The sequence below is a fragment of the Rattus rattus genome, chromosome 2, assembly GCF_011064425.1.
Source record: "Rattus rattus isolate New Zealand chromosome 2, Rrattus_CSIRO_v1, whole genome shotgun sequence".
Classification (NCBI taxonomy): Eukaryota; Metazoa; Chordata; class Mammalia; order Rodentia; family Muridae; genus Rattus; species Rattus rattus.
In genome coordinates, this window is record NC_046155.1 from 120,328,519 (window position 1) to 120,399,874 (window position 71,356).

Genomic DNA, 71,356 nt, shown 5'->3' on the forward strand with positions numbered 1-71,356 from the left:
AACCCCCTGGGATGAAGATTTTGAACAAATATTTGATAAAGTGAAAATTCTTAAATATACTTTGTCTTTTCTTCTATTTATAATGAAATTAAACGTTTTTCATTTCCTGCATCTACTCCTTAAAAAAAAAAAGCTCTGTTTGTTTGTTTGCTTTTTTTTATTTTTATTTTTTGGTTAGATTTATTAGTGTGTATGCACGGAGGTCAGAGGACAATTAAGTTTGTTCTCTCATGTGGCTTCTGGGAATCCAGGTGAGGTCATCAGGATTGGCAGCAAGTGTCTTTATGTGCTGAGACATCTCAATGGCCTCTGCATCTATTTCTTTTGTTACTCCCTTTGAGGAATACTCTATCTCACAAGTATTACAGGCATGCGCTTGTCATACCAGCTATAGTGCTGGGGTCAGAACCCGGGGTTTTGTGTAAGCACCTGTGTTACATCCTGAGCTTTGTCATTGTCACACACCTTCATTGTTACTAATGCTGTGTGTGAACACAAATGCACAGCAAGTAGAGACAGTATTTGGAAGCCAGTTCTCTTCTCCTTTGGGTTCTGGGTATCAAACTCAGTTTGTCAGGCTTAAAGGGCAAGTGAGTTCGCCTGCGGAGCCATCTCCTGGCCCCTTATTCTGTTTTTTTTTTTTTTTTTTTTTACCTCTTTCATCCATGTGACCCTAACTTCTATGAAGTATCAAGGAACTAAGCTGCTTTTTCCTCAAAATACTAATCAGTTATCTCAGCAGCATTTGTTAAATTCTTTCCTACAGCCAAACGATGATGCCCCCTACATCACATTCTAAAATTATTTCATGCCAAAGGCTGGAAAAGATGACTACTTCTCTTCCAAATGACTGGAGTGGCTCCCAGCATTCGCTTCAGCTGCTTGTAAACTCCAGCTCTAAGGTGGCTTCTTCTAGTCTCTGGGGGCACCTGAACCCATATGTTCATGCCAACATGGGGACACATACACCTAGGACATAATTAAAATTAAATCTTTAAAATTGTTTACCACAGCTTATTGCATTACAGTTCAATACTATGTCTCCCTTTAATTATGATTTGGGGCTTGTGAGGTAAAGGCATTGTCAAAGCTGATGACTTACATTGAATCTCTGGCACTTACATGGCAGGAAAGAACTGACTCCCAAAGTTCTCTGATTTCCACACATGCACCATTGCAGGTGGGTGTGTCCTCTCCAATAAACATATAAATGTAACTTTAAACATACTTCAAATTATCCTACTTGGTTTGATTGGTGGGCAAAGCTGATTCCTTCTTGTTACTCTGTTTTAGAATTGTCTTTGGTATTTCTGCCCAACATTTGAATCATTTTGTCACACTTCAATGCACTAGTCATTTGAATTTTTATTTACTAAAAACCCAGGGATGTATGTGGTGGTGCAGCCTTTAATCCCAGCACTTAGGAGGCAGAGTTCGGCCAATCTCTGAATTCAAAGCCAGCCAGGGCGACTTAGTGAGACTCTGTTTCGAGGAAAGATAACATATAAACAACCAAATGAATAAATAAAAGGGAAAAGGTGTTAACCAATTTGAAACCAACAGTTTCTTTTAAATGGGATTGGACGAGAGATTCCTTATAATATCAACTTTCACCATTTAAAGGCGAGAATGACCATTTGCACTTGCAGACTTTTGCCTAACTCACTCCAACATTGTAATAATGAAAAAATAAAAGCCTAACTTTTGCTGGCCCAAGGTTAGAAGCCACACAAGCACCTCCTAATTCCCTCAAACTGGTGCAGCTGCTGGCACTAATTGCCAGTCCCGATCTTTGTTGCTGATGCGGTTAGCTCCAGGATGGAACCAGAATGAGGGGCTCAATCCTAGCCAGGTTTGGTTGCCAGGCTGACTGCGACCATGCTCCTGGGCTTCTATAGATATGCTCTCTAGGCGAGCACGCTGACTTTTCTAGGGTGCCAGAGCGGCCGGACCCTTCGGCGCTCGGATCCCGGGGTACCGAGACTAGGTTTCCAAGGGCAGCTTTCAGAAGGACACCAACCGGAAGTGTCCGTGTTGTGCCGGAAGAAGGTGCGTTCTTGGAGCAGCCGGTGCCGAGAGAAGCGGGACCGGCAAAGATGATTCAGGCGATTCTGGTTTTCAACAACCATGGGAAACCGCGGCTGGTCCGCTTCTACCAGCGTTTTGTGAGTGCGGCCTGGCCCGTCACGCCCCTGTGGAGCACCCGAGCCTATCCCTTCCCCATGGCCCGCAGCAGCGCTCGGCAGCATCTCGGGCTCCGGCACCGTGCATGACCCACCCCCCTGTTCCTCCCTCATCCTTCCTGGATCTGGCTTTTCTGTGCTTTGTGACACTTTCCCTTGGGTCTTAGGGCCAGACGCAGTACACGGTGTGCCTCATTGAGATCTTGGATGACAGAAGCCTCTGTTTTTAAGTTTTATATATATATATATATTTTTTATTGATGAGTGTAGTTTTGTGATGATCCGGTCGTTGGGTTCTTTTAGTTTATATTTTCTCAAGTGCATAGAGAGAAGTGCTTTCCTGGAATCACTTGCTTCAGCATTGACTGGGACACATCAGGGTTGAACTACTTTTTATCCTGTAGGGTTATAGAAAGTCTCTTTAAAAATCGGAGGGAAATGAAATATTACAAGATGCCCGTTGTAGTAGTGCGCACCTTTAAACTCAGAACTCGGGATATGGAGGCGTGAGGATCAGGACTTCAAAGTTATTACAATACACAGCTAGTTCTAAGCCAGCTTGAGCTACACCAGACCGTCTCCCAAGAAACCAAATAATTAAATAAACAAACAAATGTCATCCTGGGATGCCTCAGCAATGTTCATGTAAATTTGAATTTTCTAGAAACATTTCCTTTGGGAAAACGCAAATGTCATTATTTGCCTCGTGTTCCCCAACCTTTTATTCATGCTTAGGTTTCAAAATATCTGAGAGACTGATTAAGCATGCGAGGAAATGGAATCAGAAAACACTTAAGCTTCAGCCCCACCTTTTCTACAGGTTAAGAAATGTCTCTGGGCCTTTTATTCCTTTTTCATCATAAATTAAAAAAAAGTTGCTTTTTAAAATAGGACTTTTCCAAGAACATTTTAAAGAAAAACACTTAATATAGCTTCAATTTGTGTGTGCATTTGTTTCTCCTATTTTCTACATTTTTTTATTGAGCTAAAAATCACTATATAGCTACTTAATGTATGCAGTTTGGTGACATCTATCACAATTTGAGAACATTTTTATCTACTCCTAAAGAAACTTCTCTCTGGGGGGTTGGGGATTTGGCTCGGTGGTAGAGCGCTTGCCTAGGAAGCACAAGGTCCTGGGTTCGATCCCCAGCCCCGAAAAAAAAACAAGAAAAAAAAAAAAAAAAAAAAAAAAAAAAAAAGAAACTTCTCTCTGTTAGCAATCAACTCCCCTGTCCCTAAGCAAGCACTTATCTACTTTCTCTTTCACTTACAAGATATCCTTACGTTTCATTTGTATTGTAGTGTGTGTGTGTGTGTTTGCGTGCGCGCATGCATGCGCACACTCAGGCTGTCCTGGAACTGGAAATCCTTCTACTCAGGTAGGCCTGGTGGGTACATGTCTATAATCACAGCACTTGGGAAACTGAGGCAGGAGGATTGTGAGTTCAAAGCCAACCTGGCTACATAATGGAGACATTATAAACCACAAAACCAAAACCCAACAAACCAGCCACCGAAAGAGAAAAGATCCCACCACAGCCTTCCACTTCCTGGAACTGCAGGCAAGCGCCACACTGTGCTCCCAGTTCATTCACATTTCCCGTTCATTGCTCTGAACATTTCATTTGTTGAGTCTTAGTATGGGCATTTCTTTTTATTTCTCCTGACTTTATATGTAGTAGAATCATTAGGCCACATGATAACTAAGTGGTAAACATCTAGGAAACTGGCAAGTGTTTTCCTAGTGGTTGTATTCTTTCATATTGCTACGAGCAATGTATTGGTTTCCAATTTCAACATGTCTCCTTCTGAACTAGGAAGTGAATTCAGAGCATCCCTCATTCTAGGCAATCCTCCACCACCGAGCTATATAATCCTAGCCATGTTGTCTTTAATTAAAGGCATTTTAGTGGATGAAAATGGATCTCCTTTTTAAATGGTTTTGATGTCTGTCTCCATAGTGACTAAGGATGCCGAGCACCTGTCTTGTGCTTATTGGCTGTTTGTATATCTCTGAAGATCATAGAATTGTTTAAGAACTGCTTGAGTGAAACTCCCTTGAAAACTGCAGTGTAGTAAAAAGATAGGACAGGTTGTTAAAGTAACTGGGGCGTGTAAGCCGTCCGTAGTTTGCCCTTTCGTTGAGCCAGGAGTTAGTTGGCCTCATTCTTTGATACCACCACCCCATCCTCAGGGGTTTTTTTGACAGTTCCATCTATAGGTAGATAAAGACTTTAGTTGAAAAGATGTTTTGTCAGTTTAAGTAAGTGCTGATGCTTAGTGGACTTTGTGTTTCTGAGCTCACAGAGTTAATCTTTGACAACATCCTAGCAAATGTGAGCTTGCTGTGTTGTTCACATGGAAACCAGGAAGATAGTGACTGATTGGTTCCCATTTGTGGGCCAGTGATTAGCAAGTTTGCATTCATACATTCAGTAGATACTGAGAGGTTTTCAGAACTCACACTGAGGCAGCCGCTTCCTCTCAGTGAATGAGTCCCCCTTTTATTTTTTTGTGGCCCCCAATAGCTTTTAAGGAACTCTCTCACTGATTAGTCCCCTGTTTTTTGGTGTGCCTCCCTTAATAGCTTTTAAAGAACTGGCCACTTCAAAACTAAGCTCAGTGGTGTAGAACAAAAGGGATTAAAATTTTTTTAATGTGTCTTTTTGGTTTAAGGAAGATTCAAGGTGAACATTTTTCTTATCCTGTTCAGTCCATAGTGTAGTCCCCAGACCTGAAGCACTGCTGTTTGTGGGAGCGTGACAAAACAGACTCTGGTCCCAGCCCAGGTGGATTAAAGCAGAACCACATTTAAACACAATCCCCAGCCAACTCATCACACAGCCTCATGTGAGAAGACTGGCCAGAGGGTTTACATTATTCGTAGATTTATTTATTTTAAATGTATGAGTGTTTCCCTGCATGCATGTGTGTTCCACATGTGTACCTGGTGCCCTTGAAGAGTAGAAGTCAGCATGAATCCCTTGGAAATGGATTTATTGATGGTTGTCAGCCATCACCTGACTACTGGGAATTGAACTGTAGGAGCAACAAATCTTAATGGCTGAACCAGTTCTCCAGTTCCTGATTTAGAGGGTTTTGTTGTTGTTTGTTTGTTTTCCAAAACAGGGTTTTTCTTTGTGGCCCTGGCTGATTTGGAACTCACTGTAGAACAAGCCGGCATCAAATTCACAGTAATCCACCTGCCTCTGCCACCCAAGCACTGGGATTAAAGGCATGCACCACTACTTCCCAGGTTCTGATTTAGATATTTTAACTACCTAGTTTCTGTCTGGTTTCTTCCTTATCCTGTCTGTCTGTCTGTTTTGAGACAGACTCACTCTGTATCCCTGACTGACCTGGCACTTACTGTGTAGACCAGGCTGGCATTGAACTCACAGATATCCATCCACCTGCTTCTTCAAGTGCTGGTATTAAAGCACTGCCACTTCTTACTTTCCCACCTCCTTATACACGGTCTCACCTTCTTCCTGCCTTTACCTACCCAGGTGCTGGGATTACACACATGATCTACTCAATGGGTTTCCTTTCTCCTCTCCTTTCTACCCCTCCCCACTCTTCCCTCTTGTTTTGTTGAGATAGCCTGAACTTTACCATATAAACCAGGCTGCCCTTCAACTTAGTGACTGTCCTGGCTTAGGTGGCCTTGCAGGAGTGAACCACCATGCATGGCTTTTAAAAAAAAGTATGCCGTACCTATTATAAAACCCTTACATATAAATGGAAATCAAATGTGATTTAACATGTGATTCATTCACCATTGAGGTTCTCAAGATTACAAGTGACTATTAAATGAAAAGAGTTTATTTGTAGTTTTGTTCAGATGTCCCAAATTCAGATCTATAAATACATTTTCTGTTTTGCAAGTAATCTTTTGTCTGTGAGTAAAGCAACATCTCATATGTAGTACTGGTATTAAGTAAAAGTGACAAATTTATCTTTGAGACATGAGCATGATTACATCTTGACCTTCATACAGTTCTGGAGCTTTGAGACTCGTTACATACCCAGTATTGATTTTATTCAGAGGGTTGGGGTCAGATTAAAAAAAAGATTTGAGGATTTTGTGAGATTATGAATTCTGATTCCTTGTTTGACTCTGAGCTTGTCTGTAAGATATAAAGGCTCGTGACTGAAATACCTAGGTAAATAAGCCCACGTTAATCACTGTAACCTTGTTTTCCCCACAGTCACTCTCTGCCTTCTGTGTGCTTTGTGTGCTTATATATGAGCTTTTCCAGTTGTGCCCCATTTGGAACCCCTTGATTGGTTGATTGATTGATTGTGCATTGGTGTGAGAGTGTCAGATTCCCTGGAACTGGAGTTACAGGCAGTTGTGAGCCTCTATGTGGGTGCTTGGAATTGAACCTGGGTCCTCTGGAAGAGTACCCAGTGCTCTTCATTGCTGATCTCTTTAGCCCAGAATCCCTTCTTTACATATCTGCTCTTATTGATAGGTGCACGTTTTCCTCATCTGCCCCCTGACTTTTCTTTTTGTTGTTGTTCCATAGCCAGAAGAAATTCAACAGCAGATTGTTCGAGAGACCTTCCACCTGGTCCTCAAGCGAGATGACAACATCTGTAACTTCTTAGAAGGTGGAAGGTAAACCATCAGCTTCAGGTGGCCATCTCCCTCCTCCCCCAGCTCCACGTTGGGTGGCCTTGGTTGTTTTCATTTCTTCTAGTACTGCGGGGGTCAATGGCTACCTGATGCAGCATAACCTATTCTTTTGTCTGGTGGGGGCTGGGGGTGAGGGTCCAACACAACCAGGTTTCTCTGTATAGTCCAGACTGGCCCTGAACTCAGGTCTGCTCGCCTCCTAATGCTAGGATTACAGGTGTGCACTGCTACACCAGACCCAAGTAACCTGCTCTTAGCATGAGCTGCCCAGGAAGACGCCTGATTCCTGGGAAACATTTGCACTGAGCTTCAGCCATCACTGAGATTTTTTCTTTCTCTTTTTATATAACTTATTTCTAATTTATGTGCATTGGGTGTCAGATCTCCTGGAATTGGAGTTTACAGATAGTTGTGAGCTGCCATGTAGGTGCTGGGAATTGAACCTGAATCCTCCAGAAGAGCAGACAGTGTTCTTAACCTCTGAGCCATCTCTGCAGCTCCTGGTCATCACTCTGTATGGTCACTGGCAGGATAGGCAAGAGAAAGGTGACAGTGGAGTCAAGGGGCCTCAAGCTCCCCTTCCACACTCAGTTGCCATCATGTGGAGATGCCCGCTCTTCTTTGTTAGGCCCATTCCCGTTCTTTGATGCAGGGTTTCTTTGATAAGTTTACTTAAGACCTGGGTTCTCAACTGCTACTACCGTCTCCCACAGTTTGATTGGTGGCTCTGACTATAAACTGATTTACCGGCACTATGCTACCCTCTACTTCGTGTTTTGTGTGGATTCATCAGAGAGTGAACTTGGGATCTTGGACCTCATCCAGGTATGTGAAGTCACAGACTAATGGCAACAACTCTCTGAGTTTGCGTGGGGATGGGGGCATTCAGTAACCGTCCTCTGGGTCTTTTTTTTTTTTTCAGTCTCATTGATGTCCATAAGAGTTACCAGGGGTTGGAGAGATGGCTCAGCGGTTAAGAGCACTGGCTGCTTTTCTAGAGAGCCTGAGTTCAATTCTCAGCAACCACATGGTGGCTCACAACCATCTATAGTGAGATCTGTTGCTCTTTTCTGGCCTGTAGGCATACATGCATGCAGGCAGAATGCTGTATACATAGTAATCTTTAAAAAAAAAAAAAAAAGTTTCCAGACGTCCACCAGGTGGTGCTCTGGGAAAAGGCCTGAGAACCTTCCGGGACTTCGATTTGAATGGTGGTTCCTACCCAGCCTTCACACTGCCCTCGGTTTTTAATGTTTTGAATTTTCTTTCAGCTCTGAAACCATATTACATTTATGTACTTATATTTCCTGGGTGCAAGACACTTCCTGTGTGCAAGACACTTCCTGTGTGTAAGACACTTCCTATGTGCAAGACTTGTGTTTGTGCAGATACTGTGGAGGCCAGTGGGCGGTGCCTTCCTCACTTGCTCTCCACCTTACTGTCTGAGATAGGGTCTTTCACTGGACCTGGAGCCGCTGACCTGCTAGACAGACTAGACTTGCCAGCAGATCCTGGGCATCATCCAGCCTTTGCCAGGATTTGCTGCAGGGGCTTTTTGTTTGGGTTCTGGAAGTTGAAGTTCACGGACTTATGTTTGTGCAGCAAGCACTTTACAGACTGAGCCATCTCTCCAATCTTAAGTATTTTACACTTTAATTTTATTTGCAATGGCGGCCTAAAGCCAGGGCATGGAACATACATAGTGCCTTCCTCCCTAGTTTACTTTCATAACCAGTTCTAAGAACTAGGGTCCTCGTAACGAACAGTTTAAAGGTGCACAGAAAGCAAAAGCAGCTCTTACACAACAGAGTGGAAGCTGACAGGTGAGCACAGTGGTGGTGCAGCCCAGCCCTCAGGAGGCAAGGCAGGAGCATTACGGGGAGTACAGGGCATTATGGGGAGCATGGTGCCCAAGGCAGGGGTATTATGGGGAGCACAGGGGCATTACAGGGAGCATGGTGCCCAAGGCAGGGGTATTACAGGGAGCACAGGGGCATTATGGGGAGCACGGTGCCCAAGGCAGGGGTATTATGGGGAGCACAGAGGCATTACAGGGAGCATGGTGCCCAAGGCAGGGGTATTACAGGGAGCACAGGGGCATTACAGGGAGCACGGTGCCCAAGGCAGGGGTATTACAGGGAGCACAGGGGCACTGTGGGGAGCACGGTGCCCAAGGCAGGGGTATTACAGGGAGCACAGGGGCACTATGGGGAGGACGGTGCCCAAGGCAGGGGTATTATAGAGAGCCCTGGTTGCCTTTCGTGAGTTCTCGGTCTTGAAGATGAAAGAGTGTTTAAACAGACTAAGAACAGAACTGCATGGAACAAGACTGCTGGAATTTGAAAGAAAAAACAACAGGACAGACATGCTGGAAACCTCAGGGGCTACCAGATGGGGAAATGGAGAAATCAGAAAATCAGGTACCAGCTCTTGCATAGAAGAGAGCTGGAGACCCAATCTCAAACAAGATAGTGAGGACCAACACCTGAGGTTACCCTCCGACCTCTACATGAAAGTCATGCCTTTTGAGTTAGAGGTCAGGAAAGCATTGCACTTCCTGTTTCTACAAAAACAACTAGACATTTCATAGTTGAAGTATTAAATGGTGACGAAGGACAGTGTTTGAAAATTCATCTACTATGGATCACCTGATACTGAGTCCCATAAAATTACAAAATCGGACCAGCTGTGGTGGTGCATGCCCGACATCCCAGCACCCTGAGACAAGGAGGGAGGAGGATCATTGGCAAGTGTAGGGCCCCACCTGGTCGACATAGTGAGTTCAGGCCAGCCAGTAGGCCAGTGAGGGTCCAGTGAGACCCTGTCTAAAAACAAAGCAACAAAAATGTTGCAAAGTCATAACAGAAAAACATAAATAATATTTAAAGTGAATACAGCTTTGCCTTGTTGGAGGTCACGCGGAGACAACAGCAGCCTCAGAGATGGATTCAGTGGATTAGATTTGGAAGCAAGTGCCGTTCCTTCAGGGAGCCTTCAAGAGCCCAGACAAGGGACACTCAGGGAAAGTAAAGAACTGAGTGTGGTGTGTGTGTGAGCACGGTACAGGCCAGTGAGTGAGGTGAGCTAACAGTAACTCAGATCCCACCAACTGAAAGGACTGCATTTATTTTTAAGAATCATTTTACTGTAAATGTCTACCTTTAATCACAGTGTGAGTGCTACGGTGAGGTTTAGAGGTCTGTCTTACTAGGATTTCTATGTGTCGTATTCAGGGTTTCTAGTCCTGCACAAACATCATGACTGACCAAGAAGCAGGTTGGGGAGGAGAGGGTTCATTCAGCTTACACTTCTACATTGCTGCTCATCACCAAGGAAAGTCAGGACTGGAACTCAAGCAGGTCAGGAATCAGGAGCTGATGTACAGGTCACGGAGGGATGTTACTTAACTGGCTTCCCCTGGCTTGCTCAGCTTGCTCTCTTATAGAACCTAAGACCACCAGCCCAGGAACAGCACCACCCACAATGGGCTGGGTCCTCCCCGCTTGATCACTAATTGAGGAAATGCCTTACAGCTGGGGCTCATGGAGGCATTTCTTCAAGGGAGGCTCTTTCTCTGTGATAACTCCAGCTTGTGTTAAGTTGACACACAAAACCAGCCACACTATGGCTGTGATAAAACATCATGATTAAAAAACAACTTAGGCAGGAAAGGGATAAACCCTTTCAGTTTACAGTTCCACATCACAGCCTATCACTGAGGGAAGGCAGGAACTGATGCAGAGGCCATGAGGATTGCTGCTTTCTGGCTTGCTCTCTATGGCTTGCCCTTCTATGCCATTCAAGATCACAAGCGCAGGAGTGGTTCCACCCATAGTGAGTGAGCTGGGCCTTCCCACATAATCATCAGTCAAGAAAATGCCAACAGGCTTGCCCACAGGCCATGTGGTGACTAGCTAGTATCAAGTTGACAAGTTGACTGCCAGCACCAGGTCAGAAATACCTTGTTGGAGTCAGTTCTCTCCCTCTACTATGTGAGTCCTAGAGATAACACACATTGTCAGGCTTTACCCAAGTGATCCTGCTGGCCCTGTGTTTGAATTATGAGGTTTTATGACAAATTCCGATACATAGTAAGAAAAATCAGTCCTTTTTGTGTTATTGCCATTTTCTCAGAGGTTCTTTAATATTTTCCAGAAAAAAAATAATTTGGCATATGTAAGTGAAGAAATTTCCAATTTAGTAAAATTTCCCGGTACTAATGGACTTGAATGGTCAGGTTATAAAGATTCACGATGAGGTGTTATCGTGATTGAAAACCATCTCATATTTAGCTGCTATTGTGTTTATTTTTGTTTCTTTAAGACAGGGTTTTTCAGTGAAGCCCTGGCTGTCCAAGAAATTGTGTTGTGGATCAGGCTGGCCTCAAACTTAAGAGATCAGCCTGACTGAGCCTCCCAAGTGCTGGGATTCAAGGTGTTCGCCACCACTGCCTGGCTTTAACTGCTATTGTTGAACAAAAAAACTACATTGCTTAAAAATACAAGGAGTTATAAATAGTGCCACTATGAAATGTCTGTGTCTGTTTTTAGTCTCATGTCTCCACGCCTTTCTGTAAGGTATACACCTGAGGAGTATAATTGCTAGGTCCTAGAATATTAATACTTAATGGCCTGCCACTTTCCAGTGTTTGGTTTCCAATAGAAACCATGTACCAGTTATCAGGATGTCAGGCGCACATTTGCCCTTTGCATCTTGATATTGACATCATCAAGGAAAACAGTAGTTGAGCTCTGGATGGAATAACAGTTTGCTAACTAATGAAGGCAGAAATTGGTGCCAGGATGTGGGGTGTGGCTGTGGCAGACCCAGCCACGTGTTTTTGGGAAGACTGGTGGCATTTGAGATTTGGGCTGGGAAAGCCATCAAGCGTTCAGAGCTCAGGCTTGTTCTGTGGGAACTTGGAAAATAAGCAGTTGAGAGTGCACATGATAGAGGTCTAGCTTGTTACATTTCAGAAAAACTGCCAGGGCCATTTATATACTATTTGAATTAAGTATCTTTCTGCTCAGCTGGGAATGAAGAATCAGTCGTGATTATTAACAGAGACCAGCGCCATTGGTGTAAAACAAATGATGCTAGTCAGCTGGAGCTAAGAAATTAGCAATAGTTAGAAGAGACAAGTGTCACTGAGGTGAAATCTTTTGAGAAGTGTTTCTTCAGGGTTGGCATACAGAAACTGATTAAAGGGGGCTGAGGCTGAATCTCATGCTAGGAGTCTTGGTAATAAATAAGAGTCATCTAGGTGGAACTGGCTTTGAAGGCATGAAGGAGTTATGGAGAACATCTGAGGTTTGGCACCAGGAGAGAGTAGAAGAGACCATTGATGAGGGTGCAGTCAAAGTCCCAGAATTGAAGGTGTTGTGGAGAGAAGCTAAGGCTTGGCACCATGCTGTATTGTCACAGTTCCTAAAGAGAACCCAGGAAAGGTTATTGGTGAAGGGAGAGGCCACTTGCAAAGACTCTAGCATTTTTGAAATGCTAGAACCTTGGGATGGCCATCGGAGAACAGCAGCAGCTGTGAAGGGGATACACTAGCTCGAGCCTAGGAGACAAGCTGTGTGTGCTGCTGAAGCAGAGCTGGAGAAGTGGCTCAGGCCCTCAGGAGCCCAGAGAATCGTGGGTGAGTCCCAGATATCAGACACTAAACTTTTTACACTGTTGAACTTTGGATGGCTTTAGTCTGATTGTGACTGTGCCCTGGCACTTCTTTTTTGAAATAAGAAGAATATAACTTATTATTATTTTTTTTTTATTTTACAGGAGCCTAGTTAAGAGACTAGCACTTTAGAGAGGCTTTGGATATTTTAGAGAAACTTTGAGGAAAACTGAATGTTTTAAAGAGACTGAACTTTTAAAGTGTTTGAATTTTTAAGACTGGGACTTTTAAAAGTTAAAGTGTTGGAGAAATGGCTCAGAAAGAGGGAGCCTCAGTTGAGAAGATGTCCCATCAATTGGCCTCTGCATCAGAAGGACGAGGGAGGGTGTGCTAGGCTTACCCCTTACACGCGATGTCTGTAAGACAGTGACTGATGGTCTTCTCTCTATCTGTTTCTTCTTATTCCTTAGGTTTTTGTGGAGACTCTGGATAAGTGTTTTGAAAATGTCTGTGAGTTGGACTTGATCTTCCATATGGATAAGGTATGTCCTCTCCCAGAACAGGGCTCCTGGAAAACTAGGAGTTAGGATATCTCCTGCCACCGTGCACCTCCTGTTCTCTCACTTGCTCCTTTTTTCCGACCTAGTTCTAGAGTCTGTTTTAATTAATTAGTCAATTAATTTTGCAGTACTGGGGGTTGAGTCCAGGGCCTCCCACATGCTAACTGGCTACTCTGCCACTGATGCATACATCAAGTCTGAACCTGTTTTGTTTAGTGAGTTTAATAGTTCTGAGAGGCCAGTGGGCGGGCTCAGTGGGTAAAGGTAGTTGCTTGCCAAGCTTGGACATCCTGAGTTGGATCTGCAGAATCCACATGATAAAAGGAGAAAACTGACGACTGCAAATCGTCCTGTCATCTCCACACATGCTTCGTGATGACATGTGTGTGCCCCACCTCAGAAAAAGCAGACAGATTAAGCAAGCACGTTTTTATCCACCTGCTTCTTTGTTTGCTGGTTGATTTTGTTGTTTGTTTTTGAGACAGGGTTTCTCTATGTAGCCTTGGATCTCTACAAACCTGGCTGGTCTTGAATTCAGAACCACCTGCCTCTGTTTGGATTAAAGTTTAAACATGTTTTTAAAAAGTTAGATGTTAAATAGTTTTGAGAGTTTTTTTAATTGTAATGTATATGTTTTTTGTTGTTGGTTTTTGTTTTCCTTCTCTTTTCTTTTAGATTTTTTTTATTGTATGTATATGAGTGCTTTCTCTTTGTGCACACCAGCAGAGGGCATCAGATCCCATTACAGATGGTTGGGAGCCACCATGTGGTTGCTGGGAATTGAACTCAGGACCTCTGGAAGAACAGTCAGTGCTCTTAACCCCTGAGCCATCTCTCCAGCCCATGTATGTGTGTTTTGTTTACATGTATGTTTATGCTACAAGTGTGTGCCTGATACCCCAAGAGACAAGAATATGTCATTGGGTCCTCTGGGATTGGAGTTACAGGTTGTAAGCTGCTGTGTGGGTGCTGGAAATTGAACCCAGATCCTTTAAAAGAGTAGCCAGTGTTCTTACCTGCCGAGCCATCCCTCCAGCCCTGGTGTACTTTGGGTTTTGTTGTTGTTGTGTGTGCTAAAATCTATTAGTTGTTAGCACAGAGATCATCACTGGTCCTGTTCTTCCTGGTTGCTGGTTCTTTCACTGGCAGACTTCTTAGTATATGGTGGTTATGACATAACATACGTGGCTGTATATCCAAAACTGAAACTTTTATGTTGGATATGGAATGAATTTCCTAGACGTAGGCTGGTAACAGTGAAGCTTTGGAATGATGTGAACTCAGGAACTTTGACACAATAAAATTTATATCTTAGGGAGCTGTAGGACTTGGTGGTTAAGAGTACATATTGCAGTCAGGCATGGTGGTGCATGCCTTTACTCCCAGGATTTGGGAGGCAGAGACATGTGGATTTCTGTGAGTTTGAGGCCAGCCAGGTTTATGGACTTGAGTTCCAGGACATGCAGGGCAGTTACACAGAAAAATCCTGTCTTGAAATACAAAACAAACAAAACAAAATAAAAAAAAAAAATAGGAGTGCATACTGCTCTTGCGGAAGATCCAGGCTTGGCTCCCAGTACCTATGTGGTAGCTCAGAACCAGGTGTCTTCAGCTCCAGTCAGGAGATCTGATGCCCTCACCTGGCCTCGGCAGACGGCATGCATGTGCTATGTACAAAACTCATGCACGCAAAGTAAAAATAAACCTTAAAAACCAAAATAAAATCATATATCCCTGCCGAGGAGCAGTGGAGTGACTAATGCATCTGTAACATCATTTGAAATCAGATGCAAGATACTTTCAGGAAAGCACACTCAGAATTGAAATGGACCCAAGTAATGTTCTCAGTTTTGTTTTGTTAGCATAACTGTGATGAGGCCTGAGTCCTAATGTGCCAAGTTAAACAGGAGACGACTCACAGGGGACAGGAATGTAATTCTGTCCAGCTGGTACATGTGGTCTTCAGTGCTATTCTCTGGTAAATCAGCCAGTGACCTTCCAATGATCCATGGCTTTTGGAAGGAGGTGTGTGTGTGTGTGTGTGTGTGTGTGTGTGTGTGTGTGTTTAATTTTTTTGAGACAGGTTCTCATGTATCCCAAGCTGGCATTAAACTCACTACATAGCTGAGGATGACCTTAACTTTTTTTTTTTTTTTTTTTGGTAAGATTTATTATATATAAGCACACTGTAGCTGTCCTCAGACACACCAGAAGAGGGCATCGGATCTCTTTACAGATGGTTGTGAGCCACCATGTGGTTGCTGGGAATTGAACTCAGGACCTCTGGAAGAGTAGTCGGGTGCTCTTAACCGCTGAGCCATCTCTCCAGCCCCCTTAGCCCTCCTCTTTGCATGCACCAGTGGTTGTTCACTAGTTGTTAAGTATGTTACTGTCTTATGATTTACACCAAGGAGAGAACTTCCCCTCCGTACTATAAGGGGGACAAAAAGTTAACACTGAAAATATGAAATGGAGTTGTCTTTATAGGCCTTACTATTGTTACTTTAAAAGGGATGGGCTTTTGATGTTGTTGTTGTTTTGTTCTTTGAGACCTTGTAGCCACAGCATGTATGTAGAGGTCAAAGGACAGACTTATGGGAATTGGTCAGTTCTCTCTACCATGTGGAGCCGAGGTCATTAGGCTTGGCAGCAAATGCCCCTACCTACTGAGCTATCCTGACACCCTGCTCATTTTTTTTTAAGTTGTAAAAAATTGGGTGCTATTGGTATTACTATGTGATAGACAGAGTGGGTTCCTTTGCAAGTGCTAGCTGTTTGTTTGCAAATACGGGTGGGATACATTTCAGTGTCTCAGCATAGATTAAAAGACTGGTCTTTCTGGAGAAAGGAATTTCATAATTGACAAAAAAAAAGACATAGCTCTCTCATCTTCTGTGGTCCCTGTTGTACTAGGTGCAGTCTGCTGAAGTGACCATCTTCATTTCTCTCACAGTGAGCTCTCTCTTTATAAATGATTTCTTCTTATTTTATGTGTACTAGTGTTTTGCCTGCATGTATGTCTCTGTGAGTGTACCAGATCCACTGGAACTGGATTTACAGACAGGTGTGAGCTGAATTGTGTGTGCTGGGAATTGAACCTGAGTTCTCTGGAAAAGCAACCAGTGCTCCTAACCTGAGCCATTTCTAGCCTGAGAGCTCTCTCTTTATCAGGAGTTCATAAGCGCAGCAGTGTCAGTGGTGAGCAACACAGAGTAGGCATTAGGCAGTCTGTCTGAGTGCTAGATGTCCATAGACATTATTTGCGAAGACCCCCTGCCCAGTACTTGATCCCTTGGGGACCTGGCGAATGGAACACCCGCCAGAGCCAGTTGGTTTTGTGCAGCATAGAGTGTGGGAAGGGGAGTCTCTGGTTCAAGCTGCTCCATGCAGGCAGTGTGAAGTGTGCTTCTAAGACTACTTCTGAATCCCAGGGTGCTGTTCATGCCCGACTGTCTTTGTTTGGTTGTAAGAATTTTCTGGGGGCTGGAGAGATGGCTCAGAGGTTAAGAGCACTCAGTTCTGAGGACCCTGGTTTAATTCCCAGCACCCACATGGCATCTCACAACTGTATATAACTCCAGTTCCAGGGAACTGGTACCCTCAAACAGATATGCAAGCAAAACAACAATGTACATAAAAATTTTTAAAAAAGAAAGAACGAAAAAAAATCAGGGAAAAAAAAGGAATTTTCTGTGCCTGGCTCTTCATACCAGATCACCCACACTTCCCCCACCCTTCCAACTCCAGTCATTTCTTTCTTAAGACAACAAACAGGCAAAACCCCCAAACAAACAAAAACCCTATATACTTAAAATCCATAAAACCACAAAATCAATCATAACATAAAAGCAAAAGACCAGTAAAGTTAAAAATGCCCAAATAAAGCATTATGAGACCAAAAAAAGTTACAGAAATACCATTACATTCATTTTCTGCTTGCCATTTCCTGCTGGGTCTGAGACCCGCCCTGAAGTATGGTTTGTATAAATTATAAAAACAAAACAAAAGATTTTTAACTTGAATTGCATCAAATTCATTAACTATTTGAAGGTTGTTTACCTTTTTATAATGTAAACTGCACCTGTAGTGTATCTTTAAAAAGTGTTCAAGACCAGCTGTCCTAGAACTTCGTGTATAGCCTGTCATGTAGATGGCTTCAAATCTGTAGTAATCCTCTTGCCTCAGCCTCAAGAGTTTAGGGTTATAGACACAAGCCCCCTTCTTTAGATCTGTCAATTAGCATTTATGGTTTTTTTCTTAGAGGTTTTTCATTTTATTAAATTTTATCTTAGATATCTACTTTTATGTATATGGTGTTTGGAATATTCACTTTAAATGTATTGTTGCTAAAATTCACTTTATTTTTATATGTTTACACTAAGACCAGTGGTTGTATTAAACTCTTAGGAATTCTTTTTATATATATATATATATAGACATTTTGTTAATTTCTTTCCAGTGTTTTTCCTTCTGTGTGTTTTCTGCCCTCACTCTGTGGCCCAGGCTCTAGTGTTGTGAGGGCTAGGAATGGGATAAACAGTTAGGCCGGCTTGCTGGGTCCCAGAGCCGTTGCCGTGAAGCGCAGCATTGGCTGTGGGGCTTTTGTAAGCGTCATCAGGTGAAGGTCTCTTCCTTGCTCTCCTAGTGGCCAGGGGTTTCTGGTCAGGAAAGGATGTCAGGTTTCATCAGAAGAAGCCCTCCTCTGTCTCCTGGGTGCCTTTTTGCCTCATCCTTCTAATGCCATTTTAAACATCTGTGAGGATGTCTGCTCAGTCAGTAACGTGATTCCAGCTCTGTTTTATTGGGCATGGCTTTTAGAAAGAAGTAAGTGGCCATAAAAACGCTGCCCTTTCTCCTGTGTCTTATCTTCACATCAGTTCCATAAAGCTTCTTGCTGCTGCAGCAAATTTCTTTTACTGTTCATACATCTGGTTATTTTTAGCTGTGGGTTGGCACTGAGAAATGACTGCTCATATCTATTCGTTGTTGAAATCGATGATAGAAGGAGTCAGAACCCTGTCTTAGTCACCCTTAGACTGCCTGAAGGTGTTATCCAGCAAGCAACTTCACTTTCCATGCATTTCAGGCTGACTCTTTGCACCCTCGAAGCCTTTGCCGTCTCATGTATCTTGATAGTCAGCTGTTTTGTTTACCTTATGTAGGCAAAAGACCTATCTCAAAACAGCGAGCTTATCACTGAATGTGCATCCTAACGGAGGAAGCTTCCCTTAATTTGAGGCTGGCCACTCCTGGTGGAAGGTTTGCTGCACTTCAGCTGCTCCTCCACCTTAATGCTCATGGGGCTTAGAGCAGCAGCCTGGCTACACCACATTTGACTGAATTTCTAATGCTTTTGAAATTTCTCCACTCTTGGCGTTTCTTTTGTTTACTTTGAGAAAAGGCCTTGTAGCCTAGGGTGGCCTTGAGCTTACTGTGTAGCTGAGGCTAAACTGACAGGTCCTCCTCCCTCCGAGCTCCAAGTGTTGGGCTTATAGGCACACGCCACCACACCCTTTAATCTTGGCGTTTCTTTTCAGAATTCTAAATTGTTTCTGTCAAATCCCATTTTTTATTGCCTCTATTTTCATTCCTCCATATTTTCCTTCTTGTATCCCAAGAAGTTTGTTCTATTCCATTTCCTGTCCCTGAGTGTGCTTTTTTTTTTTTTTTTTTTTTTTTTTTTTTCGAGTTGGGGACCGAACCCAGGGCCTTGCGCTTACTAGGCAAGTGCTCTACCGCTGAGCTAAATCCCCAACCCCCTGAGTGTGCTTTTTATCCTTCTTATATTTACAAATCCTTAGATGAGTCGCTGTGATGTCACTGGATGAGTCACTGCCTCACAGAGTGGAACCTCTCTGTGCCACTGCCCCCTCTGCTTCTAACTACATTTTTTGCATTTTGTTCAAGTCAAAGTTTTCTTCCTTCCTTCCCTTCCTTGCTTTGCCTTCCTGTCTCCTCCCTCCCTCTCCCTTTCCCCCTTCCCCTTTCTGATCTGTTCCCTCTTTCTTTTACTGCTCTAGTGCAGGACCATGAACCCAAGGCCCATGCATGCAAGGTAAGCACAGTGCTGAGCTGCACCCCCAGCACCAAGGTAAATTTCTTGGAAGAGGCAGACCTATACCCATCTTCCATTTTCACTTCATGTATTCTCCATAACCTGTTTTTCACACATATCCCTGATTCTTAGGTGAGTTCTTGATCTACAGATCCTGTAACCATTCTTGGCCATCACTTTCTTCTTTTTTTAAAGATTTATTTTTATGTGCATTAGCATTTTGCCTGCATGTATGCCTGTGTTGAGGGATCCCCTTGAACTGGTGTTACAGACAGGTGTGAACTGCCTGCCATGTAGGTGAACCTGGGTCCCCTAGAAGAGCAGCCAGTGCTCTTAGCTGCTGAGCCATCTCTCCAGCTCTGACCATCGCCTTTTTTAATGTCTCTGTAGTACCTAGTACTGTGAGTTTTCTAGTGGGGCAGCTCTAATCTTCTGTTGTTGGCTCAGCATCTTCCTGAGTTCTCCCTTGTTCTCGCCCCTCTTTCATAGGTTTAGCTACATCTTGTACTTACTTTATATATGCAAACTACCCTCCCCCCTCCTCTTCTTCTTCTGTTTTAGAAACAGAATGTCACTGTGGAACCTTGGCTGACCTGCAATAGCTCTATGTAGACCAGGTTGGCCTCCGACTCACTGCCTCTGCTGAGATTAAGGACATGTGCTACCACTCTAGCAAACTATGAGTCTTAAAGGTAATTCTCAAATTGATCTAGTTTTGATGTCCTACAGGATTTCATGTAGCACATACTGGTCTCAGATTTCCTATGTAACTGACTAGGGTTCAGTTCTGAGAGGAAGCCATTTACTCTGTAGATGCATCTGGATATCTTTGCAGAGGCAGTTGGTTCCTCTGTGTGCAGCAATCCCTAACCACAGCTCAGCATCCTAAGTGCTGGCAGTGATAATTGAGTTTCCTTTGTCGAAAACTGAGTGAGTGTCTTAGCCCCTCATCTGCAGCCTCTCAACAGCAAATCAGGAATTAGACTCCAACTGAGTCTTCAGGATTGTGTTATCAGATTCATATCACAATTCACTGGCTTAATCAAGGAGCTAGAGCAGCGACTCTCAGCTGTCCTGATGCTGCGAACCTTTAATACAGTTCCTCATGTTGTATTGACCTCTGATATTTTTGTTTCAACTTCATAACTGTGACCCCTGTGAAAGGGTTGTTGGACCTCAGAGGGATCATGACCCCAGGTTAGGGACCACTGGGCAAGATGGCTGCTTTAGTTTGTGATGAGCTCTCAGTAGAGTTGGCCCATGTGCTGCTGGGTGGGGCTGGGCACAGGAAAGCTGCCAAGTAGATAGCTGAAGTAGGAAAATGCTGAGTGCTCACCGTTGAACTTCTGAAGTATAAGATGACAGGCTCATAAACAGCGATAACGGGTCATGTTTGTCAGATGGCCCTTCTGGGAGCAGATCAGCAACAGCAGGGCTTGGCAGCACCTTCTACATCTGAGTGACATCTCTGAGGCAGGTGTTCTGCCTTGCTTGCTTGGTCTCTAGAAACAAAAGAAGAGTGAGGAGTACCTGTCTGTGTGAGTTTACTGAGACGAGGATTTACATAGACTGTTGGGCTTATGTTCTCACAATGGGAGCTAGCTGGCACATTTGACTGTCTCTGGCCATCTTTACTTATCTGGAAGTGCCCAAGAGTAAGGAAGCCAGTCCAGCCTGGTGTCTCTTGCATCCCTAGCCCTTGTCTTCTAATATGTTGAGAGTAGGGAGTTTTGCTTAAAGAATGCGGGAATGCATTCAGTATGCATTTATGTAAAACAGCAGTTTAATTGTCAAAGCATACCTTCTGTCCATCTTTGTCCACTCCTCAGTGTTGGCTTCTCTGCTTTAGAGAAGGTCTCATGCCCTCAGGACAGCGGGAAGATTTGTGAAAAGGATTTTTAGCTTCCAAAGTCTGGAGAGTATGTTTAAAAGATGTTGGGGTGGGGAGCCATGATCTGTCAAACACACCTGGTGTCTTTCTCCACAGTATACACCTTTTTTGTACACTTTTCACTCCTGAGGGCCCAGTCTCATTGGCTGCCAGCTATTGAAATCACACACAGCCTCTTTGGTTTGCTTAGTTATTCCTTATTAGAAGTTAAGGGCAACTAGATAGCTAACCCTGTACAGAAAACAGTAACATCTGACCTTTTAGAGCAACCCATTTGGAATCTACCCTTTTCAAGAAAATTCAGTGTTTATAAGATGTGTGAAGGGAACCAGGTGTTGTGACACCCTGTAACCCCAGCACTTGGGTAGCTGAGACAGGAGCTCACTGTGAGTTCAAAGCCAGCCTGGCCCTATAAAGATGACAGTCCTGTCCTAAAAACAAATTAACAACCAAACTGTAACCAAGAGCAAAGTCAATTGCCAGTGCTGTCCCTTTCATAAGCTGCAGATGAAATAATCACACATTATGCACGTAGTGGTGATTACCGATCTGTTGTGCCCTTAAAGGCTGGGATGGAGATGCATCTCTGGGTTAAGGCAGAGGCTGGCACCTATGAAGCAAATAGGACTTCCTTTCCCTCCCCTCCCTTCCGCCTCTCCTTTTACTACCCCCCCCTTCCTCCCTTCCTTTTTTTGTGACAAGATTTCTCTGTGTGACCCTGGCTGTCCTAGAACTCATTCTTTAGACCAGGATGACCTTGAACTCAGATATTGGCCTGCTTCTGCTTCCCAAGTACTGGGATCTAAGGAGTGTGCCACCCCAGCTAAGCAGGACTTTCTTAGCTAAGAACACTTCGCTACATTTGCTGTTCATGTGAATCCTTAGAGGCTTGGTAATACTTCATTCCAAAAATCTCCATAGCTTATAGTAGGTTTAGTTTATTTCTCAAGAGTGGTATGGTCACTGTGGCGTTGCTGTGTGCTGTTGTCATTTGGAGGTCTGTGCTGTTGAAAGCCCACCTGGGCGCTTGCTTGTGTGTTAGCTCCTCCAGTGACATAGCTACCACTAGTCAGTCACATAAGTTACACACCATGTTCAAGGGACCAGGTGAACACCGTCCTACCTTGTACCAGAAGGGAGGAGAGCCTGCACTTAATAAATACAGCAGTGGCTCCTGCTCATTTAGTTTGATTGTTTGGAAACAAGGTCGCATGTGTCCCAGGCTGGCAGAGCTCTAGCTCCTTACGTAGGCAGGACGACTTTGACCTTCAGATCCTCCTGCCTCTACTCCTGAGTGCTAGGATTGCAGGTGTGTGTCATCGAGCCTGGCAGGCTACCACTGGTTTTTCATTTGTTCTTTTAGGGGTAAAGCTGACATTTAGTTCATTAACACTTTATATTGCATATTGCAAAACTAGAGTAAAAATTTCTTTGAGACAGGGTTTCTCTGTGTAGCCCTGACTGTCCTGGAACTTGCTCTGTAGACCAGGCTGATCTCAAACTCACAGAGATCCAACTGCCTCTGTCTCCCAAGTTCTGGAATTAAAGGTGTGCGCCACCATGGTTCAGCTGAGAAATGTTTTTGTAGAAAGAAAACATGGCTAACGCTTAGAAAGAGGCATCTCCTTCAGTAACTTTCCTGAAGGGCTAAGAGTATATTTGATACTTATATCTTACATGCTTCCTGCATGAATTTAAGGTTACTTTAGAAATTAATATTCAGTAACAGACTCTGAGAAGCAGGTGCCTCCCCCTGTACAAATGACCTCTATTTCCTGAGACTTCTGACCTTGGAGAAGTCCTGATGCCCGAAGAAAGCGTTTGTGGGGTTTTGTTTTTCACTGTTTTTTGGGGAGAGGGGGTCTTTTTTCTTTTGATTATCAGACAAAAAAGTGTTTATTAAGTATTTACTAGGTAAACATTGCTAAATATAGTTTCAACTAAAGACAAATTTGTCTTTTACACTAATTCTCTACCTCCAAGAAGCCTGTGGTCCAGCAGACAAGGTGAGTTAGCCAAAGCCACTATTTGGTCTTGGAACAGTCACTCCTTGGAAAGTACTAGAAACTACATGCAGTCTTCAGCTAACTTGGTGCTGTTGATATGGGAGCCCCACTGTGCACTGCTTTTGTAACTAGGCACCATTTTGATCAAATTGATTTCACCCAGCCAGAAGGCTTTGTGTGGAGTAATACAGTACCTAGTTGTAAGGCTTAGTTAGCAATATTTATCAGGAGTAGAGAATAGAATGAGTCTTTGAAGATGTACCTGTTTCTGAGGCTAGACTCTGAGCTGTTGGTAGGCAGGATAGATGGCAGTCTACCTTCAACTTTTAGCTGAAAGTTGGGAGTTCTTCATAGGGAAGCGTGGTGGGCACCTGCTGCCCCCTGAGTATAGTGGCTTGGTGCTGGCCACTGCTTCCAGGAGTAACTTGTTTTGAGCCACGGGGTTGGTGAGAAAGTTCCCACAATATGAAGTAGGAGCATCAAGTGAAGAACGGTAAGGCTGTATGTGCTCCCACCAGAGAAGTCATTGAGAGAGGAGAGTCAGCGAAGGAAATTGGTGATGGGCAGCTGCCCAGGGCCAGGAACTATGCTGTGGACTTTATTCATCATTATCTTTTGTAGGTGTGGTGATGTTTCCAGTAACAGATGATGAAGCTGAGGCTTAGGTTAAAAGTTCCTGAAACTTAAACCCAGGTTCTTTGTACATAGAATTGGAGAACTATTCTATTGTATAAAAGTATGACTATTATATTGAAAACTATGTATTTCTCTCAGTTTTTCTTTCAAAACTAGAAAACAGAAGAATAGAAACAAGCTGATTGAGGTGCTGCCTACCTTTGATCCCAGTTTTCAAGAGGTGGACAGGAGGATTGCAAGTTTGAGGCCGATTTAGGCTACTCAAAGCTCAGGGTCTGATGGCACTGGAGAGGACAGGCATGTTGGGATGGGATGGGTGGGAGGTGCGGAGGATATACATGTCGGGATGGGATGGGTGGGAGGTGAACAGAATATAGATCTGTAGACACGAGACTGTATGTGTGTAACCACTGGTCATTGTTGCTAATCGGTGGTACCCTGGGGCACTTTCCAAAGGCCCTCTGGTGGGGCCTGAAGGCAGGGTGCTGGCTGGAGGGTAGGAGAGTAGGGAAGCTGGATTGGATGCGGGGTGTGTGCTCAGGGCTGGTCGGAGGATTTGGAGTGGTGTCAGGGGTGACAGTGTGAAGCCTGTCCTCCTCACCTTAAAGCATTCTTTTTTCTTAGCTTCCATAACACACTGACCTGGAAATTTCCCCATCCTGGCCATTTTCTTGAGGCTCAGAAGCCTAAAGAAACTTTTTACCTCTCTTAGGTAAAGAGTTGCTTTTTTTTTTGAGATTAGGTATATATGTAGGCCAGCCTGGCCTCAAACTCACGGAGATCCTGTTTCTGCCTCCCAGAGTGCTAGAGTTGAATGGGTGCACCACCACGCACCACTACTACCACACCTTAAATGGGCCGTCTTTTCTGTTAGAGACTCTCTGGAAGTCTCCAGTGCCATAATTTACGTTGAGTGTCTATGGGTGACTCCTTGGTTACCACTCAAGCCATTGCACTTCATATTCATGTCCAAAACAGCCTCTATGCAGCTCCAACCGGCAGCTGTGACTCTTCCCAGCGAAGCTAGTCTTCACAAAGTCTTTGTGGCACCTGTCCCACTTGCAGACTAAAGCAGGCTACCTGTGTGTCCCCAACATCCTTGACTGCTTTGTAGCTGCAGCCTTCACGGTATGTCTCTGTTTATGTGTGGTGAGGAGCAGAGACTCAGGCCTGGATGGCTGGACTTGAATCCTAGCTCCTCTATCACTTAGGAAGTCCGTGGCTTTTGCCGTAGTCCTTGACGTGAGACTCATCCATATAACGTGCTTAGAACATAGTAGCTAATTACTCGGCTTGCTTCCCCTCTGGGTATTTTTGTAGTATTGTGAAAGTAGTGGTCAGACTGTCTTGTTCAAATATTTCCAGCTACACACTGGCACATATTGACTGCAATTACTGTGAATTCATGCATCCCCTGTTTTAGGGCTGGAGAAAGAAGTAATAAAGCATTCCTGCCGAAATGGGGGAAAATAAAATGTGATGTATGTTAACTAGCAATGACTGTAGAGAGGGCACAATACAGGAACTTGAGGCTGAGGTGGACATGACCTGATGTTTGTGTAGGGTAAGGAGAAGGTGTCTGATTGAACAGAAGGAAGAGAAGAGAGACGTGACACCGGAGCAGAGCATTCCAGGCTCCTGGAGCAACTTATAAAAAGACCTTGATGCTTGAAAAGAGGCAGATGACTCCATGACTGGACCACAGAAGGTAGGAAGGAGTCAGAGACGAGGAGCAGGAGATATAGGAAGGAGTGGGGAGGTCACTGCAAACCATGGTTACAGAAGAAACTCGTGCAGAAAGAAGCTAGGGAAGTGTAGAGACAACGTTACAGGAAGGCTCCATGCCCACATAATAGCTGGTGCGTGTGTGCCCGTGTGTGTGTGTGTGTGTGTGTGTGTGTGTGTGCCCGTGTGTGTGTATGTCTGTATATATATGTGTGTGTGTCTGTGTTTGTGTGTCTATGTGTGTGTTGCTCCTTCCATTCCTCCCTTTCTTTCTCTTTTCCCTTCTTCCTCTCCTTTATTGTCTACTGCAATAAACAGTTAAATCACACTCTATTGCCATAAAGCAAAGTCTGAGTTTGAGGCCAGGTAAAATGATAAGTTGTCTGCAGATTATCTTTTCCCTAGCCTAGAAACTGTAATTAACTTCACAGCCTCTGGGAGCGTAGGGAGTGGGTGCCCGGTGAAGTGATCGGCCCGGTGGCGCCTGTGGAAACTGCACAGGACACTTAGGTTTGCTCACTGTTGAGCTTCTGCGGCCTTAGCTGCCTATGTCTTGAGGAGTTAAGCTTCTGTTGGGGAGTAAGTTCCTGAACCTTTTCCTGACGTGAGCCAGCTAACAGAGAAATAAACTAAATAACTAAATCCTGGGACACGGTTCATGGATTTTGCAAGTTACTACACAGTAACTGTGTCCCTTCTGAATTTTCAGGACACATGAACTGAATTACACCTTTCATGGTCCAGGCAAGTGCTTTGACAGGCCTCATCAGTTCTGTAGTCCACTTCTTTGTGGAATAGTTATGATTTACCATGTCAAATCACCAGCATGTCATAGTTTAATTTGTAACACTTTTCTTTATAGCCACATAAAACCAGTGAGGTTGTGGATCTGGTAAGTATAGACCTGCATACCTTTGCTTATTGGACTGGAGTTAGTAATTATTAGCTCAATTAGTGCTGAGTTTGCATTTATTTTTACTTTCTTCCCGTGAGTCCTCTGCTTCCACAACTGTTAACTCTGACTATAGTCCTTTTCCTAAGGCATGTTAACTGTCTGCCCGCATCTAAATGACGGAAACACTTGCAAGAAGACAGGCATACCGTGTTCTTTCCTCTCCCTTCCTTCCACCTTCCTGGAAACCCTTAATAATGTTAAATGACCCTGACTGGTTAAGCAAGTGAGTTTTCCTGAGTGTAGAAAATCCTTGGGACTACTACATAAATGGTGAGCTCAGAACCCCTGGATAGCACACGAATGACTGCCATAATCTCTCCCACCTTCCTTTCCAGCTTCACCTGTTGCCATTTCCTCCATTAGCTGGGTGCCTAGTGACACTGAACTATATAGCACTCAACACCTATATAGCTTGTCTTCAGGGATATTATTGCTTTGTATGTCTTTGTCCCAGCATGGAAAAAGGTGACCATAGGGTGAGACCCAGGGCTTTTTTGTGGAAATGGTTCCGAAGGAACAGGAACTGTGGGATTAGAGGTCACAACCTAAAGACAGGTTTGCAGTCCAGCATTTGGGATCACTGCTGATGGTCAAATAAAGGGCTTCATTTACCTGACTGTACTGTGATTGTTCTGATTAGGAAGGGTGTTAGGATCCAAGTAGAGGACAGGGCTTTTTCATCGTCATTGCGCTAAATGATACAGCTGCACCAGGGAATGGAAATGGTTTGTTGCATGGTGTGACTGATGCATTGGAGACATTTTTGAGAGTTCTGTTTGACAGTAGACAGTTCTTTTATTATAGTTAGTTTCTGACAGTTACTTCTGGGTCAGCACTGAGTACCTGTCTTCTCTGAGCTGAAGGAGATGAAAATTGGATTCTGGTGTGGGGCAAGAGTTAAATGAGACAACAAGGTAGCTTTGAGAACAGCCACTGAGTAACCAGCCCCCATCAGGTATTTGCTTTGTCAGCCAGAGTGACCAGGTGCGCTTGGTACCCCATGTAATAGTCTTCTTCCTGCATCATCTTTATCCTTAGGCTAGGAAGCTAAGGTTCAGGTAAAGAAATGGACATGGACGAATCCAGCATCTCCCTGACTACACAGTGATAAACAGTAGAGAGTGTGTGTGTGTGTGTGTGTGTGTGTGTGTGTGTGTGTGTGTGTGTGTGTGTGTGTGTCTGAGTCACACTACCTGTAGTGTTCTCTCTTGCTTTAGCATCCTAAACATGGGAACCGATGGACTGGAGTCATGTTCTGTTAGTCCACAGTTATCTAGGACAAGGACAAAATTCAAGAAGATCGGGGCGGGATTGTCCTCTGTGCTCAGTACCATGTGGATTTCAGAGCAGTAGTGCAAGCAGGTAGATGAAGAGAAATGAATGGTAGACTAGAAAGAGGTGTCCTGTTAGAACTTCGGTTTTGTTTTTCCTAGGCTGGGCTTGAACTTTCAGCCATCCTTTTCTCTCAGCGGGATGACATGTGTGCACCCTTTACCTGACTTCAGCATGCACACTCATTGTTTTCCTCCCTCCCTCCCCTTCCTTTCTCACCTCCTCTGTTTCTTGCTGTCCTAGGGATTGAGTTGAAGAGCTCACACATGCTAGGCAAACATTCTACCATTGAGTTCCAGCTTCAGCTTTAGATGACTAAAATATAAAAACAGTTTAGCTATTTGTGTATGTGTCCACAAAAGTGTATGCATTGAGTGTGTGTGTGTGTGTGTGTGTGTGTGTGTGTGTGTGTGTGTGTGTGTTGCCTTGGTTGTCATGTCAGTATAGGGATCCAGACTCCAGTAAGCATTCTTAACACAAGGCCATTTCCCCAGCCCCACAAAGCACCTTTAGAGAGTTAAGTTAGGGATGTAGCTCAGAGGTAGAACATTTGCTCTTATGCACAATGAGATCATCTGATCCCCTGAACCAAAAAAAAACGAAAACAAAAACACATTTAGAGAACCCTAACTTGTAATGGGAATTGGTTTCTTTTTAAAGGTTAGCACTAAGGAGCAGTGTGCAGTTGGCTAGGTCAAGTGTAAGTCCTCAGAGAGCGTAAATCACGAAGGTAACGAGTGGTGATCCTTTCACTGTAGAATCTCCAGAAGAAGAAAATCCAGTTGCTAGGTGATTTGCACCCCTCCCTCCCCCTCAGCACAGACACTTAGTGTCAGGCCCCACTCCCACCCCACCCCCGAGCTGACATAGCATTCTGTGCGGGTCATGGTACTCATGCAATCTTCCTTTATTATAGTTAGTTCTGTACAGGTCTTATCTTTGTTGACTCCAAGTGCTTGAGGACATGGTTCACATCTTATCATTGCTCTTCATCTCAGCGCTTAACATTATGTGATGTTAAACATATTCGAAAAGATAGTGAGGCTGAATGGATATTTTAACAGAGCACATTACCTCTGTGCAGTAGGCCTGGCGCTAGGACCAAACAGCTGTGTGTCTGAGCTTCTACAGGCATCTCTGTGTTATGGAACAGCACATTAGCTGATCTTAACTGGGATGGATGAGGGTGCTAAACAAAGCATGCTATTTTAGAGTCATGGGAATATGTAATACACCTTCAGAAAGTTTCCATTAAAATAACATGATGGTGGTTCAAGAATCAACTCTTTCCTGCCCCGCTTTATCTCCCTAGTTCCTCTGTGGAACCAAATATGCCTGCTTCCTTATGCCCTCCATGATGTGCATTGCAGTATCCCTATGTTGAGGGTGGAGACAAGCCCTTCCCAAGGACACCGGGTGCTAGGACCTCCAGCCCTGGTTCACGTCTCAGTCAAGTCAAAGAACATTCTGCCTCTAACCCTACAACAGTCACTACCACTGAAAGTAAAGCCTCTAGGAAGAGGAGGGCACAAGCCACCACCAGTGGTCAAATCTGATGATCACACTTCCTTTTGGCATAGAATCATAAGGCAGATTACAGGCCGAGAGGAGTAGTGCTCTGTGTGTCTTGAGACTCTGGGGCACTCCAGAGTGAGAGTAGTCAAGAGAGAAGAGGCTCACTCACCGGGTCTCTAGGGCATGGTTCTACCTTTGAGCTCTTCATTTCTTTCTTATATGGAATAAATGAAAACTAGAAACCCACCTGAAGCCAAGGTCATTTCTCCCCAGTCTGTGCTGAGTCCACTCTGGTTCTCTCACAGCATATACTGTCTAGCAGACAAAAAATGACCCACCCTGTACCCCAAGAATGTCTTCTCTACTTACTCTCTGAAGGCTTTTCATAGAAATTACTGATACAATCTAAGCCCAGAAGAAATAGAAAATATTATCTATCCAAGCTTGGTTTGTAGGTGAGTGGGGATTCCTTGTTAAAGCATGAGTGTTGTGAACTTGATGTCCCAGTTGTCTAACATAAGCAGGGTGACCATGTTCTTTTATATTTGATTATATTTTTTTTTCTTTTCTTTTCGGAGCTGGGGACCAAACCCAGGGCCTTGCGCTTGCTAGGCAAGTGTTCTACCACTGAGCTAAATCCCCAACCCCGGTTATATTGATGACCCCTGGTCATCAATGGCCAGGCAGGAGTGTGTGCCTCTGTCTTGTAAGATTTTATCCTGTGAGGAATCGGAATTGCTCTAGTAAGGTCTCTGTGACTGTCAGTAAGCTAAGGCTGTGGTGTGGTTAAAGGGCTGATAGCGTCCAAAGAGATGTTACCTCCCTCCCTGCCCAGAAGCCTCCAGGATGGGGTCCTGCCAGCCCCGCCCACCGAGAGCTGCCTGTATTGTGGAGTCAGTGCTGGAGGTGTTCTGAGGCACCTCATTTTGGGTACCATTGGGGATTGAAGCTGACTCCTCGCGCTTCACTTTCTGTATTTGTTGGCGAAGGTGGCTGGTTTAGCTTTGGATCACGGCCAAGTTCAGGTTGGAAGACTAGAGAAGCCTGACTCCAGTGCTTTGCCGTGCCCTTCCTCTTCCCAGACAGTTTGCTCCCAGAGGTAGTGACTGCTGACACATTTAAAGGCAGAATGTCCTTTGATTCGTCCCAGGGACAGGAGGGACCCTTGGAGGTCTGGTCCCTGTGTCCTTGGGAAAGGCTATTGAAACTGACTTGTCTCCACCCTCAAAAGTTGCTGTAACTGTGAAGTGGCATCTGTGTCCTTCCTGTTGTACTTTTGTCAATCTTGCCGTGAAGCCACCAGGCTCATTTTAATCGGCTTTATCTGACGTGGAGTTTCAGAGGGCCAAGTTTGAGGCCATGCCAGATCAACAAATGTGTCACGTCAGCCTAGTATTGGACCCTTTGTCACAGCAGGTATGACTTCGTGATTCAGACACACATTGCTCTGGGCACCCACAGGAGATGTAACAGGGAACCTCAAAGAATCACATTAGACAAGAGACCTGCAAAGAGCAGCACCACAGTGCCCTGACTTCAGTGTCTCCGTAGACACTCAGTCTTCACCAAGAAGGTGTGGACTCCACCAGCAGAGGTCCTTAACGTCCTTGACTGAGGTGGCTCAGTCCTGGGTAGTCAGAACCCCAAACCTGGAAGAGTGTTTTTGATTTCACAGAACTCTTTAGCAGGGTCACCACAAAGGATGGGTTGAAGGCAGCAAGATGTAGGAATTGGCAAATCTCAGTTGGCAGCGTTATAAACCCTAGCTCTCATTTGGGAAAGTGCTTCCTTTCTCCTGGGAGATCCCAGCAGGCGAGCAGCCTTCTTCCTCTTGTGCCGAGGATCAGACCCAGATCCTTAAGTGTGCTTCGTGTATATTCTATGTGTGAACACTGCAACTTTCAAGAAATGTAACATTTCTCATGCTTTTCAGGCTTATTTTCCCTCTGTCTGGCACATCTGTAGCAGAGCTGCTGGTCAACTTTTGTATGGCCGTAGAGGCTTTGAAGGCACAGCCAGTGTTATCCTTAAGCATCGTCGGTACTCTCAGTACACATCAGATAATATTCCTTTTTCATCTGTCAGTACTGGGACGAACTGCTACATTCCTGTCTGAAAGGACGCTTACGTCACCTCAGAGTATGCCTCTTACACAGACACTCTCATAGTCCAGGCTATCCTCATACTCACAAGAGTGTCCTCCTGCCTCAGCCTCCCAAGTGCTGAGATTACGAATGTGCACCGCCATGCCCTGCTTCAAAAAGGTGACTTCTACTGGCAGAAAACTGTATAAGAAATATTAGATGTTTAGTCAGTCCAGATATAGAGAAGTGTAACAGCTTTTTAGATAATAAAGACTGAAGAGATACAGGTATCCAAGTGGGAGTTAGGATGGGCAGAGCAGAGGCAAAACTGCTATGGGTCAGAGTATCTGTAGAGGATCTGTAGAGCCTCTGGCAAGTTAGCTGAAAATCACCCCTACTTTTGGCTATTGTGAGATAGGGGTTTCAAGAGAAAAAATTTAAGTAGTGTAGAACTGTAGATCAGCTTTCATTCATTAAAGTGTGGCCATAGATTTATGCAAATGAACCTCAGGAAACCCCAGCTGCTCCCTGACATTGTGCAAACTCTAAGACTTCAGATGCATCTTTCACCTACATTCTCATATCAGATTGTTCTCTCCGGGCTGTCTTAAACCGTACGCTCAGATAAACTCTCTCTCTCTTCAAAGTATTTCTAGGTCAGAGGACCATTGGATTGGCCAAGAGCTTAGAAATCAAATGGCACTTCTTATCTAAACTCCAATAAGCAATTCTGAATATATTTTGTTAATATCATGATAAATGTTCACTGAACCAAGAGAAGACTATTATGGTGATAATTTGTGCTTCTTCAGTGCGCACTGCTTGCTGCCAGGCTTTGGGCCTTTGCTGTCTTCTAGTCTCATCTTTTCTTGTCCACTTTTTATTTTTGCGATTATAATTACGTTTCTCCCTTCCCTTCCCTCTCTTTAAATCCTTCCATGCGCCCTTCCCGAACCCTACTTCAGATTTGTGGCCTCTTCTTTCAGTAGTTGTTGCTATGTGCACACGTAACATGTACATACGTAACTGTATGTACGTATACCTAAATATAACTGCTCAGTCTGTACAGTGTGACTTGTACTCGTGTTCTCACGACTGACCATGTGGCACTGAACAAGCAGTGGGTGTGCCCTTTGTGGGGAAGACCACTGTTCATTCCCTAGACTTCTCTGTGGAGGGTGAGCCTCGTGGGCTCTTTCCCATTCAGTTTGCCAGTCCTCTGGTCTCATTCTCGTTCAGCTCATATTGGGACAGTCATGTTGGTGAGGTGTTATGGGTGTAGCTTCTGACATTACTAAGAGACACAGTATCACACCAAACTCTCCATAGTCCCAGTATTTGCGTATCATCTACATGACTCAGGTGCTCCTCTCCTCCCACCCTCCTCTCATTGGGACAGTACTTTAACCCTCAGTCTTCTCTCAGGTATTTACCTAGATTTCTGCTGGCATCCTCCAGGAGAGGGTCAGCCACCGCCTGTCCTCTCACAGAGCCCTTCTTTGTTCTCTGCCCATATCTTCAGTTCGACAGGTGCCCGGGTTCAGTTTCGTTTCTTGGCTGTGAGCTTCCCACACCTGTGGTTGGCGGCCTCCAGCAGCCTCAGCTCACTCTTACCCACTCTGATAAGTTTTACTACCTTTTATTTAGAATTGCTGACTGGCATGCAAGGTTACTGTGGGCTGCTGTTCGTTCATCCTTGCGTACTTATATCACAGAGCCATGCACCTAGCAAAGGGTGCTCGTGCTGTTTTCATGAATATTATAATGATGGAATTTAATTACATGTAAAAGTTAAGCAGAATGCTGTAGAAAGATGTAGTGCCGTATGCCTTTAATCCTAGCAAACTGGGCAGCAGAGGCAGGTGGATTGCTGTGAGTTTGAGACTAGTCTGATCACAGAGAGTTCTAGGACAGCCAGGTCTATACAAAGAGACCCTATTTCAAATAAAATAAAACAAAATAAAATAAAGGCATCTAGAAGGATTCTCTACTTACTGTCACATACAGGTGCTGGGGTTTTCCTTTGGGGGGATGCATAGAGTGCCTTTTTCATAGTTTCATACATATGTGAAATATACTTTGATCATATTCACCTTTCATTATCCTCCTTTACCCCCGACTCCTGATGAACACCACGTTCTTCCCTACAACCTCTTCCCTAAAAACAGCACAGGAGAGATTTTTGGCTTTTGAGGCAGGGTCTCTCTCACTCTGTACCTAGGCTGGTCTAGAACTCATGATCTTCCTGACTCCTACTCTGGGTGCCAGGATGTGGGCACCAGCCTGGCAAGTTCTCTTCTAGAACAATGCAGTGATAAAGGACACCTTCAGGATGAACTGTATAAGCTAATGGCGTAGAACTAATCATCCAGGAGAGACCTTGGCCTTAACTGGTGGCTCTTGGAGCTGTGTTTGTAGCAAATGAGAGTAGGTTTGGACTTGGCACAAAAATCATATTCAGAGCCCTAATCAGCGTATCTGGAGTGCTACCGTGCTCTCTGTGGACTGTCAGCTGTTGAAGGGGGTGTGCTCCTTGGTCTCTTCCCTCCTCCCTCCCTTTTCTTCTGGTCCTTGCTTGTTTTCATTATTGAGGCATGGAACCCTGAAGCTGATCCCACTCACAGCTGATGCTTCCTTTATGCCGTAGTCTTTCTGAGTTGCCTCTCGATTGTCCCACATATTCTGGATTCCTCAAGAAAAACTTAGGAGTGATCATCTGGGCATAAAATCCATGAGTTCACTGTGTCCAAGAGAACATGACTGCTTTCTGCTCGTTTTAAGTTCGGTTTGGGTTTGGAGACTGGCTTCAAACTCCCTGTATAGCTGAGGCTGACCTTGAAGTTATAGCCGACCTTGAACTTCAGACCCTCCTGCTTCTACCTCTCTAGTGCTGGGATCCTAAGCATGTGCCAGCACCTGCCTTGTGCAGTGCTGGCCCTGAGCCCCAGGGCCTGGGCGTGCCAGGCAAGCACCCCACCAGCTCACCCCCCAGCCCCCCCTGTTTCTCTCCTTTCCTCCTACTCCTCTCCTTCCGCTCTCCATGTGTTCAGTGACGTCTCTAGATTTTCTATTGTTCCTTCAATCCTGTGATTTCTTTTTCCTTCCACTTTGCTCCTGAGTCCCACTATGACACACTTCCTCATCTTCTAGTCTCCCTCTCTGTTATAATCTCTCCATTTCCTACTTCAAGTTCTTGCTTCATAGATACAACTGTCTCTCCTCCCTTGGCCTCCTGAGTAGCTGGGACTATAAGTTTGCACCACCACGCTCCCACAAGCACATCTTTTAAATTGTATTTGCTTTCTCTGTAGAACTGGGTCAGACTAAGGTCTTTGCATTCTAGTGCTGCTCCGCTGAGCTGTCTCTTCTGCCCTGTCTTTTCTTGGCTCTCATGTCTCAATGCTGTGACTACTCCTAGCATCACTGTTCTAGTCTGTGATCTTTGTCTACTGTTTGATTTTCTGGTTTCCTAATTTTCTTTGTCGTTTCCTTATTTAGCTCCTATGAGACTTCTCTTTATAAACATCTTTAAATGAGTTTGCTTTTCAAGTGTCAGATATTTTTAGGAATTTTGTTTGGTGGGAGGGTATTCTAGATTGGGCTCTGTTGTTCCCATGTTAGAGAGCTGTAGTTGAAATCAGTTAACCTTATTTCTAGGCAGCTAATAAAGCTAAGCACCCAGGAGCTTCCCCAGTGTAAAGACGTTTCCTGCTGCCACAGGGACCAATCTGTGAGGCACAAACAGCAGGCTTGTGTATTTTTTTTGATGCAGTCCCAACTCTATGTCCAAGGAAATTTCAGCCCTCCATCTGCAAGGAATGTCGTTGGTGTGTGCGTTGCCGTCAGGAAGTGTGTGTGGACGGCCTTCTGAGGTCACTGCCGCCATCAGGGAGTGTGTGTGGACAGGCCTTCTGAGGTCACTGCTGCCGTCAGGGAGTGTGTGTGGACGGCCTTCTGAGGTCACTGCCGCCATCAGGGAGTGTGTGTGGACAGCCTTCTGAGGTCACTGCCGCCATCAGGGAGTGTGTGTGGACGGCCTTCTGAGGTCACTGCCGCCATCAGGGAGTGTGTGTGGACGGCCTTCTGAGGTCACTGCTGCCATCCTTGCTGCCATCACATCTTTTCCTTCTGTGAAGCAAAGGGAGCTTTGCCTGAACTCCCTGCTCTGGTCTCTGTGCCGCTATTTGGGGCTTTAGGATTTGTGTTTCCTTCTGGTTTTGTTGAAAATGGGTTTGCAGTTTCATTTCTCCTTGTTATATTTAGAACACACTTGAATGTGGGAATTCTGTCTTCATGTTCAAATTAGAAGTTCTCACCAGGTAGTGATTATGTGTAGTAGTGTAGTAGTGGTGCCCACCTTTGGTCCTAGGACTCAGGAAGCAGAAGCAGATGGATCTCTGAGTTTGAGGCCAGCCTAATCTACAGAGTGAGTTCCAGAACAGCCAGGGCTACACAGAAAAACTCTGTCTCAAAAACAAAACAAAAGTACCTAACAGTTTTTCATATCTTCTGATTCCCACAATGTTATAGATGAGGTCTTTTGCTATATTTTGTTCATAAAGCTTCTGCAGTCACACTTTCCTCTGTCTTCTGAATCTCTGAAGCCCAAGGAGTATGATGTGGGAAGGCCTTTTACCCTTTCAGCATAGTTACTCTGCATTGTACATTGTGCATTGGGCCCTGAGGTGAAACATTGCAGAGTTCCCACAGGAACCATCACAGCAACCGCAAGTCTTACAGTGATGCTATGTGCACTGGGGTCATAGGTGAATGCGGTGACAGGTACAGGGGTCAGCTCTACCCATAGTCAGCACCTGATTCTAGAACCCATGGCTCCTGGAGCTGCAGAACCCATTGCATTTTCTCAGATATGAAATGAAGGAGCCGTCCTACTTTCACTTCTGTCGCTGTGGTGAAAGGCCCTGGCAGTAGCTGTGGTGAAAGGCTTATCTGGCTTACAGTTCCAGTCTCACATGGTGAGGTACAGTAGCGGGAGTTGAAGCACCTGGTACATCTCCTACATAGAGACAGATGAGTCCACCACACTGCCTGCTTGCTCTCGTACCTTCCTCCTGTCCTCTATAGTTCAGGACCACTACTACCTAGGCCATGGGTTCTAACCACAATGGGCTGTCACCCTATATCAGTTAACAATGAAAGTAGTCATACCCACAGACCAGTGCTTCTCCACCCATTCATGGGTTGGACAACCCTTTCACAGGGTTGTGTATCAGATACTCACATTACAGTTCATAACAGTAGCAACAAAAGTAATTTTATGGTTGGGCTTACCACAACAAGAGGAACTGTGTTAGGGTCTCTACATTAGGAAGTTTGAGAACTGCTGCCATCACTGACTCGGTAAAGACAGTTACTCAACTCAGACTCTCTTCCCAGGTGATTCTAGGTTGTGGCAAGTTGACGTTCAAAACTAACCATCACAATGACCGAACTCAAATAAGTAATGTAAAATTAAAACAAGTTCTATGAAGCACTTGGCACAGGGTTGATACTCAGAGAAAGCCTTGCTTGGTACTAATTAAGAAGAGGTGGGTTAAGTGGAAGACAGTGAGACACCAAGAGTGCTTGTGAGGCGTGCGTTTCTGCTGTCCATCTGCAGAGGTCTTCATCCGCCCTGCACACTGAGCACACTGCCCTGCCCATCCCCACTCCACTCTGTTTCTATGTTTGACAGCTTCAGGTACCTCACAAAATGAATCCCTATAGTATGTCTTTTTGTCTGTTTTATTTTGGCTTGGTTTACTTTTGCTTGTTTGTGTTTTGAGGCAGGGTTTCTCTGTAGATCAGGCTGACCTGGAACTTACTTTGTAGACTAGGCTGTCCTGGACTCTGAGACTCACCTGCCTGTGCTTCCAATGCTGGGATTAAAGTCTCAGGCCACCACCCCATTTTGTAGTTATCTCCTTGTGTTTAATCTAGCTTATTTACAACATGTCCTGGAGTTTTTTTCTGCAGTGTACGTGGGTGTGCATGTGTAAAACTCCTCTCTTTTAAAGGCAGACGTATCATAGTTTATTAATCCATTCATCTGAAAGTAGACGCTTGGTTGCTTCTATCTTTTGTCCTTTGTGACTATTGCTGAGGTGAACATGGGTTTATAAATATCTCTTTGAGTCTCTGCTTTCAGCCTTTTCAGTGTGTACTCAGAAATTGAACTGTTGAGTCATACAGTAATTCCGTTTTTGCTTTATGAGGAACTCCCATGCAGTTCGTACATCCAGAGGAGTATTTGATAGGGAAGTGTAAGCAATGGAGTTGCTCCAAGGAATAATATGAAAACCAGTCTTGCATAACATTTCTTAAGTTGCGTAAATATGAAACTTTTACTATTAAGTTTTATTTACTTACTGATATAAATTAATGTACAATATGGATAATGTATATTGTATAGAATTTAGAAATGAGAGGGAGCGAGCAGAGAAGTGGTTAGTAAGACTTAATAAATGGCTTAATAGAGGGGTTACTTCATTATGAACTCCTTCCCCAAGGTCAAAGGACAAATCGAAGTTCCATGTGTTAGTGCTTTCTTTCAGCTTACTGTGGGCAGAATATGAGGATACAGGCAAATGCCTGAGAGCAGGCACACACATCTCCTCCTCACTTTCTTGGTTCCAAACAACAAATTGATATTTGACTTGAGACTGGAGGTCAGTGGTACTAGGAACACACACACACACACACACACACACACACACACACACACACACAGATACTCTGCTTTAAACCCAAGCTACCCTCTCAGCCTTGTCTGTAGTCTCCTTGCATGAAGTTGCTGTCCTAGCCAAGCCCAAGAGCTTTACAAACCCACCAATCCTGTAACTGAATTGTTTTCCCAGGGCCTTTACTGGCCTCCTGTGTGCTGGCCCAGTACTTACTTGATAACAGAAGGTAATACTTCCTACCTGTCTGGTTTAACAGAAAGTAATTACAAATCTCACTGGTGCGGTTTAGTCTGAAATACAGTGCCAGGTCGGACCTGCACTGGTTGGTAACATCTCGTTGATAAACGAGACGGGAGGGATGGGGGCAGAGGCTCCTCCTGAGCGATGTAACCGAGCACTACTGAGCTGTGGGACACTAGTTAGGTGGTCGAGTGCTTGTCTATCTACCATGCACAAAGCCCTGAGGTGAATTCCCATGTCTAAAACCAGTTATGACAGCACCCAGGACCCTCCGTGGCAGCTTTTCTGTCATCCCATGTAGTGGTTGAATTGCCTCTGCTTCATCCCAGTAATGCATCAAGATTTAGTTTTGCTTAGAGAACTGCTGGATGGCTGGAAACTGTGTGAGCTTCACGCTAAGGAAAGTATTTAGACCATTTCAGCTGCTTGGTTCTACTTAATGCCAGCCAGTGTGATGACCGTCTAATGGACGACAGAACAGCATCTCTACTGTGTAGGGCCCAGCCTGTGGCAGGCACTAGCAACATGTTGTCTGTCCAGTTTTCCATCTAGGTGTCTCACCCGGCCATTTATTCAGGAAGCTGAAGTACTGAAAAGATAATTTGCCAAAGACCACCTAGCTAACAAACAGCAGGGCTAAAATTTAAACGTGGCCTATCCGAGTTGGAAGCCCCAGCCACCACCTCATTGTCTTGAGAATACCAAACCCTAGTGAGGGGTCCTCGTTGTGAATTAGAATGTGGCGGATTAGAATGTGGCCTGTCTGACCCCTCTGCTGCCGCCACCAACAGAAACCACGGCACCGGGCTGTGCTGAGTGATGATGCCTCTCTTCCAGGTGCACTACATCCTCCAGGAGGTGGTGATGGGTGGGATGGTGTTGGAAACAAACATGAATGAGATCGTGGCTCAAATTGAAGCTCAAAACAGGCTGGAGAAGTCGGAGGTAAGGAACAGCTGCACTCTGTCCTGCCTGGGTAGAGGGCAGACCCTGTGCTTGTGTAGTGTGTGTATAGCTTGGGCGGGCTGGGTGGGCTGTGTTTGCTGGGTGGGCTTCTGTTTCCCTAAGTCTGTAGGAGGTGGTCGCCAGTCTGTCTTTCTTGGTTTGTCTGCACTAACATGAAGGCAGGATAAACATTAAACAGGTAGGGCGACCTGAGGTCTTGGGTTTGAAGGAAAGGCAGATGGCGGAAGGACAAACAGCTTCTGGGTGTGGTTGTGGCTCACATTTGTGCTGCATGTGTGCATCTGTTCTCTGAGCAGCCATCGCTCATGTTAGCTTTCAGACTCTAGACGTTCAAGGTTCTTTACCTTCAGCGAAGCTTCTTCAAAACCACAGTCATGCTGACTTGGAAATGCCATACCTGGCCAGGCGGTGGTAGCACACACTCTGATTTGCCAGTGTCCCACCACTGAGGACACAGAAGCAGCTGATCTCTGGGAGTTCGAGGCCAGCCTGGTCTACATAGCGAGTTTAGTACAGTCAGGACTACAAAGAAAAACCCTGTCTCAAAAAGCAAACAAAAGAGTTCCTTTCCAGGCAGTGGTGGCACAGGCCTCTAATCCCAGCACTCAGGAGGCTGAGGAAGGCACATCTCTGTGAGTTTGAGGACAGCCTGATCTACTGAGTGAGACCAGGACAGCCAGGGCTACACAGAAAAACCCTGTCTCCAAAACCCCAAAAAAGAAAAAAAGGAAAAGACCATACCTCATGTGGCACCGAGCTTGGTGAGGAGCTCATGGTAAAGCCGGGCCAGCCCCATTGTGTCTTGGCCTGCCTCCGCCCTACATGAGCAGCAGTTGGAAGGGGACCTCATAGCTGCAGAAATGGTGGGACGGTGACAACTCTGAATGTCTCCAAGTTTCTTTGCTTTGTGAAACCAGGAGTCCTTCCTGTGAGGACGACTAATCTTGTCAGAGAAGCTTTTCTAACCACAACTCTGGCTGCCAGAGATTTCTGAGAAGTGCAGGCTGGGACGCTTCCAGTGAGTGAGTCAGGCAAGGGGTCTGGGAACAGCTGAGGCAGACGTGCAGGGGAGGGGAGGGGAGGGGAGGGATAGAGCAAGCATCCTGAGAGCTGGGGTTAGGAACAATGATTCTCAAGTCTGTGTCACCCCTCCACTCCCCTGCTGAGCCTGGAGGGCAGGGTACAGTCCGTGTGTCTGCTGCAGACTTTCCAGTGTGTGTTGGTGCTTCCCAGCCTGTTGCCACATGACATCCAAAGCCCATCCTTTTCCAGCCCACATTAGTTGGCACGCAGTTGTCCTAAAGCTGACACTTTCTTCTTTGAAGAATTTCTCTGGCTTTGCACTTTTCTATAAGATAGGCTCTTAAGGAAAGGGTTTCATTTGTTATGCTTTGTAAACTGGGTGTCCTCAGATCTTAGGACTTAGACAAATCATCTTGGAGCCCCCCAAGTATTTATTGAACAACTACAATGGGCCATGAGTGGTGTTGGTTGCCATGGTTGTAAAACCGCATACGGCACACAGCCCACCTTTGCAGAGCTTATAGTGGGACAGCAACAAAGGCTGCAGGTCAGCACACAAGCTAAACAGGGCTGTGTTGACCACCCTTGAGGATGAGGACTCTGTATGTGCCATCTGGAACACTTTAGCTCTGTCATCTCCTTTAAGATTTCGGCAGAGGACACTGGGAAATGGACTAACATCTCCTCCCCTCTCTCCCAGGGTGGCCTTTCAGCAGCCCCTGCAAGGGCCGTGTCTGCTGTGAAGAACATCAACCTTCCTGAGATCCCCAGGAACATCAACATCGGCGATCTCAACATCAAAGTTCCCAACCTGTCTCAGTTTGTGTGAAGGTGGAGGACTGGGCTGAACTGGAGTTCTTAGGATGAGCAAAGCAGACAAGTCCAGAAGCAGAACCCTGTTGAGCCTTTAGAGTCGCAGCTTGGGACCCTGAGCCTTTCACAGAGTGGGAAGGGAGTTGGGTGCACACTGCCTGGCCATCCTGCTGCTCTCTGATACACGGGGCTGTGGTAGGCATCAGGGCACTAAGCCACTGCTCTTTTGCCTCCCCCTCACAGCTGCCCTCAGGGCCAGGGACTGGAACAAGCCACCTGCTTCCCAGGGCCCCACCGCTGGGACTGAACACATCTGACTTCCTCTCTAGCACCAAGGGCGGCTGAGATCCTGTATCACTTACTGGGCAAGAGACTAGGGAGAAGGGCCAGCTGTTAGCTGTCAGGCATGCAGGTGAGGGCAGGGCAGATGCTGCTTCTGCCTCTGTGCCCTTTGTATGGCCAAGCATCGTGGTCCACAGTTGCCGCGGAGCAGTTTCCTCACTAGCATGTTCCTAGTCTTGTGGTCAGAGGCATCTGTATGCTGGGGTTGAAGTCACACTCTGGGTGCATGCCACCACCACTACACACACAAACACACACCGGGGTGGGGACCCCAGAACCCTCTCCAGAGGAGAGACCAGTGTCTGTGGAATGTGATGGCTGAATCCTTCCCAGGTTATGACTCTTTCCAAGTTTGAAATACAGTTTTCCTGGAAGCAGAAGGTTCAGTGCTGTGATGTGAATGATGAACTCCCCACATACACACTTGCTCAGAAACCCACTAACCAGTCTCGGCTCTAGAGCTGGAGCCAGAACAGGTGCTGTGTGGGCTGCGCCTGCAGCATGCAGTGTGCACTGCTGCGTGCTCTCCAGGCGGAGTCCTGCAGTGAGCACACTGGGCTGACTCCCTTGAGTGACATTCTCCCACAACTCTGCAACCCTGCAGATGGTAACAAGTGCTGCTGTTGAGGCTGATGCACCTCACAGGGACCCTCCCCACCCAGGCGCCTCCCTCCTGAGAGTGCATTTTCCATGCACACTTGTGATGCTGATGTCCTAGGAGGACCATGTGTCTCGGTTCCCAGCAGGGCTTCCCGTACTTCTGTTGCTGATGCAGCGTCTTGTCCTCACCCTTCAGCCCTCCTTCAGAGCTCCAGTGATGGGTGGGCACTTGGCTAGAGGACAAACCTGAGACCAGTCTCTAATGCATTTTCCTGAAGCATTTTATGGTTTTGTTTTGTTTTGTTTTGTTTTTTTGCCATTTTAGTGCATTCATGCCCCCTTTATAATGGCTGGAGTCAAAGATTTTGCATGTGCTGTAGGGTGGCGTGAGAAGACCTTTAACGGTCCTTACTAAAGACGTTTTTAAAAAACTTATTTCTGGCGTGTGAGTGAGTGAGTGAGTGAGTCTGTCTGTCTGTGTGTGTGTGTGTGTGTGTGTGTGTGTGTGTGTGTGTGTGTGTGTGTATGCTCTGAGGCAGAGGAGAAAATGTGTGTCCTCTGAGGCCAGAAAACGGTATGGAATTCCTTGGACCTCGAATTAACAGGAGGTTAAGAAGCTCCCTAAAATTTTTGGTACTGGGAACCAAACTGAGGTTCCCTGCAAGAGCAGCCATGCTCTGAACTGGAGCCATTTCTCCATTACTGCCAAGTAAAGCAGACTCCAGGCAGGTAATCATTTCTAGGTCACCCAGGGCTAAGGTTGGAAGCATGCCTGCCTGGCTCCAAAGTTTTTTTCTCTCCTTACTATTCGAGATGGTTTTTCCCAGTTTTACAACCCTCTCTTTTATAGATGACAGGGAACTAAGACTTCAGGGGATTGAGCAATTCTCACAAACTAATAAAAAGCATAGTTTTCTAAGGTAGCTGGACAAGAACTGGAGGATCCTGTGTCCCTCCAGTTAACTGCCTGAGATGCAGCCACCCAGAGTGCTGTCAGGCTGAGGGTCACAAAGCCCACAGTGCTCTAAAGTGTGCTTGCTGTCAGCCGAAGGTAGCACTTGGCTTCCCAGGTAGTTCAGATGTCAGGTATTTGCCTGCTAGAAACTACTTGGTTCCCCAAACTGTGGCCTGGCGCTGTAGCATGTCTGACCACAGAAGCAAGCATCACACAATGGCTTGCATGATATCTCCTGACAGTCTATTGGTTTGGGTTTAGACTCAGTTCCTCTAGTCAAGCCAGAGGGATTAATTAATTCATTGCTAATGACTTACATCTAGTTTGTCTGCTATTAAGAAAGTTAGTCTGAGATCTCACTCTTCTTCCCTCGCCTCCCAACCCCAACTTTGTGTTTTTAGACATCTCACTTTATAGCCCAAATTCCCAATCCTCCTGCATCACCTCGAAAACGGTGAGATTCCAAATGTGACTACCATGCCCTGTGCGCTTCTCTGTGAAATAGAGGAAGTCCTTGGTCTTTTGGAGAGGAGCATCCCTTTTGCTCTTGAGACATCAGTTATGCAACCAGGGGCTGGGGTTGTGTTTGCTTTGAGATCCTGGACCTGGGTGGCTGTACTGAGGCTTCCTGGGTTTTCTCATTACCTCTAGTTAATACCTGGAACCCCCACCAACTGTCTTCTGTGTAACTACTCGAACAGGGTTAGGCTTGGTTCTAAACTAAGAGGCTGTCTTTCCTCCACTGTCTTTGAGCTTCCCTGACAGAGCTTTGTAGTGACAATTCTGGAACTCTGATTTCTTAAAAAAAAAAAAAACCAAAAACCAAAACAAACAAAAAAAAAACCCCACAAAACCAAGATATAAGAATATGTTTGTAGTTTAATCCCAGGTGTGAAGATTGAAGATACCGGGCTACTTCCCAGCAGCAGCCCATGACTTGCTTCATGCTTTAGCAGATGGTTTCTGCAGTTGTGTGACTTGGAATTCTGGGACCTTTTCAGAGGGTATGTAAGTGCCAGAGCCCTGATAGGTGGGTCAGCAGGGGTGGGAGGGTTGTGTTCAAAGAAGGAACGAGAAGAAAGAAATTAGGTTCTGAGATCTCTATTTCTCTCTATCCTTTCTCTCTTATCTAGTGATGGGGGTGAAACTGGGGGGATAAAGGGTGGGAAAAGAAGAACCCACAACGTAGAACCCAAGACTCACGTGGTTGGAACGTGGACACTGACTGGCAACTAGGCACTATGGGGGCCAAACTCTGACTGCAGTGTGGAAGATTTAAAGGACACTTCCCTCACCCTGACTCACCAGTGTCATGCCTACTGCACGAGGTGCTAGACAGATTACCTTCCCCAAGCCTGACCATGGCCCCATGTATGTTACACTGAGGGCAGCAAGACTCCTAGGCCCTAATGATTCATCCTCTGCCAGATAAAGAGCCTCCCTCCCTCACCACTGCAGAGCCAGCCCTCCTCCCTCCCCCTCACCACTGCAGAGCCAGCCCCTCCCTCCCTCACCACTGCAGAGCCAGCCCTCCCCTCCCCCTCCCTCACCACTGCAGAGCCAGCCCTCCCCTCCCTCACCACTGCAGAGCCAGCCCTCCCTCCCTCCTCCCTCACCACTGCAGAGCCAGCCCCTCCCTCCCTCCCTCACCACTGCAGAGCCAGCCCTCCCTCCCTCCCTCCCTCACCACTGCAGAGCCAGCCTCCCTCCCTCCCTCCCCCCACCACTGCAGAGCCAGCCCTCCCTCCCCTCACCACTGCAGAGCCAGCCCTCCCTCCCTCCCTCACTCTCCTTCCCTCATCACTGCAGAGCCAGTTTAGCAATTCTGAGACCTCAGCTTCAGAAAAGGAACTAGAGGCGATGCCTCTGATCAGGTTCCTGACACCATCCCTGGCCTGTCTGTAGAAGGCTCTCTTCCACATGGCCATGTCTTTTCAAAGAAGACTCAGCGATAGGTACCTGGAAATGAAGCTCTGGGACAGGTCCCTGCCCACCTTTACAGTAACCGAAAGGGAGTTTTTGTTCCCCCCCCCCCCCGGAGCTGGGGATCGAATCCAGGGCCTTGCACTTCCTAGGCAAGTGCTCTACCACTGAGCTAAATCCCCAACCCCCCGAAAGGGAGTTTTGAGACCCACCTGCTATCTGCATACATCCCGGATGTTGACTGCCCAGTGAGCCAGCTCTCTGTGGAAGCTGCCAGGCTAGGCCCAAACCTCAAGGTCAAAGTAAGCTTTGACCTTTTTCTGGAAGTGCTGGCATGTTCTTCACCTTGCAGGTTCTGGCAGACGTGGCTTGATGCAAGTGATGCAACTTTCCAGAGTTCTTTCTCATTTCATCTTTTCCTTTCCAAATAAGAACTATGTTCATGTAGTTCAGGTTTGGAGTGGTGCTTATTTTGTTTTGTTTAATTGTTCTATTTTGTTTTATTTTTTAAGACAAGATTTCTCTGTAGCCCTGGCTGTCCTAGAACTTACTGTATAGACCAGGCTGGTCTTGAATTCAGAGACCTGCTTGCCTCTGGGATTAAAGGCAACACCAACATCTGGCTATAGTTGGGTGTTTTTACATGGGGTGGAGAGACCAGACGAAGGCCTTGGATCTCCTGGAGCTGGAGTTGAGTGAGGGGTGCTAGGAGTACAAGTGCTCTGAACTACTGAGCCATGGCTCCAGTCCCATGCACTTTACATGTTAAGAAAACAAAACAACAAAAAACAGTTGAGCAGAGAGCAGCCTATTCCCAGCCACTGAACAGTGCCCTCCAGGCAGAAAGTGTTTGCAGTTTAAAGGAGTAAGAAACAAGCATCCTGTATCTTCACTTTCAAAACTAAGGACTTAGCTTCAGTTGACCTCAGCTCAGTACAGTCCTACTGTCCTCCAGAGGGCCAGAGTCCACCCTACACACATGCATGTGTGAGCACACATACCAAGAAGTTCATCCTTACAGTCTCACGGGACCTGTGTGTTCTAGGACTGGGACACGGGAGCAGGGAGGCCATCGCTGCGGGCAGAGGACAGCAGGATTGTACTGAAAAGTGGATGGGATACAGGCATGTTCACTTGTTAGGGGACAAACTCCCGCCGATGAGTGAGTGCACAGGAGAGTGCGTCCATCCTTAACATGAATGACATGGCCAAGGGGTGAGAGTGAAGGGCCGAGGAATGTCTCACATTGGAGCAACTTGACATCAGGGGAGAGCTTCTGATAGCAGTGAGAACAGGAGATACTGGTCAGACAGGAAATGGGGACCTCAGAGCCACAGAAGGAACCAAAACCCCTTCTAATCATGCCCAGAAGCTGTATATGAGGGTGTGACCAGAACTGGTGGGTCATCCAGCTCCTCCTCTTCCTCTACCTCATCCCAGGGTTTGCCATGAATCCTTTAACAAGCCCTGAATAGCAGCCATTCATGGTCTCTTGTAGGCTCCACTCCCGCTCTACAGTGTAGGCTCTTAAATGATCAGTAACCACAACAAAACTTCCTATAAACCCTCTGTGGCTGTGCATTCTTCTAGGAGCCTGGAAGCCATTGACTCAAGGTGGCTTTGGTAGCTGTCAAGTTTTCTGGGACCCTGGCTTTCTCACCTGTCCACATCTAAGCTCACCAAGAGCCAAGGAATGTTTTATCCAACTCAAAGGCACCCCACTTCTGTATCAATGGGGAACCAACTAAGAAAAGAGGTCTTCCTACTTGGAGCTGTCCAGTCAAGCTCCCGTCTGGGTCAGCAAAGCCAGCTCTAGCTTGATTGACAGCTCTAGCTTGGAGTAGGCATGGTCCTCACAAGGTTGGCTATAAGGATTACCTTCCAAAGATTGGTTGTCTCTATCAAAAGGGGCCTCATTGTGACATCCTGACTGTGACCCACAAAAAGTTCCACAGACCATATCTGCTGCCATTGCTGGGAAATTTGTGGTATTCGGAAGGAGGGGGCTATCAATATCTGATGCTCATCTTGACAGTGAGAAAAGCAGCAATGGGGGGGGGCTCAGGAAGACTAGACAAAGACCCCAACCTAGCCCCTGGAGAGCCCCATACCATGTCCAGCAAAAGCACAGGGTAAACTCTGAGGGAGATGATAGGGAGCATTTAAGACGGAAATGACTGACTGGTGGGACCAGAGATGGGGACAGAGGGGAGAAAGCTCGGGAGTTGCAGGAGTCAGGTGCCCCCAACAGATGCAATGGAGGGAACTAGCATTCTTTGCAAAACCAGAGCCAGGTGCTGGGCTCTGGCCTGTAGGCCCAATAGCGGTGAGGTCATGTAAACCCCACCCCCTTCTTGAATAACTAAGATGAAGAACTTGTACTTTTCCCGTCTGCCACCAGACTGGCATCCTGGGGGCACTTGGGATAAATGAGAAGCCTGTCTTCTAGAGGGGTAGGCTGGAGGTTGTCTTCTGTGTGATGGACTTTTGCAAGCTCCTGAGAAAAAAAGTACAGATAAAGTACAGTAAGGGAGTTCCAGGTACAGTTGTCAAATGTGAGTCCCAAAATCCCTCAGACTGAGGGAGATGCTCAAGGTCCAGAGGCTCCCCAACTTAGAGCAGGCTTTCATCCCGATGAAACATCACTAGTTGGAAATGCCCTCAGTTGAAAACATAACTGAACAGCCTATGCCACAGATCAGCTTGCTGCAGCAACACATTCAGTGGGTGCAGCCGTGATGGTGGCCACAGCCCAGCCCCTTGACTGATCTTCATGTGTCTAGACCTGGCAAGCTCCACTACCGAAGGAGAGTTTCTATGGGCCGTGCAGTGTTTTCACACCGTCTGACTTACCAACCGCCATGAGCTAACTCCTCATCACAGTGGAGTTACTGATTTGAGGGTAAGGGGCCCTGAGTAGTAGACTGGCCTTGCTGCCTCTTCAAGGTGACAGGTAGGAGACCTACGAGTCTCTGCAATGGGCTGCACCTCAGTTCCTTGCTGTGTTGGAAAAGACGGAGAAAAAAGCCCATGGTTGCTCCTGTGGTTTCATTGGCCAGTGTGTCTCCTACCAAACTGGAAGAGAGACAAGTGTCTTCGCACAGTAGGCCTGCAAAGTGGGGCCATGAGATTGCTACAGTGCCAGGGCATTCCCACCATGAGACCAGCCTCCAGCCAGGACAGCCTTCAGTGAAAGTATTCTCCAGCCTCAGCACTAAGCTGTCTGTAGCTACAGGCTGTTTGAGCCATACTCTCTGGCCAGAGATAGCTTCAGGTCAGAGACAGCAATGGTGGGCCTGTGCTGCTACCTTTCCCGTTTAGAGCAATGATTTCCACACCAAAGCATACTGTTTGAACCACCAGCCTTGAAGCCAGCTTTTCTGGATCTTGCATTTCAGGTGAAGGTGATGGCGGTTCCAAACAGCCGTTAGCCCCACCCCCACAGCAGTCTCCTGAGGTCGCTTCCACACTTGTGTTTGATTCAGGTCTTTGGGGACACTTTCTGCAGTTTTCCAACTTATTCTAGCTCTGTCTACTTTTCTACCCTTGGACCTGCCTTGCCCTGGGACCTACAACATAGACCAACAATATTTAAAATATTGGTATGGGATTAACAAGAAACGCTAATAGTAAGAATGTAGGGACAGCATTTTAAAAATTGTAAACAAAAGAAAATAATGTGTTCTAGTGTCTCTGCTGCTTCCAGATATGACTTGGGCAGCATCCCTAACCTCTGAACTTGTTTTCTCATCTGCAAAACGGGAACAGCACAGCATCTTCACCACAAACAGAAGACCCAAGCCAGGAACGGCACTGATAAGTATTCAGTTTTGTTTTGGGAAGTGTTTTGGTTGTTATTTGCTTTTGAGATAGGGTCTCTTTAGGTAGTCCTGGGTGTTTTGGAACTCTGAGATTCAATGCTGACATCGCCAACACCAGATGTGAGAGCCACAGACAGAGACAGCATCCCAGTGGGCACATTGAATTGGTGAAGGGCCATGCCTGGTGGCCAAGAAGTAGATGGGGGTTGGTCCTGAGCACATGTGGTGTGGAGTCTGCCCAGTGTGGAAGAATCAGGATGGCTGTCAAATACTTGCAAGAGACAGGATTCAGCACTCAGGAGAATGCCCAGACTCAGAGCCCATCAGAGTCTATGTGTGCTGAGTCCGAATTCGGGGAGGCCAAAAGATGTGGTCAGGAAGACAAGAGCGTATGCATGCTCTACACAGCCTGGGGCACAGTGCAGCTCCTTTCTGTTGCTATGACAAATACCTTGGCCAAAAGCAACTTAGGAGAAGAAAGGATTTATTTGACTTGTAATTCCAGGTCATAGACCATCATTGAGGGAGGCCAAGGCGGGAACCATCAGAAGCCATTGAGGAAGACTGCTTGCCTGCCTGCCGGCTTGCTCAGAGACTCATGTTTAGCTAGTTTTCTTATTCAGCCCAGGACCAACTGCCTAGGGATGGTATCACCCACAGCGGGCTGTGTCTTCCTTTTCCAATCAGCATTAAGATGCTCTCCTCGCCTCCCCCACAATAGAAAAACATGCCCACTGATCTAGGCAATGTATCAGTTGAGGCTTCCATCTCAGATGACTCTAGGCTGTGTCAAGTTGACAACTAAAGCTAACTAGGACACCGAGGTATCCACCCACAATGGGGCCAGGCCCCGGATCACACTAAAGGCATGCTACCTGATCCGCAAAGAGCAAGCCACAGCTAACCAGAACACCTTGTTTTATGGAGCCCTGGAAGCAGGTGCTTAGGCATGCACGTGGGAGAAGCAGAAACTTTGCCCAAGGCAAAATTTCATCTATTTCAACCTTGAAGACAGGCAGGTTGAGTCTCTGGGACCAGATTCCAGGGGAAGGGTGTGTCCTAGGGTGAGCCAGCCAGGCACAGTGGGACTTGTATAGAGAGTAGCCAGACACAGCACTGCCTTCCTCTCTGTGCAGCTCACATGTGTGCTCATGTCCCGAAACTTCGCTCAGTTCTCTACTTACAATTTGTCTTTTGCTGTAGGAAAGAGGAAAGAAAAGGAATACAGCCACAACTTGTCATGGTGCTACACATCTACTCTGCCCTGCGCTCAGAAGGCTGGGGCAGGAGCATTGCTCCATATTTGAAGCCACCTTGGTCTCCACAAGACCCTGTCTGAAAACAGGCAGCTTTATGGGCAGAAAACTAATCTGTAAAATACACGTGGGAGAGTGACTGGTGGTATGAGCTGAAGAAATGTTACCTCATGGTTGTCACTGTCCTTACTGCCATTGTCCCAACACCATTCCACAAGGTGGCAGGAGACGCGTTCTTAGGCACCTTGAATATAGGAGGGCTCTAAGCTCAAGGTGGGTTTTGTTCTAGGATGGAGATGAGAAGAGACCTCCTAGGGGAAGCACATCTCAATGGACCACTGAGGACTTTAACCAGTGATCCCAGGGTATGTGTTGGGTCCAACTACCAGCAGAGCACAGGGCCTGGAGCCCAAGGCAAGACAGAACGCATGGGTTGCCTCAGTCCCTCTGTGCAGCTCTAGTGGAATATCAGACCGGGTCATTTATAAAGAACAGGAGTGTCATAGGCTCTTCTTGGCTTTCTGTCCTACCAAGATAGGAGCAGGCAACCTCCTGCTGCCATAGACAGGAGCTGTCCTATTGCTAAGCACCAAGCCTTGCCCTATGCCAACAGTCTCCACTGTGAAGGAGTATATCCCCGGAATCAGCGCTAAAAGAAATCTGTTCTCGTTTAATGCAGACTAGCTAATTAACCAACTATCTCACTAGGTTTTTTCGTGTTTTTGTTTTGAGTCTGGGAAGTTCTTTGTGGTGCGTGATCATGATCCTACGGCAGGAGGTGGAGGGCCAATCGGATTTTAGAACAAAGACACTCCCTCTACAACCTCTGCCATCCATTCTGCAGTGCACAGCGCGCGCTCACAGGTCCCACCCCCAACATGGCTACCCTGGCGGTAAAGCTTCCAGCTCCCCTCTTTGCAGACACTTAGCATAGACTAAGTCCCCAAAGAGGGAGAGTAGGCTTGAGGCTTCAAGGGAGGCTTGTCAGGAAAGGAAAGCTGAGTCTGGCTGAGTCCCACAGGGCTTTGAACTCACCTGGCAGCCCCCACTGGCCTCGAACTCATGATAATCTCCCTGCCTCCCAAATGCTGGGATTATAGGCATGCAGCACACCTTTCAATTGTTTTAATTTTTACCCTTGACATTAGAGCAGAGAGCGGGTGAAGAAGGAAAGAAAAGATGTCTCAGAGCCCAACTGGGAGAGTTTTTGTGGTGACCCAGGCTAGATCTGAGAGGGACCATGGGGACAGACATTGAGCAGACTTGTAGTACACTGTAGTAGCCCTTCAGGCAGGACTTGGAAAGTGTCATGGTGTGGAGGGAGGTGGAGGGAAGGGCAGGCAAGACCTTGGTGACTAGCAAGTAACAGGAGCCAGCTCATGGGCAGATCATACCGGAGCAGCAGGACCGAGCGTCCACCCCAAGGTCGGAGAGAGGGTAAACTGAGGCTATGAGAGTTGTTTACAGAAGCCTTGCAAGGGCCCAGGGAAAGCAGTGCCCAGGAAGAACCTGGCCTGCGGAAGGTTGCTCAGACAAGCTCAGATTAGAAGAGTTTGTGGCCATGGAATGGAGCCCCCTGTTACCAGGGAAACTTAAGTTTTCCTTCTTGGCTTCTTAGTCTTATAATAAAAGAATTTCAATACAGACCAGGAAGGAAGCTTGAGGACAATTTTATTTGCGTTTGGAAGAAAATGACGGGACAGAGCAGACGGTAAATCTTAGCAGCTGCCTGGAGGAGGAAGAGGGTGGAAGAGAAGGGTGAAGGGGGCACTTTTGCAATGGTGATGAGCAAACAATCACGCGGTGGAAAAGGAGTGGGGGTGGGGCTTGGAAAAAGGGTAAAAGAGTCCAGAGTGCCAGACAGAGTGGCTCCCATTCTGGGCCAGTATGTGAGGACTTGGGGAGAACCTGTTCTTTCCTGAGTTGGACTCTGTGGAAAGGATACAGGAAGGAAGTCCTGCCAACCGCCATCCCGAGGGAGGGGCTTCAGAAGGGTGAGTACCTCACTAGTCCTCCCTTCTCCTTAGTGTGTCTGCTGGGGAAACAGCTTCCTTAGAGATGACGTCCTGGCAGTGATTGACAGGCAGGCCCCTCTGGTTCACTATTAAAAGGTGACAACAGCGTGCCATGTTTTGGGTGACTTAGAATGTAAGGTCCCTACCCGGGGCTAGAGGTAGAACTTGGATGCCATTCTTCCGACCGAGAAAGAGGAAGAGTCAGAAGGAAGTCAGTCTTCCTTAGCGGACCTTGACAAAGCCCAGATGCCACACCCGGTGCCTTCCTAACGTTACCAGGGAAACGGGAGGGAAGGGGTCCATCTCCAACGGCGTCCAGGTCTGCTAATATGGTTCCAGCTATGTAACACTCGGGCTTTGGGAAGTGTGAGGGAGGAGATTGCCTTGGAATGGGTGTACAGAGGAGGCCTTGGCCAAAGGTGGTCTTAGGTGGTCCACGTAACCAGTTCTCTGTCAGGGAAGATGCAGCTTGGCCAAGGAAGGTTAAGTACTAATCATAGGGTAGGGGAGGCAGCAGAAACAAGCTGTTCAGGATCCTACTCCAGGGGAGCATGGAACAGCCAACGTTTTGACACCAGGTTAGGCCACTTCTTCAGTGAGTGCTTTCATTAGTGACAGACAGTTATACATAAGCAAGGTATATCAGTTCGCAGAAGACACTGCGGGGTCACAGAATCGTGCAATGGGGATCCTTCTGTTCCCATCTGGCAATGGGCCATTCCCCAGCTAAAGGTTCTTCCTTCACCCTGGGTCCTAGAGTGCAGGCAACTTGGTATAAAACTGCAGCCAACTTATGACGGCAGGGGATGTTAACAAGAAAGAAACCACCAAGTTATGGGGCTGTTTGTTACTGTGTAACGGGGCACCAGTCCTTAGGAGGCCTTCGGACCGTAGCACAACCACCTCCGTGCTGGAAGCACCATTCAGGTCAGAAAACTCAGCATGCAGACAGCACCACCTGCCAAAATGGAGAACAAAGACCTAATCCATCAAATCACAGAGTCCTGGGGAAGTTACGACATGGACTAACCTTGCCTTTTAGCTTCTGTCATTCCACTTCTGACTAACTGTTCTTGTGAGTCAACCCAGAACATGGTTTTTGTGCTTAAACGTTCACCCCGAGAGAGGCTCGGAACTACACTGGATCCCCAAAAGCCCCTGTGGTCACCAGCTGCCCAATACTTTCTATTGGCCTGAACCCTTGAATCCAAGCAGCCTACTCTGGTGGATCCCACAGCTGCTGCCTGCCAGCCTCCCTTAGCCGATACGGGGTCTCCAGGGTACCATCACATGCTGCGCCAGGGGTTCTGTATGTTTGAGTCAAATCTAAAACAACTCAGGAGTAAGGCAGCCTGACACATAAGGTTACACGTGGTGTGATCTCATTAAGTAGAGCGTGCTAACCATTCTCCAGTGACCGGAGAGCGCTGTGTGCATGTGTTTCCTATTGTAACATGACTGTAATTCACCACTACGTAATGTCAGAACTCGCAAACCTCCAGTGTGAGTGCAGGCCAAGGGCTAGTTGATAAAACTGGTTTGGTTTGATTTGGGTCCAGGATGGGACCCAGGGCTAAGTAAGATCTCTATAACCAGACTCTTGGGAATTCCTCCTGAACCCCCACAGCCCCCTCTCTGTTGTTGTTGGTTTGGTTTCATTTGGTTTTGGTTTGTTTGTTTCTTTCTTTGCTTTTTTTCCTTCAGGACAGGGTTCTCTGTGTAGCCCTGGCTGTCCTGGAATTCACTCTGTAGATCAGGCTGGCCTTGAACTCTGCCTCTCAAATGCTAGGATTGCAGATGTGTGCAATTACCACCCGTCTTTGGTTCTTTTGGTGGTTTTTTTTTTTTTTTTTGTTTTTTTTTTGAGCTGGGGTAAACCCATTCCCCCACCACCCCCAACCCCTCACCCTGCAGGGGCATGTGTGTGTGTGTGTGTGTGTGTGTGTGTGTATGCATGTGTGTGTGTGTGCATGTTATGTGTGCACACCTACACGCATACAGAAGTCAGAGTATGTGCTGCTCTCTCAGCCTCTGCCTTAGTCCCCTGACAGGCTTTCACTGACTCTGGAGCCAGTTGGCAGCCAGCAAGCCCAGGATTCGGGCCCTTGATCCCATGGCCCACGATCCTTAGTGATCTTCCTGTTTCTGCCCTCTGTAGCTTTGACGTTCACAGGCATGGCACACAAAGACACCTGGCTTTTTATATGGGCCTCAGATTTGAACTCACTTCCTCATGCTTGTGTAGCAAGCACTCTTTCTTACATACTGAGTAAGGACCCGGGTCCTTGGTTTTGTTTTGTTTGAGACTTGGTCTCATGTACCTCAGGCTGACCCATGTAGCTCAGGTTGACCCTTGTAGCTCAGGCTGACCCTTGTAGCCCAAGCTGAGGAGAACCTTACACTCTTGATCCTCAAGTCTCCAAGTTTCTGGGATTACAGGTATGTACCCTCACTGGCTAGAATTCATATTCTCTTTGTACAGCTGCAGCAAATGGCTGGCTTGGAGTTTAAGCCATCTGCTAAGGGTCACATGGTCATTATACAGCACAGATCGACACAATAAGAAACCAAATCCTGTGCTTATTAACCTGGAATGAAAACAGGTTTTGCCATTGTTGTTTGACTGTTAGCCCAGGCTGGGTTAGAACTCACAATCCCCCTGCCTCGCCCTGCCGCACACTGGGATTACAGACATGGGCTGCCACCCCAGCTCTGTAATGGCATTTGACTGGCAGAGCAGGGGACCCCAGGTGACAGGACATTCCAGAGACAGCACCTACATATGACCAAAAGAAGAGAATGGGGCGGGAAGTGGGAGTTTGGGTGCTGTTGCTGGGTTTGTTGAGTGGGCAGAGGTCAGGTCCTAGAGTTACCATAGTAACCAGATCTTCTTGGGAAGGGAGGACCCAATAAGGCATAGCGAGGTGCTAGGGCCCAGCTTGAATGTGCTTGGGATGGCCCCTTGTTAAAATTCCACCGTTTCATGGATCAGTTGTTCAGCACAGCCATTGTGAAAAATTAAGCTAGAGATGTTTATAATTAAAGTTTACTGAAAGCAAGGGCTGGAGAGTTTGCAGGCACCTTTAATTCCAGCTCCAGGAATCCAACACCTCTGAACTCACCTGTGCGTGTGCACGCGCAGACACACACACACGCGCAGACACACACACAGATATACACATAATTAAAAATAAAGTACATCTTCAAAGAAACGAGCAAACTTACTAAAGTTTCGTAAAAGCGAAGGTGGGGAGGAGCTTGTAGACACAGTTCTGTTGGTGGAACACTTGCCTAGCATGCGAAAGCCCTGGTTTCTCCTCGGAGTAGCACATGACCCAGGGTGTGGTGACACAGGCCTGGAATGTCCGTACCTTGTAGGAGGCAGGAACATCAGAAGTTCAAGGTCATCCTCAGCTATAAGGAGTTCAAAGCACACATAGGATACAAAAGACTCTCTCTTTAAAAATAATAAGGGGTTGGGGATTTAGCTCAGTGGTAGAGCGCTTGCCTAGCAAGCACAAGGCCCTGGGTTCGGTCCCCAGCTCCAAAAAAAAGAAAAAAAAATAATAAAAGTAGGCCTGGAGAGATGGCTCAGTGGTTAAGAGCACTGACTGCTCTTCCAGAGGTCCTGAGTTCAATTCCCAGCAACCACATAGTGGCTCACAACCATCTGTAATGGGTTCTGATGCCCTCTTCTGGTGTGTCTGAAGACAGCTATAGTGTACTCATATACAATAAATAAATCTAAAAAATTAATAATAATAAAAGTAAAGTGGGCAAGGGGGATGGGGTAGAGCATGTGATTAGCCTGCATGAGGACCAGGTCCAATCCCAGAAGCCTCTGTAAATAGGCAAAGGTAGAAACTGGAGAAATGGCTTGGTGGTTAAGAGTGAATGTCCGCTGCTCCTGCCAAGGGCCTGAGTTCAGTTCCCGGCACCCACATCCAGCAGTCGACACACCACTTCAGCAGGCCCAAGTGTATGTCCAGCTCCAATCTGACGTTGTCCTCCGGACTCCGAGGTCACCTCACTCACATGCCCCACCCCCACGTCTACATATAATTAAAATAAAAATAGATTTTTTTCCCAAAAGACAAAGATAATATTAAAGCCCACCATTCATCACCAATGTGCCATACGCGCCTCCTACTAATGCTTCTTGGGATGGTGGGGCCTGCTGATTTGCACAGTGGAGCTCCTGGCCCTTGCTTCTCAACTCCATCTTTTGCAACAGCTGGACACTTGATCAGTTGGACGTCCTATGTCAAGGACATCGGCAAATGTTAGAGCTACAACTACCTGACTCCTTGGCACGTTCGCTGTGTCATCGCTGACCCCCTGGGTCACCTAAATGGGGAGAGGGTGTGGAAAGCTCGGGTCTGGAGGTGAGGGTGACAAACTGCCTATGGCTGTCTGGTCCAAGATGTCATCATGCTAAATGGCTACTGTGCACTGAGTCCTGCTGCGTGAGTAGATTTTGATTATGCGTTTCTCACCACACCCCAGTGAGGTAAAGTGCTTTAATTGGCTGCAAGTGAGGGAACTGAGGCACAGATATTTACACAGTGTCACCTGGTCATTAGGTGTCAGATCCAAGACGCAAAGCTGGACCCTAGCGTACTGTCCTGGAGTGGGTTTCACAGGCCTGTGACCTTACTTCTGAACCACCAGCTCAGGAGAACGTGTGCCATGCAATCAGCAAGCTGGAGCGGGTTCCCCGGGCCAAGGGCAAATGGGCCTTCTCCTGAGTAACCTGGAGCAGGGTCCAGGGCCAGGCTGGTGGGGCAGAGTTCTGTAGTCTCCTGAAGGTTCCAAAGAGGAAAAGGCTATGTGTTCCTTTTCTGTTTTGTCTCTGTGACAAAGATTCCCCAAAGACTCAAGTTAAGGGAAGGAAGGTTAATAAGTATTCAGTCTCAGTCCCTCTCAGGGGCCCTTTGAGTACCAGTGCTGACTGTGGCAGGGCCCCTTCTCTGGGAAGATTAGGGAAGCAGAGACCTGGATGGACCCGAGGCAGGAACAACCCACCAACCACAGCTAGGACCCATTTCCATCCCCAGAGTTCCATGGCTTCCCAAAAGAGCGCCACCAGCTGACTCAAGTGTCCAACCAGCAAGTGAGCTTGCACCTGTGGGGACCTCCCATGCCAGCCATGACACCCTGGAACAGAGCAACCGAAAGCCATCCTGCGAGGACTCACCAAGCACATCTAATTATGTCCCAACACTGCTATCCTGACAGCTGGTTGAGTGCGGGGCTCTGCACCATGCTTCTCTCCTGCCCTGGGAAGGGGTTAGATGAAATGTGCCTGAGAACCATTCCTTACCAGGGAAGAGGGTTTTTTTTGTGATGCAGAGGGAAGTAGCCACACTGACACTGGGAAATGAGGCAAGAGGAGCTGAGCCTGGAGTGTGGCTCACCCGGGGACAGCTCTGAAGGTTGATAAACAGTTGTGGAGAAGGGCACTGTAAGGCCTACCCAGCTGGAAGAGGGCAGAGGGACCCCTGGCAAGTTTGAGAGGCCCTGAGGGGCTACTGAGGCCTCATCTAAGAACAGAGTTAGTTGTTGGAGTGGTGGGTTCAGCACTGGCCACACCCAAGGCTGACTGAAAAACAGAGGCCAGGAGAAGCCGGCAGCTTGCAGGTGATACAACCCCCTTCCCCCGACTCCCCCCGGTCCCAGGATGAGCATTGGTGGCAGGCAGCCAGCACAGAGACAGGAAGACAGGTCCATACACTTGCAAGTCCTGTGGGACCCAAAGAGGCCAGTTCAGGAGCTGAGGTTGGGCAGAACTTTCCAGGCCTTGATTGACAATGGCGGATGGTATCCAGGAGCTGGTGAGTCCAAGGAAGAGGTAGGAAGGTCATGATGACAAAATGGGGAGGGGTGCTCTGGTGTGTGTGTGGCAGAGGAGGGAGTTGTGGAAGAGGCTGGGTCGTGAAAGCAGAGCAGGAAGGAATGCAGGGTCTGTGGGTGAGGCAGACACATGGGGGAGGGGTGGTGTGGAGGTCTGACAGGCCTGAGGTGGGCTGAGCGGGTAAAGGTGAGTGACAAGCCATGGACGGACTGAGAGAATTCCCACAGGCTACTGAGGTAGGGTGGGAAGGGCATGCAGGGAAGACAGATTGGAACAGGGTGGTGTTCTCGAAGGTGGAAGGACATCTGGCGATGCTTTCTTCCTGACGCTGAAGGCAGGGAAGCTTCAATAAGGAGCCACAGCATGGGTGGGTGGAGGATAAGGGACTGAGGAATGTCCTGGGACAATAATGAAAACGGTGAGCTTACAGGCCGCGTCTACTTCCCGCTCTTAATTTTACTGGGAGATAGGGTTAGGGAGAGTATGTTTTTTTTTTTTTAAAGATTTATTTATTTTATGTATGTGAGTACACGCTGTCTTCCGACACACCAGAAGAGGGCATCAGATCCCATTACAGATGGTTGTGAGCCACCATGCGGTTGCTGGGAATTGAACTCAGGACCTCTGGAAGAGCAGTCAGTGCTCTTAACCACTGAACCATCTCTCCAGCTCCCAGGGGGGAGAGTCTTGCATCCAATGACAAGTATCCTTAAAAGAAGGAGGGGTTGTGGAAAGGACCTTGGGCTGTAGAAGGGATGATCAAGGAAATGCTATGGGGAGTCCTGAGCATGCATTCCTGGGATGGAAGCCACAATTTCTAGTTTAAATAGACAAGAAGGCCAGATTGGCCCTGAACTCAGAGATCTGCCTGCCTCTGCCTTCCAAGTGCTGGAATTAAAGCCATGTGCTACTAGGCCTGACCGACCATCTTGAATTCCTCATTCTCCTGCCTTCACCTCCGAGTCCTTGGAATTCCAGGCTTTACCCAGCACCTGGCAAATGGAGCTCTATTTCTTCCTTTCTCTCTGTCTCTATCATCATCATTACCATCACCATCACCATCATCGAAACAGGGTATCTTTATGTAGTCTTGGCTATTTTGGAACTCACCATATAGACCAGGCTGGCCTTGAACTCATAGACATCTGCCTGCCTATGCTGGGATTAAATATGTGTGCCACCTGCCTGGTTTAGACCCCTAGTCTTAACTTCCTCATCCTGGAGCCAGGATGTCTGTGCTCCCCAAAACTCTCTCCAGGTTCCCAGGTGACCCCCAGAGCTATATTCCCCAGGATCTAATTTCTATGGAAGTTGGCCTTCCTCTGTTGGTCCTCAGTGCTACCCATGTGGATATTAAATGCTTAGGGAATCAGTCCATATCTCAGGAGCAGCTATAGGAATTGCAAGGTCTAGCTTAAAATGAAAACATGAATCCTCATGTTCAAAAAGAGGCTGGGTGTGGTGGCACAGGCCTGTAACTTCAGCATTTGACAGACTGATGTAGGAAAATTGTCAGTTCAAGACTGGCCTGGGATACATAGAGTTCAAGCCAGGGCTATAGTGTAAAACTGTCAGAGGAGAAAAAGAATTTATGAAGTATCTGAAATGGGGTTCAACAGACTGTTAAACCATACACAGGGCCTTCAGGGGGTGGCTGGGAATATGGAGGCTGGCTTCCCTTCTTCCCTGCCTAGGAGCTTTGTCTACCACAACCCCAGGAGGTACTGAAATTGTACTGGTGCAGTTCATGGCTGTGTGTCATGGGGTCCAGGAATGTGACTATTAGAATTATCACTGTGGTGGTGAGGTCAGCATCCTGCCCCCACCCAGTGACCTCAGACAAGTCACTTGATCTCTGGGCTTAGCTCTAGACATGTGATGGATGACGTGCAGCTTCTAAGGACCACAGCCTTAGGGCCGTGATTTGGCCTCTGTGTAGTAGACAAAAGGCAGAAAGAAATCATCGACACAGACTTGGGACACTCCAGAAATCTGGAGCTGCATGCGGTGTGCTGCTCTTAGGAGGGTCTCGTGATCCTTCCGTGGAGAGCCAACACTTCACCCTGGGCAGTCACTGCAGGAACACTTCAATGTCACCTTAATCCTATCTGGTGCCCCTGCCCAGCTTGCCCCCTACAGGAGACATGTTCTAGATGAAGGAGCACTGACTGACTGACTGACCGAAGATATTTCATGTGGGACAAAATCCACAGAGGTGTCACACTATGAGGGGTTCAGACAAGACTGTCCTTTTGTAGAGAGGAGGAAGCCAATGGCCGTGGGGTGGTAAGTGACCATGCAAAGCCTCTTGCCCAGCTTGTGTCAGACAATGGCTGCAGACATCAGTCCACCTGCCAAGCTCAGACCCTACGGAGAACTTGCATGTCCCCGGAGTTCCTAAGGGACCCCAATGACGTGCGGCCCTCGGCCAGGGCAGAAGTGGGGTGCTCAGGGGATCTGCAGAGGGGTGCAGGGCTCAGCCCTCCTGTCTAGCTGTCCCAGTGCCTATTGCATCACCTCCCACCGGTCCCACCGGGATCCACGCCCATTTCGTTTCTGCCACATCACGGTTGCAGCTAGCAATAGGCCCCTGTCCACTTCCTGTCTCTCTGGAGAAAGTTCTCTTTAAATGTTCCTCTCTGCCTCTCTGTTTTGTTTTCTTCTTCCAAAAAGCTGTTTTCAATTAATTTCATAATAAAAACCATACCACATTCCTGAAAACAACAGCACAGAGAAATTATTTTTGAAAACCAGCTCAGGAACTGCTTGCCCAACTCTGTCTGCCCCGCTCAGCAGCAAGCGCCTTGGTACCCATCTCTTTAACCTTCCCCCCAGGTTCCCTTCATGTCCCTCTCACCAGGTCTCTGGAAGCCAGCCCCACACTGTCCCTTCCTAATGACTCCCCCCGACCCCCATGTGTAGAGCCCCTGCCCTGCCATTACCTAGACTGCCCCACACCGTCTCAGGGATGCTATCTCTACAAGATGATCTGTCTGGATTCTTTTTGCTTAAATCCACCAGGGATCTGTCGTTCCCTAGGGATAAAGCCCGGATCATTGAGCCTCACTGCCCACCGCCTCAGTGTATGCTGGAGCCTCTGTGATAGACACCAGAGTTGGAGTGGGGGATGCTGGCGCAGGAAGACAAGATGGAGAGAAGAGGTGGGGAAGCCCCAGGTTGCAAAGAGCAACGCACCATGGGCTTACAGACAGACATGTATTGGGGAGCAGTAAAACAGGAGGACCCAGCACCTCAAAGCTGGAGAAGGTGTGTGCATAAGCTCAGTCTACCTGAGGAGACAGAGGAGGCGCATTGCCCGCTGGACTATACCTGGGCTTTCCCAAAACGCAACAGCAGTGGAGACAGCCAGGGTGTCGTTGATGGTGCTGGGCATAACACTCCCCTCCGACGCATTGGACATGGTGGCTCACCTTCATTCTTAGCGTGACTGGCTGTGCCCATGAGATGTTTCCAGGAAAGTTTAGCTGAAGTGGGGGTGCAGCTTCCCCAGGGTCCTGGACTGAATAAAAAGAAGACAAACTGCCTGTCCCCCACAACATTCCTCCCGGCCCCTTCCTGATCACAGATACCAAGTAACCAACGACCCCACATACCTGCTGCCTTAATAGACTTTCTTAAAATGGAGCCAAAATTAACTCCTCCTCCTTCCCCCTGCTTCCTCCTCCTCCTCTTCCTCCTCCTTCTTTTTCAGGAGAAGGTTTCTCTATGTAGGCCTGGCTGTCCTGTGTAGACCAGGCTGGCCTTGAACTCTGCCTCTGCTTCCTGAGTGCTGGGATTAAAGGTGAGAGCAACCACTACCTGAGAGCAACTCTTCTCTCCTTTAGTTGCTTTCGTTAGACATCTTTGCCACAACAATGAGAAAAGTAGCACCGTGGGCAAGATGTAGCCCAGCCTAAGATGGCTACCCAGGTATCCGTATCCGTCCAACCACCGTTCTCCTCGGTTGTAAGAACTTCTCCCTCAAGACTCCACCCAATTAGATTCCCTATTTGCTGATCTGGAGACTGTCTGCAGGTCACAGTGAGGGGCCTTCCTTGCTGTGGTGACAAGTGTGTGACACTTGGTTCTGACAAGTGAAGAGAGTATGGGGTAGGGTCCTGTACCCTCAGGATCAAACTGGCACTAAGGGGCCCCACAAAAGCCTTCTTCCAGACCAGTGCTTCCCTGCCCTGTCCTTATCTGCCTTCCCCCAACACTGAATCCTTCCTTTTCTCTCTCTCCAGAGGCTGAATCCAACCCAAGGTGTGGCATACACTGAACATAAGCCCTTCCTTATTAAAGTAATCTCTTGATGGATTGGGTAGTGATGGGGGAGTGCTTCAAAACTAGCATGAATTTCAAAGACTTCGTCCGAGTAGGTAGGGGAAACAATCACTCCCTCCTGTAATGGCCTCCTGTGTCAGGCTGGCCCACAGAGGCCAAGTAGGCTGACGGTTGGTCAAGTCTTGTTTCTATTTTCTTGGCATTCATAGCCAGGCACAAGTTAGTGTCTCCAGAAAGTGGTTATTCCCTTTCGTTGTTGCTTTGGAGACAGGATCTCTCTGTGTAGCCCTGGCTCCCTCAGAACTCACTGTGTAGACCTGGCTGGCCTCGAACTCAGAGATCCACTTGCCTCTGCCTCCTGAGTGCTGAGATTAAAGGCGAGCACCACCATGCTGGCTTGAGAAGTTGTGTGTGTGTGTGTGTGTGTGTGTGTGTGAGAGAGAGAGAGAGAGAGAGAGAGAGAGAGAGAGAGAGAGAGGTATCATATGAATGCACGATTTGGACTTTTATCTTTATTTTTTTTTTAAAGATTTATTTATTCTATGTATGTGAGTACACTGTTGCTTTCTTCAGACACACCAGATGAGGGCATCAGATATCATTGCAGATGGTTGTGAGCCACCATGTGGTTGCTGGGATTTGAACTCAGGACCTTGGGAAGAGCAGTCAGTGGTCCTAACCACTGAGCCATCTCTCCAGCCCCACAGGAATGCATGAATGTTACACTGGAACTTGCTAAGTTTTAAATTATTTTAGTTTATGTGTGTGAGTGTTTTTGCTTGGATGCATGTCTGTGTTCCACATGCATGCCTGGTGCCCACAGAAGTCAGAAGAGGACGTTAGACCCCCTGAACTGGGTTATAGTTATTTGTGACCAATCATGTGGATGCTGGGATCTAAACTTGGGTTCTCAACAACAGCAGCAAGAGATTTTTCACTGCTGAACCATTTCTTCAGCCTTGAAACTTGTTTTTTGTAACTTAAAAATATACTGTGGTTATCCCGCCCTGTGTCACATTCCTGTATTCCCGGCACTGGGAGGCAGAGGTGGGAGGCTAAAGAGTTGAGGTGAGGTTACATAGGAAGTTTAAACCCAGCCATAGTATACTTTCCTGTGGACTGTTAATGGGCTGATTTGGACAGCATAGGGGTTAATAGTCATCGTCAACGTCACCAGCCTTGGAACCTTATAGGAAGGAGATGCCCTCAGAAGGTCAGAGGTGTATCTATCCCTAACGTGATTTGGTTCCCAGGAGAAACACTCCTCCTGAATGCGTGGGCTGGAATAAAAAGCGAAAAGAAAGAAAGAAAGAAAGAAAGAAAGAAAGAAAGAAAGAAAGAAAGCAAGCAAGCAAGCAAGCAAGCAAGCAAGCAAGCTGGGCAGTGATCTTTGTATCCTAACTATGGATTCAGTGTGGTCAGCCACCTCGCCTTCCTACTGCCAAGCCTTCCGTACCATGAAACGCTGGATCCTCTCTCAAACCCAGAGCCAAAATAAACCCTTCCTTCCTTAAACTGTCCTTGTCAGGTGTTTTGATCACAGCGGTAAGGACAAGCAAGTCATATAGATATTTGTAAGAAGGAGCACTGGCAATAAGTCTTATCCTGCCTGTTAGTCCTGGCTCCTCCCACCCCAGCCTGTCTGTTAGTCTTGGCTCCTCCCTCTCCATGTTTTTAGCATAAATTCTCCCAAACAGAGTCGCGGACTTACAAAGTACGTGCATTAAAGTTTTATATACCTTGCAGTTTTTCTGTCTCAATAGAACAAGTCACAAGTCCCCCAGGAGTGGGCGAATGCCCCATACCCTGTCCAACTCTAGATGTTGGAAACAAGTCTGAACAGTTGCCAAGATCACAGGCAGAAACTCATTGTTTTTGATGCAGTTTCCTGAATGTAATCAAGGCTGGCCATCTTAGCCGTGCGCACCAGCCTTTTCATTTCCTCTCCTGAGAACTTTAGATTCTAATCCTTTGTCCAGTTCTTAATGTATGTGTTTCTCAAACACCTTGTAAGGCCTTTTGAACATCGCTGATATTAATCTCAATGTTTATGTGTGTCCAGTTATGTGGAGGGTGGCGCTAGGAACCAACCTTACCCAGAGCTTCAGAGATGCTAAGCTTTTGCTCTATGCTCACCTCCAGCTCAGTCGTAAATATCAAGTTATAGGCAGAAATGTGCGTATGAGACATTTCACTTCAAAGCATATTGGAAAGAGCGGCTCATCTAGACTGGAGCTGTGGCTAGGTGGTTAAGAGTGCAGACCGCTCTTGCAGAGAATCTGAGCTTAAACCCCACCCCCCAACCCCACCCCCGCACCTGGCGCAGCGCCAGCTCCAGGGGGTCCAACAACATCTTCAGGCAACAGAGGGCAACTGCACTCACTACACAAACCCACACACAGACAAGCACTCATTTACATAATTTAAAAATAAAATAATTTTTTTTCAAGATAGGGTTTTTCTGCATAGCCCTAGCTGTTCTGGAACTTATTCTGTAGGCTGCCTCGAACTCAGAGATCCACTTGCCTCTGCCTCCTGAGAGCTGGGATTAAAGGTGTGTGCTACCACACCTGGCTTTCCTTTTTCTTTCTGACTTATGACAACCCTTGGACATACCCACCTCCAAGCCTCCACGGTCACCACGACCGCTAGTTCCCTCACACCAACAGACTATTGCTTTTGTCTTCCTTGTGGTGTTGTTTGTCTGTTATTTTTTTCTTTTCTTGGGAGTTCATTTATTTACCTTTCTCTGTTATGAGTCTGGTTGTTTTTCTGTGCGCTGCGTGTGTGCAGTACTCATACAGGCCAGAAGAGGGCACTGGATTTCTTCCATTACTGCTGCAAACGGCCCAGGTCCTCTGGAGGAATGACCAATGCTCTTAACTACTGGACTATTTCTCCTGTCCCCTCTCCATTTTATTCCTTTGAGGTTGGGTCTCATAGATCTTAGACCAGTCTCAAACATGTTGTGTAGACAAGGATAACCTTGAGGTTCTGATGCTGTCTCTGCCTCCCGAGTTCTGAGGTTATGGGTGTAACCTCTTGGTGGGGCTGCCTTCCTGCAGGATAGCAAACGTTCTACCAAGTAAGCAGCAGCTTCTCCCCTCCTGTTTGAGGCAGGACCTTGCTGTGTAGTTCATCTGGACCTTGAACTTGAGGTAATTCTCCTGACTCAGCCTCCTGAATGCTGTAATTACAGGAGTTCCCAATGCCACATTACGATGTCAGGAGGACCAGGAAACCATGATCATCCTTGACTATGTAGCAAGTTTGAGGCCAACTTAGACTACAGGAAGTCCTGCCACAAACAAACAAACAAAAACACAAAGAACCCAAAACCTTGGACTTATATTGCTGTTTTTCTGGTCTTCTTCTGTATCTCGACACTCGATTTAACTCAATTTATAAATGAGTAAGTACTGTGCTCATTCTTATGGTTTATCAGGGATGGGGCTGGTGAGATGGTGAGTGGATAAGGCACTTGCTGCTGAGGCCAACTACCTGAGCTCAGTATGTGGTACCCACATGATGGAAGGAGAGAACAGACACTGAACACGTACACCATGGCTTGTATATCACATACCATGACTTGTGTGTCATACACACACATAAATATTTTATATCCACACCTACAAATTGATGATAGATAGATAGATAGATAGATAGATAGATAGATAGATAGATGATAAATAGATAGATAGGAAGGAAGTTAGGTAGAGATAGAACAGAAGGGCACATGGGAAAATCTCTGATCTTGTTCATTGGTTTCCCTGGGAAAGAAACCATGTTGTCAGTTTCTTGTGCGTCTTTCCAGCTATCATGCACACATATGAAAACAAAATATGGGTCTATGTAGTTTTTCCCCTTAAAAATATACGACTGAGTGTGGTGCATAAATCTGTGGTCTGAGGACTCTTAATGCTAAGGCAGGAAGATCACTAGGAGTTCAAGGCCATCTGAGTTACAAGGGAGTTTCAAGGCAGGTGGAGCTGTAGATGCACAGATACACACACACACACACACACACACACACACACACACACACACGACTTCTTACTTCGAGTATCTCTGGGATAGTTCCATAGTGTAGAGCCTGTGTGTTACAGCTGTATCCACAGTGGCAGGCAGTTAAGTTCACTTATCTTACCTCTCTGATGGACACTGAGGAAACTTCAAGCTGTAAATAATGTTGCATAGGAAAATCTTCTCAGTTCCTCATCTCATGTGTGTCCTGTAGGATACAATTCTGAAAGTGCCTGGTCGAAAGGGGATTCGATAGTCATGGTAAATATTGCCATCCAAGCCGTCTCTGTGGATGCTCAGGTGGCTGGGCATCCGTTAAGAAGGCTGGGGGACCTGCTCCTTCCTCCCCAGCTCTGCCTCAGCCTCGGGCCACTCAAAAACGTGGGGTTTGTTGCTGTTGTTTGCTTTCATGACAGGGTTTCTCTGTGTAGCCCTGGCTATCCTAGAGCTTGCTCTGTAGACCAGGCTGGCCTCAGACTCAGAGACCTGCTGGCCCTGGCCTTCAAAGTCAGCTTTGTTATTGTTGCTGTAGCTGATAATGTTGATGATAAAAATCTGTGAGCAACACATGTTTTCCAGTGTAGCTCAGACTGACCTTGAAGTAGAGATCCTCTGCCTAAGCAAAATTCCAGGCATAGGATATATCGCCTAGTTAATAATGAGTAGTCCCCCTCCCTCACCCCTTGCTTCCCCTCAGATTCTCTGGGTTTTGAGTCTCTGTGTGATAGGTAAGTATTTTACCAGTGAACTAGGAGCAAAAACAATAACAACAAAAATCTCGTAGTTAAAATTGTTATTTAGGGGTTGGGGATTTAGCTCAGTGGTAGAGCACTTGCCTAGCAAGCACAAGGCCCTGGGTTCGGTCCCCAGCTCCGAAAAAAAAAAAAAAAAGAAAATTGTTATTTAATTTATCAAGAGTTATCAAGTATCTTGCCAGGCAAGTACAATCCCAGTACTTGGGAAGTAGAGGGAAGAGAATTATCAATTCGAGCCAACCTTTGGATACATAGTGAGTTCCAGCTTGGACTATAGGAGACAAGGTCTTCTTTCTATTTTTCTATTTTTCTTTCTATTTTTCAGAGCTGAGGACCGAACCCAGGGCCTTGCGCTTTCTAGGCAAGCGCTCTACCACTGAGCTAAATCCCCAACTCCGAGACAATGTCTTAAGAACAAAACAGGAGGCAGGGCTGGAGAGATGGCTCCTTAAGAGCACAGACTGCTCTTCCAGAGGTCCTGGTCACACCTGCTTTTTGCACGGGACCTGGGGATCTAAATCAAATTCTCCTATTGCACATCGAGCGCTCTTACCCACTGAATCATACTCCCAGCTCATAAAGCTGACATTTTAATGCTTTTACCCCTTTCTTCTCACTTTCTTAAATTTTGAAATTCTTTTTTTTTTTTTTTCTTTTTTTCGGAGCTGGGGACCGAACCCAGGGCCTTGCAGTTGCTAGGCAAGCGCTCTACCACTGAGTCAAATCCCCAACCCCAAATTTTGAAATTCTTATTTCTCATTTCTTATTTTGAAATTTTAATTCCTTATGAGGTCGAATTTATTGATTTTTTTTTCTTTAGCAGTCTCAGATTTGCTAAAACACTTGAACAGGCTTTCCTTATTCTCAAGTTCCCCCTTTAAAAAAAATCCTCCCATAGTTTCATTGAAATGTATATATGTTTTGCTAGCTATGAAATATTACAAACATACATTTACTTTGGTGGTAGGGATCCATTGAACCCCGGGCCTTGAACATTCTCTATCCATTTAGCTATGCCCCTAGTCAAACATGACGTGTTCTTAATGATGGTATAGTATGTCACCATATGAGAGGACTATAATTTATTTAGCCAAGCCCCTATTGCAGAATGCTTAAACTATGTTTTCTTTCCCACTACTATGAATTACGCAGCAGTCAGAAGTCTATGCATAAATTTTAACTTCCTTAGGCTAAATTCCCAAAGGCCTCTTTCTCAACCCCACACCTTCCTCAGAGAGCAGTAACCCTTCTCCTACAGCAGGGTTCCTCTCAATACCTCGTCCTCCCCCACCCCCAAGCCTGAGGTGGAAGGGAGGACCAGAGTTCACTCTCTCTTGGCCTGTCTTAGCCCATCTTTCATTTGTCAGACACACCAGATATGATGGAGGAACTAGACAGGCATGGGTCTGGAAGAAAAAGGAAATCTGAAATGGACTCTCAGGGCTCCCCAGGGTCCACTAAGCAATGCACAACTCTAGAAATGCTTCATTCCAGTAGATTTATGACCTGGTTAGGATCACAGCAAGGCTTTGCCTAGAGGTACACTGGCCCAGCCCCCTGATCCCTAAAGAAAGGGCTAGAAGAAAACGTGGTCAGTCTGGGACGAGGTGTGGCTCAGTGGGAGAGCAATTTCGTAGCAGCCCCTGGCCATCAGTTAGGGCAAGAGAGGAGCTAAGCTGTCTAGCCACGGAGAGGAAAGAGAATGTGGAGGAAGAGCTGATTTAACCATTTACAAGGCCTCTAAATTGGAGCCCCTAAAGGCAATTGGCGCTGTGGGTAGATTCAACTGCTCCGGAGTTCACTTGGAACCCGGAGATTATCTTGAATTGTATGGGTGGATCCCATGGGAGAGGCCAGTCAATATCAGAGTGACAAAGCTAAGAGCCACAGCACCTGACACTCCTTGCCCCAAAGGTGGTCTCAAGCCAAGGAAGGCAGGTGCCTCTAGTCACTGGAGAAGAACGATGCTCCTTCTTATTAGAGTTTCCAGAAGGGAAGCTTCCCACCAACACCCCAAGTTTCAGCGCAGTGAGTCTGATTTATAAACAGTAAGAGAACAAGCATGTGTCTTTTAAAGTTTGTGTTATTCTAGCAGCAATAGGAAACTAATACATACACTACTGTGAATGGCGGATTAAAAGATGCCCAGAGAGGGAGTGCCCTGGCAGACACACACAGCACCTAGGTGCAGAATGGGGATGAGAAGTGTAAACTCCAGGGTGCAATCCTTTATTTGCTAGAGACTTCTGATAACTTTGACTTCTTGAAGACAGCCTAGTTGTCAAGAGTTAGCCAGAGTTTCGCCTGGAGAGGCTGCAGTCAAAGTCAGTCTGGGCTACAGTGAGTTCAAGGTCAGCCTGGATGACTTAGTGAGACCTTTCCTTTTTAAAAAAGAAAAGGGCTGGGGATGTATGCAGTTCATGGCTGAGCACTTATCTAGTATGCATGAGACACTAGACTTAAACTACAGTACCAGAAGAACATAAGGGAGGGAGGGAGGGAAGGAAGGAGGGGGGAGGGGAGAAAGAGAAAGGAAGAAAAAGTTAGAATTGGTGGACGATCCCAGCGCACAGAAAAGTGTAGCAGTGAAGCAGGATCTTTACTAGTTTGAGATTGGCCTGGACTACACAGTGAGTTCCTAGCCAGCCTGGGCTGTACATATATGAGACCCTGATGGAAGAGGGAGAGAAGGGAGGGGGAAGGAAAGAAATTGGGAGGAGGAGGAGAAGGGAGAAGAGGAGGAAGAGGAGGAAGAAGAGGAAGAGGAAGAAGGAAGGAGGAGAGGGGGGAAGAGGAGGAGGAGGGAAGAAGAGGAGGAGGAGAAAGAAGAGAAGAAGAAATAATAACAATCATCATCATCATCATCAGATTAAGTTGTGTGGAAAGCCTCCAGAGCTGTGGGGATTATCCTGTAGGCTGGGGGCGGGGGGCTGGGAGCCCCTCCCTCCAGCTGTCTCCCAGATGTGGTGGGCGAGACCCTGGGACAGCGGCGTGAAGTGTGGGTGGGTGAGGGCGAGAGGTCTGGGTCTTAGCGCGCTAGGGGCCAGGGGCCGCACTGTCGGGGGAGCGGCTGTTTGCAGGCATGCGGGGAGGAGCTCGGGCGGAGCCCGGGGGGTGGGCGGGTGTAATCCGGACGGAGCGCCGGTGGGCTCGGGTTACTTCCCTTTAACCCGCGGGGCCGGGCGGGCGGCGGCAAGGCAGGAGCAGCTCGGAGCAGCGCGCTGTCCTAGGCAAGTGCGGGGAGGCAGCCATGAGTTGCGGACGTTTGGGGACACCGGGTGTGGGACTAGGCATCGGGGGTGCGGGAGCCAGCTACAGCTCCTTGCCCCTACTCAGATGGGTAAACTGAGGGCCTGGAGCTGCGAGGCTGTTGGAGTGGGTCCCCGAGGGTGCCAGCGGCTCGTGGCGTCTAGGTGTTTGCAGGGCTCTGAGGGAAGCTCCAGCCTTGGTGACCGAAGATGGCCAGGCCTGGAGAACAGGGTGGTTGGAGCCTGGGAACATAGGCTGGTAGCTGGGGCCTGGTGGCCAGATTCAAGGGATAGAGGGCGGGTGGTGAGGGACACATGGAGGTCGGAGCCGAGAAGATACAGAATGGCTGAGGTATAGAGGACCGGAGATGGCACGAGTGGAACAGACGGCTCACGCTGGCCCCTGGAAATCATAGAGCAAAGACACAAGTTTCTGCTCTACAGTCCCAGTTGGGTTTAGAGCGGCGGCCCTGGCCCTGGGCCCCAGCCTCTGTGAGGAGGCGGGAACTAGACTTTATCCTCGTTTTGCTACTTAGACCCTTGGTGCTGTGCTCATCCCATGCAGAGGCATGCCTCCTGGATGCGCGCCAGGTCAGAGGTGGCCTATTCTGCAGCGGTGGCCTCCCTGGAGCAGCGCTGGTGGCAACCCAAACTTTTTCAGCGGAGGGGTCCTTCCAAACGGAAAACCTCCAATAAGGCCGGCCGCCTGTCCTGGAGAATCTGGGCTGACAGGTCTGAGGTCTAGGAATGACAGGTGAACCTGTCAGCACTTTGGCCAGTTTATTTGTGAAAGTGGAACTTGGAGCAGGTGGCCTCCCACCTCTGTCACCGTGGGTGGCCAGGAAGAAGGAGGTGGGCTTGCACACCGGAAGACTGGCCACAATTCTCCATGGGAGAAGGGAGCTTTTCCCATGTGGGACAGGCTCAGGTAGAGGAACTAGGACTGTGACTTTGGTGGGTTGTGGAATCCCTGAGCAATGAGCTCAGGGTCTCTAGGCAATCCTCCTGCCTCAGCCTCAGCCTCAGCCTCTGGATTTGAACCTAGCAACACATACACAGTAGTAGCCCTGCAGAGTACCTGAGGGACTGGCTGCTGCGAGTGGTTCACCCTGAAGCCCTTCATCCCAGAATTCCAACAGGCTGGTAGCCACTCGCCCCAGGCTGAGTCCAGTTTTAGGGATCCCATGGTGGTCTCAGTTATACCGATGAGGGCAGGGCAAGGGTCCTTTACAGAGCTGTGTCTTGTAGCAGCCTCTGGTGATCCCCATCTTATGAGTGTAACGTCCCAGAACAATTCCCAAATCCTGATGTGGTCTGAGTGAAGGGACTCTGTCCTTCCTACGGCCTTCAG

The 71,356-nt window shown here is 47.0% G+C and overlaps 1 protein-coding gene across 1 annotated transcript; it reads left to right on the forward strand.

The window, feature by feature from the left end:
• The first annotated feature begins 2,026 nt into the window (after window positions 1-2,026).
• On the forward strand, window positions 2,027-41,651 carry LOC116891934 (AP-3 complex subunit sigma-2). Its single transcript, XM_032893374.1, has 6 exons — window positions 2,027-2,165; window positions 6,719-6,810; window positions 7,542-7,653; window positions 12,916-12,987; window positions 38,965-39,072; window positions 40,817-41,651. The coding sequence occupies exons 1-6, from the start codon at window positions 2,097-2,099 to the stop codon at window positions 40,943-40,945; spliced, it is 582 nt and encodes a 193-aa protein (XP_032749265.1). The 5' UTR covers window positions 2,027-2,096; the 3' UTR covers window positions 40,946-41,651.
• The last annotated feature ends 29,705 nt before the right edge of the window (window positions 41,652-71,356 follow it).

Excerpts from the sequence above, each read along its gene's own strand:
- LOC116891934 (XM_032893374.1), top strand. The coding sequence starts at position 2,097 with ATGATTCAGGCGATTCTGGTTTTCAACAACCATGGGAAACCGCGGCTG. Across the intron at positions 6,811-7,541 it reads AACTTCTTAGAAGGTGGAAG|TTTGATTGGTGGCTCTGACT; the intron begins GTAAACCATCAG and ends CGTCTCCCACAG. Across the intron at positions 39,073-40,816 it reads ACAGGCTGGAGAAGTCGGAG|GGTGGCCTTTCAGCAGCCCC; the intron begins GTAAGGAACAGC and ends CCTCTCTCCCAG.